Raw genomic sequence first — 71,917 nt, 5'->3', positions numbered from 1 at the left:
CTGCATGTAGCCACATCATTGTTCAGCAGCCTGCCATGCTCTGCCAACCTTAGGACTTTCAACGGACTTGAATTAATGGCCTGCCATGTGGTTCGGTAACATTGGGACTGTGCCTTTTTACTTATCAACCTTGGGCTTGTCAGTCTCAGCAGCCAGCAGCTGTCTCAGTGAAGAAAAGCCTCCAGTTTCGGTGGGCCAGGACCAGGAGACATAGCTGAAGCCCAAAGTTGAGGGGCTTTTACCCAGCCCCTAGAACCTGGCACTTTGAACTCAGGCTTAAAGCCTCCAAACTGTAAGAGAATAAACTCCTGTTTGTTAAAGCTATCCCATTTGTGGTATATTCTTGTCAGAGCAGCACTTGTTGTTGTTGTGTGCCGTTGAGTTGGACCAGACTCATAGCGACCGCTCCTTGGGTTTCCGAGGCAGTATCACAGCACTAGGTAACCAAAATGTTTGTTTTCTTGCTTTTTTTGCTATAACGTGACTGTGGGCCTCTAGCAGCAGGCAGGAGCCATGTCTCATTTCTTTAAGATCTCTTCCCTCTCACACCCAATTCCAGTTCTTCCTTACGCTTGGCCACTTGATAGATACTCAACAAATAACTGTGCTTGTCCAATGAAAGGAAATGGAACTGACTCCAAGAATGTTGGGTCCATTCATTGACAACTGTGCAGTTCCTGGATAGTAGAAGAAATGGCAAAGATGGCCTACTGACCATTAGGTTTGGGGCCCATTGCTGGAAGGATTTAAAAATGTACTGGACTTTGTTAGAAGAATGTGTCAGGGATGCTCAGAAATAAGTGCCTGCTGGGTCTGCAGCTCTCAGGGGATTAAAGGGTATTTCCAGCCAATGGAGTTTCCATAGATTGGACAGAAGGAGACTTCAGCACCTTCCTGCCCACTACGGAGCTTTAGAAAATTCTTTTAGGAAGAAGTCTTTTGGGAAGGTAAAGATAAGCTTCACACATGATCCCACCACCCAGAGCCATGAGCTTTCTCTTTATCTGAGCAGACCAGGCAGGGTGTGGTCCACTCCTTATTCAGTTGTCTCCATGTCTTCTACAAAGTAGCAGAAGCAAGGCCATGACAGTCTCTTCTCTCCGCATAGGAAGTCTCACTCAGGGATTGGTGAGTTTGGGCTCTAAGTTCAAGTGTAAGGCTTGGAGCAAATGCTGTCCTTGCCTGGTGTTGACCTGTGGGGCTGGAGGCCTGGGGCTTTGAGAGGCTGGCACTGCCAAGGGGGTGGCTGTGGCAAGGGAAGTGACAACTGTGGCATCTTTGGGCTCAGGGTGCTGAGCAATACAGACTGCTCCTGTGTGAGACTTCCACTGATGTGGCAGGTACTCCCTCGCCTCAGAGTGCATGGAGCATAAACAGATTTTAGCAAAAAGTAAGACCACAACTTGGCCATCTGTTAATCCTGTTATAGACTTTCTGTTCTTTTTAGAGCCACAAGGAACGATGCATAAAAATGCAATTTTATACTTCAGTGATTACATACACCTGGTCTTCATAGAGCAGGGAAGTAGAATGTGGTAGGAAGCATACTTCTTTATTTATAGTCGCTGCTGCCTTCCCAGGAGGGTGAATCCTGAGCAGGGTCTTTGCTGAGTGGGGTTCAAGGGTTTGAGGATGCAAACTGGAGATGCTGAGAGGAACTCCAGGCTCTCCTGGGTGGAGAGGCCAGGGGAAGAAGGTAGGGGCCAGGGAAGGGGTAAGGGAGTCAGATAAGGGGTATAGCTGAAGATGAACTTTGGAGAGAGAAGGATGTTGCTGTATGCAATATAATGTATAGTGTTACCTTCTCCTCTGTCTCCTCATAGTCAATGTGCAATTGGATTTGCTAGTTTGAGAGCTGCAATAAAAAAAAACAAAAAACAAACTCACTGCTGTCAAGTTGGATCCGACTCATAGTGACCCCTCCTTGGGTTTCCAAGGCATTATCACTAAGGAAGTAGGTTGCCCAACCTTCCTTCCAAGGAGTGGCTGGTGGGTTTGAACCACCAGCCTTCTGGTTAGTAGTCAAATGCCTTAGGCACTATGCCATCAGGGTATGATGTATCCAAGAAGAGCCTTGCCCACCTGCAGACCCCACTGAGGCACAGCTTCCTCCTCAGGGGAGTGAGAAGACCCAGGATACAGCATTTCAGGACTTGGATGTTCCTGAGTCCAGTTCTGATGCTAGTGCCTCTAGTTTGGGACTCGGGACTTGATAGTTGCAGGTATCCAAGGCTCTTCTTGGATACATCATACCTACCAAAATAGTTCTTGTCCCTTGTTGTTGTGGCAAGTCTTTTCAGATGCCTCTGCCCCAGGCAGCATCAGTTGGCATCTGGAAGGAGCTTATCTGGCAAATGGTCAGGACAGGCAAAGCCTGGCCCCAAGACATGGTGGCATTGAGGGGAGGGACAGATGCTGAGGGTGCTGCCAGCCTTGACTGGGACATCCCCATTCAGCTCTGGACCTGAACAACAGGGTGCCCAAGTGAAAAGGGAAAGCTATCACTTGTCATTTAAAAATGAAAAGCAGTTTAATGATTAACATTGAAGACCTTGATCCCCTTGATTTTTTGAAGTAGCCACTCACCTTTGTTTGTAAGATATGAACAACTTTGCATTCTTCTTTCAGTGGTATTTTGTGACTTATTACCCAGGTATTGGCCAGTTGCCATCAAGCTAATTCTGACTCATGGCAACTCCATGTGTAGCTGGAGCCTTTCTTCCCCTTGAATTTTGGTGAAATTGTCTTGAATTCACCAATTCATAGCCGTTGAGACTCTCAAACCCTCCTTCCTCCCAAGGTGTGATATTCAGGCTGCTTTGCACCTTAGACACCATCAAAAATTTCTCACACCAGCATCTGAGTTTCTTAGCACTCAGTGAAATATTTTGGGGTACATTAGGAAGGGGGTCATATTCCTTCCAACCCAGCAACTTGTGGCTCCCTCTGGGCTCACGCAGGAGCTCCCTCTCCCATGCAGAGCAGCCCCACTCCTCTTTATAAACATAATTGGGTTTTAACATAAAAATTCAATTTAAGATAATTCTTAAGAATTTCCCAGCAGTTCTTAAAATAAATCAGTGCTGCAAAAATAAATGTTGCTGCAAAAACAGCATTCAGAGTCATGGCGGTGCTGACAGGATCTGGATGTTTGTCGTTTTTGTGTTTTCCAGCTTCCCCCAGATGTCTGAGATCGTGTAGATGTAGTCAGCATCCCTGAGAGTGGAGCAGGGTGTGCAGGCCAAGCACTGAGAAGAGCGAGCCTTGGACGAGGCTGGTCCAGCGTCCTGGTAAGCAGCATGGGTGGTGATGGGGGATGTACCCTTTTGGTTGGATACACCTCACCAGGATGAGGTTCCTAACACTCAGACCATTGCTACAAATTACCCCTTCCTGCTCACTCATGAGCCACCATTGACTCAGAGAGACCCTAGAGGTCACTCTTCCAGCCTCCAGCAGTGACAGAATCCCCTTGCAGCATCCCTGCAGTCATTCTGACTCCCAGGAGCGAGCACTGACCATCTAACAAGGCAGCCTGTTCCTCCTTCCCATTCCTGAGCCCTCCTGCTCTTAGAAAGCTCTCCCTCAAACCCTGTGCTAAAATCTGCCTCTCTACAACTCCCACCAGGTTCCTAGATCTGCCCCCTGAGGCTGTAGGGAATCAGCCTGATTCCCCTTCCACAAGGCTGGCCAGCAGATATTAGGGGATAATATGATGCAGTGCCAGTGTGCAGGATCTACACACACTTCAGGCTGAAATACTGACCCATTACCTGTGCCTCAAGCAAACTACTTAGCCTTTTGGTGACTGAGTTTCTTTGTCTATAAAATGGGACAATGACATCTGCCACGTCAAGTGGTTCTTGGGAGTGAAAATGAACCATGAATAGAAATTGCCTAGGACCATGCCTGGGCTGGTCTCCTCTGGTCTTCAGCATCCTGCTGAGCCTCTATTTTGTGGTCTCTAGGTTGACATGTTCCCTCTGATATCTGATCAGAAAATCATAGGCATTCTCATCAGTCTTTTTCTGGATGTTCTTTTTGTTAATATACCTCAAGATTGAATTAGCTTTTTGGACTAAAACATATTAATTATAATTATTTAATGTGCACCAGTTTAAAATGGAATCCCAAGCCTCTCATTGCTCCAGTTGCTAATGCTAAGATGATCCTAGCCTATAAATAAAACATAATAATAAGGAGCTCTTGTGGTATAGTGCCTAGGGCATTTGACTGCTAACCAGAAGTCTGGAGGTTCAAACCCACCAGCCACTCCTTGGAAGGAAGACTAGGCCATCTACTTCCATAGTGATACCGCTTCAGAAACCCAAGGAGGGGTAGCTATGAGTCGGGTCTGACTCAACTTATAATGCAACAGGACCTGTTGTAAGCACTTCACATATATGAACACATCTAATCCTCATAATAACCTTACAAAATACTGAAATTGTTATAACCCCCATTTTATATATTGGGAAATAAGGCACAGACAGGTCAAATAACTTGCTCAAGGTCACACAGCTAATACCTGGCATAGCTGACATGTGAATCAGATCTTGCTTCAGAGTCTGTGCTTTTTTTTTTTTTAAATATATTGAATGGTTTTTATTCAAAATAAGAGGGACCCGGAGTGGGTTCCTAACCTAAAGATTGATGGTTCAAATACACTCAGTGGCTCAGTGGAAGAAAGGCCTGGTGATATTCTTCCATAAAGGCTATAACCAAGAAAAACCTATGGAACTCAGTTCTACTATATAATACATGGAGTTGCCCATGAGTTGGAATTAACTGAACGACAACAGGTTTAATTTTAGGGTTTTCAAAACAGACAAACTCAAGTTCACAAATGGCAGAATCAAGGTGAGTAACTGAGTAGTTCAATTCCCTGAACCTTATCCCCCTTATGCCATTTTCTTAGTCCCATTTTTCTGTATCAGATTACCTAGACATTCAATCTATGTATCCAGGAAATCCTTGGAAATACTCTCATTGTTTATTTACAGCAATGGCTTAATAGGAAATAATAGCACAATAATTCAGTTTACAGAAGCAAGCATTCCTGCCCTTATTTCCTCACCAATTTCTCCTCCAAATAATAAATTCAATATTTAAGCCACTTTTTGTTAAAAGTTTAAAATTCTTTAAAACAGTATAAACACACACATTATTCAACTCTATGTGGTATAAGATAATTTGACTGAGAGGGAAAGAACAGAAATCTAGCTCAACTTAAGATTCTAAATTGAACTTTGACATCAGGGTGGGAGAGTGTGAGGTAGTAGAAGACAGTTCATTTGGGCCCAGAGCTGTCACTCAACAGAAAGAACAGTCTAGTCCTGAATGGAGGCAAAGGAGTAGCAAGCAACTTGGGGTGACCCAGAGGGCCTTGGTGAGTGAGAAGTCTCTGGCAGAGTCAAAATAAAGATGGGAGACTACACCTTTCACTTCAGGCTATGGGTTTACAGTCATTTACCTACCTATCCATTTACATAGGGGGAGAGGGAGAAAAGGGGGCAATAAGAAAGAACACTGACCTATAGAAGAAATTCAACCTGTAATTCTGCTCCCCAAAGCTTGAACGATGCAGACTCAGTACATGGAGATCAACCATAAAATTTTTCCTTCAGAGCATTCTGAATCTATTTTATATTAAGACCAAAGATGCCCATCTGATTGTTCTGTAAGACGCATAACAGATCTAGAGGATCACAAGATTAGAGTACTGAGTCTAGAGGAAGCTAGAGGAGGTTCCTCAATACCCTCTAACAAGACCAATTATAAACTACAAACAGTTCCTGATTTCCCAGGGAGCCTCTGTGGAGGCTTAAGTTGGGTACTGGAGCTTTTGCTAAGCTGGTTTGGAATCCACTTTTCCTCAAAGCTGGCTGCTGGCAAGATTTTCTTAATGATTTCTATACCTTTACAAAGAAAGGATCAGTCTAGTCTTGAATTGAGTATGTTTGAGGTAGTTTACCTTTGGGAGGGACAGTCACCATGTCAAGGTTATGCGCTATTCATCTAATTGTCATTATACCATTTTCCCATTTCTGCCACCATGTAGATCTTCAGATAAATAGATAGCTGCTATCAAGTTAACTCCAACTCATGGCAACCTTGTTGTTGTTATGTGTTGTCAAGTCGGACTAGACTCATAACGATCCCTCTTGGGTTTCCAAGGCAGTATCACTACAGAAGTAGATTGCCCAACCTTCCTTCCAAGGAGTGGCTAGTTGGTTTGAACCACCAGCTTTCTGGTTAGCAGTCAAGTGCCTTAGGTACTATGTTACCAGAGCTCCTCATGGTGACCTTAGGTAAAACAAAATAAAACATTGCTCAGTCTTCCATTATTCTTATGATCACCAGCATGTTTGAATCCATTGCTGTGGCTTCTGTGTCAATCCATCTCACCAAGGATCTGCCTTGCCACCTTGCTGCTCTCTGCTTCACCAAACATGATGTCTTCCTCTACCAATTGATTTCTCCTGGAGAAATGTCCAAGGAACTCTGGTGGTAACAGTGGTTAAAAGTTTTGGCTGCTAACCAAAATGTTGGTGGTTCAAACCACCCAGATGCCCTTAGTCTGGAAGCATTGGCATAGATATTTGATTTTTCTGGGTAATTTGGGAACACTGGGAAGGGAGATCTCTAGGCCACTATTGACAAGATTGGTTCTTTCTGTAGGCTCAGGTCCTCTCCTAGTTTTGGTGGCTGCCATCAATCTTTGGTATTCCTTGACTTGTAGATGCATCATTCCAGTCTTCGTGTCCATATTACCATGACCTTCTGTCTTAAGAGTCTGTGCTTTTCATCACTAAGCTATGCTGCATTCAAATCTGATCATCTACAAAACATTGTTGGAAAGGAAGGAAAGGGCATGATGGGATGCCTCTGGGCAAAGCTAAAGGGTTTGCCTGGGCCCCTGTTTTCCTGATGGGTGCAATCAGGGTTTCTCTAACTCCACCCCTATTGGAGCTCCTCTGGAGCAGCCCTCTGGTGACTGGGCTCTAAGAAAGGCAGGCAGGCCAGGGCATGGTGGTGGGGGCTCCTGTCCCCCAGGCTCAGAACTTCTTGGTTCCTGGTGCTTTGGGGAGGGGAGAACTGCTTCAGAGCCTTCACAGATCTGACCTTGGGAAATGAAGCCACTCCAAGGGAAGGGAAAAAGATCAGCCTTTTCCTGAGTGGACAAAAAGGATTTAGGGTAGGAAGACTCAGTCCCAGGCTGTGTTGACTAAAAGGCTCCCAGTCTCAGACAAGCTGAGAGTTCGGGTGCTTCTGGAGCTGGTAGGACCAAAGTCATTGGGAACTCAGGCCTCAGCTTACCCCAGTGCTCACATTCCAATCATTAGGGGGTAGCGGGGTGGGAGGGATTGCTTGTGGCTGTTTTAAAAATAACTTCAAAAGTTCAGGCTTTGAAAGTGCAAAAGTGAATTAATTTGTCTTGGATGAGTCAGTCACTCAACAGAAAGAAGGTGGGGTGCAGCGGGGCGATACCTCTGGAAGAATTCTGGTCTTCAGTACTGCAGGCCCAGGAGTGTCTGGGTCGTGACTGCATGTCTGAGAGGCTCTGAGCACTCTGTTGTGTTTGATCTTGCATTTCCTTCTTATTGCTCGTGTTCCAGGGATGAGGCTGTTCGGGGTGAGGGGAGCATGCTGAAGGTGAAGTATTATTAATTCACTGCGTGTGCATGGTGTATTGACTTGAACCCATGGGGCAGCTGCCAGTTGCTCACATGTGTTGTTTCCAGATATTTCTCTTTTGGCATCTGGTTTGAGGGAGAGGTATAGGGGTTGGAGGGAAGGTGGGGGTGGCGGGACAAGCAAGGTCTCTTGCTCCAGGAAACTTCAATCATTCATCCTTCTGCCTTTTCTGTATAAATCTGCCCCTCTCCAACTCAGACAAATCACACCATGTCAGAGCTGCAAGGGACCCCAGAGGTCATTCTGTTCACCTCTCATTTAGAGATGAACAAAGTGAGACTCAGAAAGGAGAAATGACTTCCCAAAGCCCATGCAGCTAGAGAATCAGAACTGGGGTGAGACTGTAGGCCTTGGACTTGAATCCAGAGCTAATTCCATCAGGAACATCCCTTTCAACTCAATTACTCTTTTCTCCATTTAGATGAAAGGAAAGTGTCTAGCTTTAAATGGTACTAAGTACTACATTAACCATTCTAGCAACCTGCCAAATCTGTTTCAAAATATTTATTTAGGGAATCATTTTTGGCTGCTACTCCCAGCAGACTCCCTCTCCTGTCCTCTATTCCCTGGTGTCAACTATCTCTTCATCATGACTGGTAAGGGTAATGCTGGTTGGGGGAGATTCGGAGAGGGTTTTCATTAAGGAGATGACTAATGAATGAAATAATGAAAGCAGGGTCATGGTTTGGCAGCCTTGAAGTGGTGGGCCCAGGTGGCATATGGAGCCCTCATGCTGTCACAGGCCTAGTGTGCAGGGCCAGGTAGTGGTGTGAAGGGAGAAGGGAGCCTGATAGTCATGAGAAGTGGGCTGTGACCCTTGGGTTAGAAATGTCTCTGTGCTGTCTTTAGCAGTCCTGCCCCAAATGGCCAACACCTGGAACAGATGCCTTCTGTTACATGTCACAGCTTTTAACATCTAGGCCAGTGGTAGTTCAAGCCTGGCTGCCCATTGGAACCACCCAGGGGAGTTTGAAAAATCCTGATATCCAGGTCACATCACAAACTAATTCCATTAAATCTTTGGCATCAGTGTTTTGTTTTCTTTTAAAAGTTCTCCTGGTGATTCCAATATGCACCCAAGGCTGAGAACAACTGCTTTAGGCTAATCCTTGGGGACCTTCTCCATGTGCCTTTCCTTGAACTTGATGTGAATGGTGCTTGCTATTTGTCTGTCCCTAAAGGGAAGAATGAAAAAAAAGAAAAAAAAATTTTTTCTCTGTAGCTTATCTATTGTACCATCCCTCACCCAAAGGGTGTAAGGGTGGAGTGTTGACAGCAGATGGAAGAAGTCACAAGCAGTTCGAGGGCAAGAATATGCTTTCTTCGCCATCAGCAAGACCTCCTTTTTAATGAGCTGCTGGCCAGAATGAAGGTTAAAGGCTGGGGCAAATAGGGCTGCTGGAGCCAAGACCCTGGAGGGAGCCAGGCTCTGGGCAACCAAGGGTGAAGGGCAAATAGTACTTGGGAGGCCAGGAGGGTTGTAGAGAGAATAAGCAAGCCCTCCACCTCCTCATGGAATGGGAACTTAGGGAGGTAAAGAGAGGTAAACAAAACTCACTGCCATCTAGTTGATTTAGACTCATAATGACCCCCTTTGGGTTTCCAAGGCTGTAAATCTTTATGGAAGTAAATTATCCCATCTTCCTTCTGTGGAGCAGCTGGTGGGTTTGAACTGCTGATCTTCTGGTTAGCAGCCAAGTGCCTTATCCACTGCACCACCAGAGTGGCAGATTAAGGATGAGAACCCAGGTATCCTGATCCCAGTTTAATACTCTTCTGTTTGTATCTCCCTATGCATATTAAGGAGTCCCTGAGAGGTACAAGCAGTTAAGCCCTTGGCTGCTAATTGAAAGATTGGTGGTTCGAATCCACACAGAGGTGCCTTGGAAAAAAAGTCTGTGATCTACTTTTGAAAAATCAGTCATTGAAAACACTATTGGGGCACAGTTCTACTCTAACACACATGGGGTTGCCATGAGTTGCAATTGACTCAATAGCACCTGGTGGTTTTGTTGTTGTTAGGTGCCATTGAGTTGTCTCTGACTCATAGCAACCTTATGTACAACAGAACGAACCACTGCCTGGTCCTGTGTCAGCCTCAAGATCCCTACTATACCTGAGCCCATCACTGCAGCCACTGTGTCAATCCATCTTGTTGAGGGACTTCCCCTTTTTTGTTGACCCTCCACTTTACCAAGCATGGTATCTCTCCAGAGAATGGTGTCTTCTGACAACATGACCAAAGTTGGTGAGATGAAGTCTGGTCATTCTCACTTCCAAGGAGCATCCCAGCTGCACATCTTCCAGGATAGATTTGTTAGTTATTTTGGTAGTCCATGTACTTTCAGTATTCTTTGCCAACACCACAACTTAAAAGCATCAACTCTTCTTTGGTCTTCCTTATTCATTGTCCAGCTCTCACATGCATATGAGGCAATTGAAAATACCATGGCTTGGGTTAGGCGCACCTTAGTCTTCAAGGAGACATCTTTGCTCTTCAGCACTTGAAAGAGGTCTTTTGCAGAAGATTTGCCTAATGCAATATGTCTTTTGATGTCTTGACTGCTGCTTTCATTGGCATTGATTGTAGAACCAAGTAATATGAAGTCTTTGACAACTTTAATGATATTTTCTCCATTTATTGTGATGCTGCTTATTGGTCCAGTTGTGAGGATTTTTGTTTTCTTTATATTGAGGTGTAATCCATACTGCATGCAGACTGTCATCTTCAGTCTTCAACAATAAGTGCTTCAAGTCATTGTCAGTTTCAGCAAAGTTGTGTCATATGCATATTGCAGGTTGTTCATGAGTCCTCACCTAATCCTGATGCCATGTTCTTCTTCATATAGTCCAGCTTCTTGGATTATTTTATGATTATTTGCTGTTGGTCTTATATATATTAAAAAGCTAGTTATCATTCAATCACCTGGCTCTCTTTGCTGATAAGGAGATCAGCCAGCAGGGGGAAGACCAACCCTCTGGAAGCTGCCGTGACTGTTGAGGGGCATAGTTCAGATTTAAAGACTTAGCAGTGCTGACACACAAAGGAGACTGGCTTGGCCAGAGCCACACAGCTGGGGAGTGGAGGCTGGAGCTGCAACCTGCTTCCTCAGAGAAGCCTGCACTATAGTAATGGAGGACAGCCATTTATTCATCAGTCCTTTAAACCAGGGCTTGGAATCAGTTCATTCTGACTTAACCTCCTCCTGAGAATTTGTATTTCCACCCTAGACATACAGAACCAGAATCTATATTTTACCCTAGGATCTTATTAAAATGTAGATTCTGATTCAGTATATGTGGAGTGGAAATACAAATTCTCATTAAGAGGTCATACTGGAATGAACTGATTTGAAGTCCTTTTAAAAATATGTGGCTCCCTCCAGCTTCACTCTCCCGAGGCTGCCCTGATATTCATTTCAGGAATCATCACGTTGAGACATGTGGGCCTCTGGGCAGCCTGGCAACCTGGCACTCTTTAAACAGTATTTATTCTGTTAATATTTTTGCATAGTTATTTAGTGAGGTTTGGAAGAAACTATTTTTCCATTAGCAAAAATTGCATACCTCTTTTAAACTTGGAATAAGTTTAATATAATAATGTAAAAATTCTACATTAAGACATATTTTACCGAAACAGATTCCCTAGTAGTTCCGTTCCAGAATCCAAAGCAAAGTCAAGGTTTTAAAGAAAAACCAAACTCATTGCCATCAAGTCGATTCTGACTCACAGCAACCACCTTTGGGTTTCTGAGGTGGTAAATCTATATGGAAGTAGATTGCCCAGTCTTCCTTCTGAGGAGTGGCTGGTAGGTTTGAACTGCCAATCTTCTGATTAGCAGTCAAATGCCTTAGGCATTGTGTCATATATGGCAAACTGTTTCCCACACATTAGCAGTTCTTGTTCTCTTTTCAGTTTTTTTTTTTTTTGTGTGTGTGTGTGAATTTTCCACCAATTTTTTTTTAGGAGGCTTACTAGAGAATTTAGGAGCTCTGGTGGTATAGTGCCTAAGGTATTTGACTGCTAACCAGATGCTGGCGGTTCAAATCCACCAGCCACTTCTTGGAAGGAACGCTGGGCAATCAACTTCCATAGTGATACCACCTCAGAAAACCGAAGAGGGGTCATTAAGAGTCAGTACCGACTCCATGGCAGTGAGTTTGTTTTTTATCAGAGAGTTTACATTTTGGATGAAGTACTGATTCTGAGTAAATAACTTTATGCAGCACATAACAACAACAACATGTAGAAATGACTTGGTGAAGTCAAGGGTTAGTGAAAAAGGAGAAGGCCCTAAATGATATGGATTGACATAGTGGCTGCCACGATGGGCTCAGGTATAGCAAGGATTGTGAGGATGGTGTAAGACCTGGCAGTGTTTCGTTCTGTTGTACACAGGGTCGCTATGAGTTGGAGCTGACTCGCCTGCACCTAACAACAGCAACCATGTACAAATGCTCAACAAGGTCTGCAAGTCGAGTGCCCACATGGGGCAACTGTCTGCTTCAGCTGGAATATGACCAGTGCAAACCTGGCCATCTATTTAGGAAGGGGTGCTAGGCACCTGAGCCCTATGCCAAAACCTTTACTTAGTCTAATAGTTTTTACAGCCTTGGAAACCCAATAGGGGTCACTATGAGTTGGAATCCACTTGATGGCAGTGTTTTTTTTTGTTTTTGTTTTTTAAAAATAATGCTTTAAGTGGTGGTGGTGCAATGGTTAAGTACTTGGCTGCTAACCAAAAAGTTGGCGGTTAGAACCCACTCAGGAGCACCACGGGAGACAGGTCTGGCAGTCTGCTTCTATAAAGACTGCAGTCGAGAAAACCCTCTGGGGTACAGTACTACTCTGTAACACATGGAGTCACCACCAGTGGGAAGACACAAAGCAAAAGGTAGTGATGCTTTAGCACCCTTTATAGATTGGCATCCTATGCAGCTGTCCTGGTCTTGCCCTCTATGCAGCAGCTCTGGGAATAAGGCTATGGTGAATCTAACGGAATCCAACCCCTCTGCCTTAAGGAAATGCTACCCCAATGGAGAGGCTCATCTTCTTCCTTTCTCTGCAGGGTTCCAGGAGTAGATTGCAAACCCATCAGGAAAATGAGTGAAGAGACTGTCTCCGAGGCTACCTCCCCGCCACCCCCCCAGGCGCAGCATTACTTTGATCGCTTCTCAGAGGAGGACGCTGAGTATATGCGCCTGCGCAACCGAGCTGCAGACCTGCGGCAGGACTTCAACCTGATGGAGCAGAAGAAGCGCGTCACCATGATCTTGCAGAGCCCTGTGAGTGGGTCTGACCAAGGCGAGAGGGTGGAGGGTAGAGGGGCTGTGGGGTGAGGTGAGAGTGTGCAGATGATGGGAAGAGGTGAAGGGGAGGGTGGCAGCAGCCCTGACTCAGAGTAAACCTGAAAGATAAGTAACTTCTCTTCCGCTTGCTCAGGGTTGGTTGCGGTTTAAACCAGCTGAGCAAGACAGTCTGGCAACGTGGGTGTTTGATTCTTCCCTCATTGGAGAGGGCGAAATCTGGTCTATGTGCAGGCAGTTTGAGTTGATGGTCAGAGGAGAGAGGATTGAGAGAGGGAAGCCCCACCTGAGTTTCCTGTGCTCCTTCTGAGCCTAGGTTTCCATTCTTCTTTCCTCACCAAAAGCTCTGGTGGCATAGTGCCTAAGGCATGTGACTGCTAACCAGAAGACTGGTGGTTCAAACCTACCAGCCACTCCTCAGAAGGAAGGTTGGGCAATATACTTCTGTAGAGATACCTCCTTGGGAACCCAAGGAGGGGGTCGCCATGAGTCAGAGCCAACTCCACAGTAGTGAGTTTGGTTTGTTTTTGGTCTCCACCAAAAGCTGTAGCAATGAACTAACAGACAAATTTATGTAAACTAAAGGCCAGTGGGTAGTTAAGTGGAAGGCTTGGGGCTCCCTTTACTAAACACCATAAAGTAAAAACTCACTGTTGGAGCAAACAGGAGTTTGGCATGCATGAGGCAAGGGTGGAGAGGGCCTAGAAGCTCCAGGAGCTAGAAAGCATGGAGGGTTCTACAGGACACAGGGGGCTATGGGCCCAGAGCTGGGGGAGGAAGGGTCAATTGGAGTCCCCTCTGTGTCTCTCCAGATGTGTTGTCGATTGGTACCTGCCTGGCATGGGCATGGAGCTTGTCCTTGAGAAGGACTGGGTGTGGGCCAAATGAGTCGTGACATAGGCCCTTGGATGAGAGGAGGAAGAGCAGTGTGGAGGGAGGCAAGGGGTTGTCTGAGAGCTTGGGATCCTCAGGAAACAGTGCATTTTCGTAGGGGTGAGAAGCCCTAAGATGAAGCTGCATATCCAAATGATTGCCAGATGGGATCAGGAAGGGGGACCTAGCCCTGCCTTGGCCACTACTGGGCTCAGGGAAGGCAGAGCATGCACATCGGTGGCGGTGGTTTGACCCAGCTAAGACCACACAGTAAGAGCTCAGGCCTTGTGCAGGAGCGTTGAGGGGTTGGGCCTGAGGTCTTGGGTGACAATGTGCTCAGGACCTGCAGGAATATTTGTTGTTGTTGCTAGTGTCAGGGAGTCACTCCAAATTATGGCGATCCCATATATGCAAAGTAGAACTGCATCACAGGGTTTGAAATGTACTAAAAAAAAAAAAATGAGGTGAGGAATCATGGAAAACTCCTAGAGTATGACTAGGAGATTGGTTTTCCACTCAACAGTTCATACACATTTTGTTTTGTGCCATTGATTACAGTCCCCACAATGTAGTAGCACTCTTCCCACTTTCTCCTTGTGGTTACCATTTCCATTTGCCCTTCTTTGCTATCCTGTCCTACCTTCTGAGCTTTATCCCTGGGCAAATGCTGCCCTTTTGAGCTCTTGTAGTTGATTGTTCAAAGGAGTGCACACCTCCCTGGTGTTACTGTTCACCTTATACGCCTGTCTATTGTTTGGCTAAAAGTTGAGCTGCAGGGGTGAGGTCAGGTTTGTCAACACTTAAGAGGCTCCCTATTTCCTCATGAACATGGCCTGCTGCCACCTGGTGGACATTGCTGCCTTATTTGTGGCCTCAAACCAAACCAAACCAAACCAAACCCACCGCCATTGAGTCGATTCCAACTCATAGCAATCCCCTTTCGGTTTCCGAGGTGGTAAATCTCTATGGAAGTAGATTGCCCCATCTGGCTTCCATGGAGCAGCTGGCAGGTTTGAACCGCCAATTTTCTGGTTAGCAGTCAAATACTTAAAGGCACTATGCCACCAGAGCTCCTATTTGTGGCCTAGTGTCTGAAAATCCAAAATGCCAAAGTGGAAGGGACCTCAGAAGTGATCACATCTTACCCTTTCTATGACCTTTAGTTAAGCAAATGAGGAAACTGAGGCCCAGAGTAGCCATAGGCAGGGCTAATGGAGGGAGGGAAGATAGTTCTTTTTTTTTTTTTCTTTTTTTTAAATACAGTTCTACTTTAAAACTGTCTCTTAATGTCTAAAATGAACTCTTGCCATTTCTGGTGTGGGTCCCTTGGGTGTCACTGAGACACAGGACCTGGGGTCTGGGCTACTGCCCACAAGGCAAAGGGGCACAGGCTCCATTCCCAGTATCTCCTTGTTTGGAGAGGCTCCTGAGGTCCCAGTGGATTTGCCCAGTGTCTGCAGGGGTCCAGGGCTGGAACGGGCCCCATGAGAGGCTGTGGTGGGACCAGCTCCCTGGGGCCCTTCTTCAGTCTTTTAGGGAGGAGCTGGAAGGCCTCATCCAGGAGCAGATGAAGAAGGGGAACAACTCCTCCAACATCTGGGCCCTGCGGCAGATTGCAGACTTCATGGCCAGCACCTCCCATGCAGTCTTCCCAACATCTTCCATGAGTACGTATGTGGCTGGGGCGCTGCCAAGAGCAGAGATGGAGAGTAGGATGGGGAGGAGAGGAAGGAGCAGCCAGAGCAGCTTGGTTGCCAGGCTACGGAAGGCACAGTTACATTAGCAGGCCTGGGGGAGCTCAGCACCAGCCAGGGAGATGCTTGGCTCTGCTCTTGCTGCTGCAGCAGCAAATTAAAGACCCACAGGAAATTTATCCACAATGTCCAGGAATGGGAGGGGGCAAGGAGGGGTGGTACTGGTGACTTAAGGGAGACCCTGTTTCTGGTTCTTCTGGGGGAAGGAACACTGTTCTGGGAGGGAGAGGGCAGCTAATCTGACCCCCAATAAGTAGATCAGTGGGTAGGGAATAGCTTTGTAATACTAGGTCTCTCTGTCCCTTATTGTGCATGAAGGACCAGAGGTTGAGAGTGAGGATACTGCTTGTTACTCTTGCTCTGGGTGAAGAACCTGAGGAAAATCCCCATGTCCTGGCACCTGGCAGCATCCAACCCTGACTCAGATTGCTCTTTCCTCAGTTCCCTGGAGTTGGAGGTTTGCACATAGGAGAAGGCCATTGAAGGCTGCCTCCACACCCCACTGGACAGCCTCCCTAGATAGGACCACAGACAGGAACTGGGGCTATGCATGAACCCTTCCTAGGCTAGAAAGTACTCCCATAATCTTTTGAAAAATGTATTGAAAAATACTTTCCCCCAACAAGATTTATACAATATTATAGTAGAAAATTACGAAAAGAATCAAGACAGAGAAAAATCACTGTCATGTGGTCTTAAAAAAAGAAAGAAAAACAAAAATCCCCAGTTGTGATTGAGTCTGTTCCCACCTGCAGTGGCCCCATGTGTGTCCATTGCACTGTGTTCCATGGGATTTTCAATGGCTGACTTTTCCAAAGTAGATCACCAGGCCTTTCTTCCCAGGCAGCTCTGGGTAGACTGAAACCAATAACCTTTCAGTTAGCAGTGAATGTGGTAACCATTTGCACCACTCAGAAATTACTGTTCTTTATCAATATTTTGGTGTATATTTATCCAGCCTTTCTCTCTTGACATATACAGATTATGCAAACAAAAGTAGAATCACAATGTTGTTGTTGTTAGGTGCCATTGAGTCATTTCCAACTCATAACGACCCCATGCACAGCAGAACGAAACACTGCCCGATCCCAGCCAGCTCCATGATCCCTGCTATAATTGAGCCCATCATCGCAGCCACCATGTCAATCCATCTTGTTGAAGGCCTTCCCCTCTTTCGTCGACCCTCCACCTTACCAAGCATGACATCCTTCTTCAGGGAATGGTCCCTTCTGATAACATGACCAAAGTAGGTGAGATGAAGTCTGGCCATTCTCACTTCAAAGGAGCATTTCGGGTGCACTTCCTCCAGGACAGATCTGTTAGTTCTTTTAGCAGTCCATGGTACTTTCAGCATTCTTCGCCAGCACCACAACTCAAAAGCATCAACTCTTTTTCGGTCTTCCTTATTCATTGTCCAGCTCTCACATGCATATGAGGCAATTGGAAATATCATGGCTGTGTCAGGTGCACTTTAGTCCTCAAGGAGACATCCTTGTTCCTCAGCACTTAAAACAGTTCCTTCATGGTTGACCTTCCCAGTGTTACACGTTGTGTAATGTCCTGACTGCTGCTTCCATTGGCATCGATTGTAGAACCAAGCAACGTGAATTCTTTGACAACCTCAATCTTCTCTCCATTTATTGTGATGCTGCTCATTGGTCCAGTTGTGAGGATTTTTGTTTTCTTTATATTGAGACGTAATCCATACTGCAAACTGTATTCTTCAACCTTCATCAGTAAGTGCCTCAAGTCATCCTCACTTTCAGCAAGCAAAGTTGTATCATCTGCGTATCTCAGGTTGTTAATGATTCTTTCTCCAATCCTGATGCCACATTTTTCTTCATATAGTCCATCTTCTCAGATTATTTGCTCAGCATATAGATTGAATAAGCGTAGGGAAAGGATACAACTCTGACGCACTCCCTTCTTGATTTTAAACCATGTAGTGTCCCCTTGTTCCATTCGAACGACTGCCTCCTGGTCAAGGTACAGGTTCCTCATGAGTACAATCAAGTGTTCGGGAATTCCCATTCTTCTCAATGTTATCCATAATTTGTCATGATCCACATAATCAAATACCTTTGCATAGTCAATAAAACACAAGTAAACATCTTTCTGGTATTCTTTGCCTTGAGCCAAGATCCATCTGACAGCAGCTATGATATCCCTTGTTCCACATCCTCTTCTGAATCCAGCTTGCACCTCTGGAAGTTCTCTGTCAATATACTGCTGCAACTGTTTTTGAATTATCTTCAGTAAGATCTTACTTGCGTGTGATATTAATAATACTGTTCTATAATTTCCGCATTCTGTGGGATCACCTTTCTTTGGAATGGGTACAAATATGGATCTCTTCCAGTCAGTTGGCCAGGTAGCTGTCTTCCAAATCTCTTGGCATAACTGAGTGAGTGCCTCCAATTGGACATTCGTTTGTTGAAATATCTCAGTGGGTATTCCGTCAGTTCCCAGAGCCTTGTTCTTCACCAATTCTTTCATTGCAGCTTCGACTTCCTCCTTCCTCCTTCATATGCCACTTCCTGAAATGGATGAAGATCGACCAGTTCTTTTTGGTACAGTGACTCTGTGTATTCCTGCCATCTTTTCTTGATGTTCCTGCATGATTCAATATTTTGCCCATAGAATCTCTCAATATTGCAACTTGAGGCTTATATTTTTTCCTCAATTCTTTCAGCTTGAGAAATGCTGAGAGTGTTCTTCCCTTATGGTTCTCAGACTCCAGGTCTTTGCACATTTCATTATAGTAATTGGTTTTGTCTGCTTGAGCTGCTCTTTGAAATCTTCTATTCAGCTCTTAGAATCACAATACACAAGATTTTAATAACTTTTACTATATCTTGATTAATTTTTCATAGAATAAAATATGGTTTTCCCATATAATTTTTAGTGACTGCGTGTTATTCTGTGGCTAAATATGCCATCATTTATTTAATCAATTCCCTAGTATTGGACTTTTAGGTTGGTCCCAACTCTTTGCTATTATGAATGACAGTGCAATAAACATCCTTTTAAATAAGTCTGTGATTACATTCATGACTAATTTCTTAAGATAAGTATTAGAGGAAGAATTGTTTGATCAAAGTATATGCACATTTTAAAGACTTTGATGCATAATTAAAGGAAGTATAAATCACCATGGAGAAAGATTGAAACAATGTACTTCCCACCACAATGCAGTTTTCTCCACTCTGATCTGTAGTAGGTACTATCATTTATTTCTTCTCCCAATTTGATAAGTGCTAAATAGCACTTTACCAGTGTTTTAATGTGCATTTATTTAATAATGAGGTTGAATATATTTTCATATACATATTGGGCATGACTTTCTTTTGGTAGTAAACTTGTCAGTTTTCTTATTAGTGTATTTTTTTCTTATAGATTTGCAAATATTTATAAAATAAGGATGGTTATATGACAAATTTATTACTTTTTTTTTCAGTTTCTATTTTGCCTTTTAATTTTGTTCATGGTCATTTTGTCTTGTAAATTTCTTTAATTCCCATGTAGTTGAATCTATTATTTTCCTTCATGTTTTATGCTTTGGATTACATACCTAGAAGCACCTTCCCCATATTTTATCTCCTGATGGGACAAATACATGTAATTACTCACTTGCCATTTTTTCTTGGCTATTTGTACATATTTATTCTTTCTACTCTGAAACATGCAGGGTCACCATGAGTCACAATCTACTTGACTACAATTTTTTTTTTTTAATATTTTAATTTAAGTTCTTCAGTATTTATTGTTGTTGTTAGTGCCATTGAGTTGGCTCTGTCTCATAACAACCCTGGTATAATAGACTGAAACACTTCCGGGTCCTGTGCCGGCCTCACAATCTTGCTAGACTTGAGGCCCTCATTGTAGCCACGGTGTCAACCATCTCATTGAGGGCCTTCCGCTTTTTGCCTGACCCTCCACTTTACCAAGCTTGATGTTCTTCTCCAGGGAATGGTACCTTCTGACAACATGACCAAAGTAGGTGAGACAAAGTCTGGCCATTCTCTCACTTCCAAGGAGCATCCTGGCTATACTTCTTCCAGAACAGGTTTGCTCATTCTTCTGGCAGTCCATGGTACTTTCAGTATTCTTCTCCAACACCACAACTCAAAAGCATCAGCTCTTCTTGGTCTTCCTTATTCACTGTCCAGCTTTCACATACATATGAGGCAACTGAAAATACCATGGCTTAGGTTAGGTGCACCTTAGTCTTAAAAGAGACATCTTTGCTTTTCAGCACTTGAAAGAGGTCTTTTGCAACTGATTTCCCCAGTGCAATGCATCGTCTGATTTCTTGACTGCTGCTTCCATTGGTGTTGATTCTGGAACCAAGTAATATGAAATCTTTGACAATTTCTGTCTTTTCTCCATTTATCACAATGCTGCTTACTGGTCCAGTTGTGAGGATTTTTTTTTTTTCTTTATGTTGAGGTAATCCATACTGCGGACTGTAGTGTTCAATCTTCATCAGTAAGTGCTTCAAGTCATCTTCACTTTCAGCAAGCAAGGTTGTGTCGTCTGCATATCACAGGTTGTTAATGAGTGTTCCTCCAAATTTTAGAATATTTTCATTAAGTACCTGCTCCTGCCTCAAAAAAATTCCTTTTGAGATTCTGAGTGGGATTGCATTACATGCGTAGGTAATTTGGTGAAGATTTGATAAATTTATAATTTTATATTAGATGTAAGCTCCATGGGGGAAAAATATTGGTATGTTTTGTTCACTGCTATAACTTAGCAGAAGATCCTAGACTTAGAATAGTGTCTGGCACATACTAGGTGTTCATAAAATATTTTCAAGAATAAATTTTAAATTTTTCCAGAAACAAAGTATGTGTTTAATGGCAATGAGAAAATCTTCGTTGTTATCTTTATCATCCCTACTATTTTCTCGTTAAGTTTTTCATAGCTATTTCATGTAACTTTGTTATAAAGGAATCTTTTCTCTATTTGATGTTCTTTCTGGTTATAGCTTGTGTTTAGGAGAATCACTGGATAAATGTATTTAAACTAGCCCCTTATTGAGCTCTTGTTTAAGTTCAAATATCATCTTATTTCTCTTGGGTTTTGTGTGTAGAATATCACATAATCTGCAAATAATCATAATTTTGCCTACTTTGTTCCAACATTTACTCTTTAGTTTATTTTTCCAGTTTTCTCATTGCATCTGTTAGCACACTCAGAATAATGTTTAATAATAGATTAGAGAGTAATCATCTTTGTCTTGTTTCTGAATTTAATGGAATTTTTAACCATGAGAGTTTGAGATAGTTATTCACCTTCTTATCATGTTAAGGAAACATCTTTTTATTGTAGTTTACTATGGGTTTTTCTCAGAAATGAATATTGAATTGTATAAAATGCATTTTGGGTGTTTCTTTTCTTCCTTTGAACTCTTGATGTGATAAATTATAACACACACAAAAAAATGCAACACACTGCCGTGGAGTTGAATCCGACTCATAGCAACTCCTCCTTGGATTTCTGAGGCGGTATCACTACGGAAGTAGATTGCCCAACCTTCCTTCCGAGGAGTGGCTAGTGGGTTTGAACCACCAGCCTTCTGGTAAGCAATCAAATGCCTTAGGCACTGTGCCACAGAGCTCCCCCAAAATTATAATAATAGATTTCTGCGTATTGAACTTTTCTTATCCTTGAAGTAAATCATTCCCAATCATACTGCATTCTTTTAAAATTACTCTTCCAGATTTGATTTTTCAGAATTTGGCTAAGGTTTTGCATCTATATTCACACAGGAGATTGGTCAGCTGTTTAGCTTTTTTGGCTATGTCTAGTATTGGTATTGAGGCTATAATTTCATAAAGTGAATCAGGGTGATCCTCACTCTTTTCTTTGCTCTGATGGACTTTAAATGAGATAGGAAGTATCTATTCCTTAAAGATTTATTATCTACTTGTAAAGCCATCCAGATGTGGGATAATTTTATGCATTATTTTTTGGACATTTTATTTGCTAGCTTCAGCCAGGGTTTTGATTCATTTTGCTTTGTCTTGAGTAAATTTTGGTCACATATTTCCTACAAAATAATCTATTTCATGGTACTTGACAGAATTTTTTTAAAGTGGTTTATAATATTTTTATCATTTAGAATTTCTACTGTGGATGAGAAGTGGAAGTCATCTGCTCACTCTTGATGCATATTTTTGCCTTCTCTTTATCGGCCTTTTTAGGTATTTGTCTGCAGAATTTCTCACATAAGCCAATTCTTGGATTTATTTATTGGTTCTACTATTTCTCAATTCATTAATTTTTGCCTTTATATTTATTCATTCATAACTTTCCTTTAGCTTATTTTGTTCTTTATATTTTTTCTAGAACAGACAAAATGGATTTGATTTAGTTTTATATTTATTTCAATAATAAAGGCATTTAAAGCTATGAATTTCCTCTGAGAATAGCTTTGGCTTCATGCTATGAATTTTGACAAATAGTATTTCCAATATTGTTAATTTCTGGATAGTTTGCACCTGCTATTTTGGTTTTATTTTTATTTTAAGAGCCACCCAGCAGTATGTTTTTTTCTACTTGAAAGTGGTTGAATTTATATTGTTAAAAATATTGTGTTAATAAAGTCTGGTTTTATTGCATTGTGATTAGAAATGTGGCCTATTTCATTTCTGTGATGGGGAGTTATTGAGGTTTTTTTTGTGGCCTAAGATGATGATTTTGAAATGATTTATGGGTATAGACTCTATTTCTAGGGCATAGTATTTTATTTGATCTATATCTTCATTTATAATTTTTGATTTTATAAAAAAATGAGACAAATGTTCTGGTTATCTAGTGCTGCTCTGACAAGAATATACCACAAATGGGCTGGCCGTAACAAACAGGAGTTTATTCTCTCATACTTTGGAGGCTTTAAGTCCAAGTTCAAAGTGTCAGGCTCTGGGGGCTGGGTGAAAGCCCCTCAACCTTGGGCTTCAGCTCTGCTTCTTGCTCCCGACCCACTGAAGCTAGAGGCTTTTCTTCACTCAGGTAGCTACTGGCTACTGAGGCTAACAAGCCCAAGGTTGACAAATAAAATGCCATAGTCCTGATGTTACCAAACCACATGGCAGGCCATCAATTCAAGTCCATCATAAGTCCTGCTGTCAGAGATGAAGCAAAGAGGCTGGTCTCTTCCTTGGGAGCTCACAGAGAGGAAGAGAAAATCAGACTGGTTACCTTGAACTAGAAATCCTTGACTTTGGAATTTCATTATTGTTCTTCTTGTCAGTCTAACTGGGCCTTTGGACCACTGCTGTCCCTGTCAACTATGTGTACTGGACACGTGCCCTAGGGGTGTATCACATTGGTCAGCACAGGCTTTCGGGTGCATGCTTCTGACATGGGGTCATGCTCTGCTTGCTTGATGTTGGTCCAGCAGCAGCCATCTGCACTCACATTTGAAGACCACTCACCATTTCAGCTAATGGCAAACTCGATGCAGGACATACATCATGGTGTGTAGCTGTGAGGTTTATTGGGATAGTGAAAGCTTCTGAAGAGCATTTTAATCCCATTAAAGTTTTTAGGAGAAAGCTGAGAGAGGCAGCATTTGGAGGCTCCTGGCCAGATACCATTTTAAGCCAGAGTCCTTTCCTATTGATTTTTTTTATTGGTTCCTAGACACTGAGTAATCAGAGTGCTGGGGCTCAGATACCCTGTACTGCTTTCCTGAGGTGAGCAGGCAGTGGGCATCATGGTTAATAGAACAGACTGGGTACAACTCCCAGACCCTCTGGCTGTCCTGAAGACTAGACTATCAAAACCCACAGGCCCATTTCCAAAGTCCATCCATACTACCAAAACATTCCCAGGAAGAGCTACAAAATATCCAATGGACTGCATATTTCAAGAGGAGCAGACATGCCCTGCCTGAGGCTTTAAGCCTTTAAACAACCACAGACACAATGACTTCTGGGAGTTGTGACTTACTAGAAAAGCTGAGAATTTTCTTCCTGGCTGACTTGGCTATTTTCCCTGTTTCCAAATCAGACATGAAACTATTTTACATGGTATAATTAAAATGATGTGATTGTTGTTGTTGTTGTTATGTGCCGTCAAGTCAGACCCAACTCATAGCGACCCCTCCTTGGGTTTCCAAGGCAGTGTCACTATGGAAGTAGATTGCCCAACCTTCCTTACGAGGAGTGGCTGGTGGGTTTGAACTGCCAGCCTTCTGGTTAGCAGTCAAGTGCCTTAGGCACTATGCTACCAGAGCTCCCAAAATGATGTGATAGCAGGTCTAATGATTAGTAATTCTTCATTAAAACTAACTTATGAAATATATCCATTTCTACTTAGAAATTTATTCTGGATTTTATTCAGTTTTCACTTTTAGGCTGTATGGTAAGCTTACCAATCTGAGAAGTTATCATCCCGTGGCCTTGAATTTTGCTGTGATTTTTGACCAAAAGCAACTCCATTCTTACCCTAATAAACAAAGGACTTTATTAGACATCATATTCATTCTGTGTATTTTTTCCTCCTGTATTAAGGCTCAGCCCTGAGAGTAAAGAATACTTAATTCTTTGCCTAGAAAAGTGTCTTTTACAGTTGTGGTGCCAGTGAAAATTTGTAGAGGATGGGAGCAAGGAACGGAAGGGCAAAGGGAGCCCCTAACCCTGAGAACTGCACTGTCCCTGCCTCTGCCCCCTGCAGACTTCTCCACGATGACGCCCATCAATGACCTCCATACAGCTGACTCCCTGAACCTGGCCAAGGGGGAGCGGCTCATGCGATGCAAGATCAGCAGTGTCTACCGACTCCTGGACATCTATGGCTGGGCCCAGCTCAGTGACACTTACGTCACGGTGAGGAGAGCTTCCTGAGCTGGGAGTTCACCCACAAAATCCAAAGGGATAACACCTGACCCCTGGAATGGCCATGGCACTGCTAGTGGTCTTTGGCTAAAATGCACTGAGTCCTTTCAAGATTCTAACCACTGTAAACCAAACCCACTGCCATTGAGTCATAGCAACCCCCATTAGGTTTCCAAGGTGGTAAATCTTTACCGAAATAGATGGCACCATCTTCCTTTTGTGGACTGGCTGGTGGGTTTGAACTGCCAACCTTCTGGTTAGCAGTGAAATGCCTTAGGCACTGTGCCACCAGATGGCCACCTAAAATAGGCTGTCCAGTGGATGCTTCTCTGGATTAGGAGGCAAGAACTCCTGGATCCTATTTCTAGGGCTGCCCTTGACCGTTTTCAAATTTCTCTTGTAGCTCCATTTCCCTAGCACCAAATAAGTGGGATTCCTCTTCATCTTCCATGGGTGAGGGGAGAGATAAGGATTCTTTGGAAGAAGACTTGACACAGTGGATATAGTTAAAGAAGGGATTCAATCAGAGTGTCCTTGGAAATGATCCCTCTCCCTCCTTACCCCTGAATGTCTGTGTCTTTCCTCCAGTTGCGTGTTAGCAAGGAGCAGGACCACTTCCTGATCAGCCCTAAAGGAGTTTCTTGTAGTGAAGTCACAGCATCCAGCCTGGTGAGTACAGCCCAGTGCCTCACTGCCCACTCCTTCCTGAAATCACAGAGCCCTGTCTCTCCTACGGTGACAGGCCATCTCCACATTAGCCATGGTCATCCTCTCCCTCATGGAGCTCACAGTCTGTCTGGGCAGAGAAGACACAAGAACATCAAAGCAAACTAAGTGCCCAGTGCATGATGTGGCCAGGAGGCCAAGTGCAAGTGCAGGCAGAAGCACAATGGGGGAGGGCAAGATAAGATGGCCTGGAGTGCTTGGAGCAGATCTGTGGGATGGCAAAGGCTGGGATTGGACTGCAAAAGTTGGAAGTGGGGAGGCCTGGTGGATGGGAAGATATATTAGAATGAGAGCCAATGTTTTGTCTCAAAGCAATGCAAGACTTGTCTAGTATCAGTGCTGTTACGGGTAGCTTCTGAGCCCCTTTTGGTTCTCCTGCTCCTTTTGTTGTTGTTGTTATGTGCCGTTGAGTCGGACCCAACTCGTAGCGACCCCTCCTTGGGTTTTTGAGGCAGTATCACTACGGAAGTAGATTGCCCAACCTTCCTTCCGAGGAGTAGCTGGTGGGTTTGAACCACCAGCCTTCTGGTTAGCAGTCAAGTGCCTTAGCCACTATGCTACCAGAGCTCCTTTCAGGTGTAGTATAAAGATTGATGAAGCTGGTTTAGATCAGGAAAGATTTTAGGTGGAAGGAAGAAAGCAGTAGAAAGGACTATCTCAGAAGCAGAAGAGGTCAGTCTTTCTCAGACATGTGAGCTGTGGCTGGTGTGTCCTGCACCTGGGAGAGCAGGATACCATGTTGGGGCTGTGCCAGGCTTGAGAGGTACTCAAATGTAGAGTCCAGCTACTCATTTGAAAAGTGTAGGTTAATGAAATCACTAGACTATGTGGGCAGGGCAAGACTGTGAGGACTCTGTACAGGAAAGAAAATTGTGCTCAGAAAGGGTAGTTGATGAGCACATGACCACTCAAGGAAGTCATGGTTGAGTAGGACTGAGGTTACAGAAACAAGGACAACACAGGCTCTACCTTTCAGGAGTTCATAGTCAGGTTGGGGGAGACAGACAAGGAGGTCAGTGACTAAGTCTCAGGATAAAGAGTGGTCTGATAGAAAGGAAGTTTGGAGAGCCTTGAGAAGGGGCTCCCTGCCCAGCCAGATGCTGTGGGAGGTGGAGGTATGAAGGAGGAGGCTTCTAGGGTCAAACAATAGTGCTGGAGTGGAGTCCTCATAAACCAACAGGAACAAACAGAGTTGGACCTGGGTGGCAGCGAGTGGTTTAGGGAGAGATGAATGAGTTCTCAGTAGTTGTGTAGCATGCTCCCAGCTCAGAGTCACCTGAGACCTCTGTACATCTGGGAGGATAGGCAAATGGCTGAGTCTGGCTCAAGAATTCAGTGTCTGGAGGTGAGGATGGAAGGGGACAGATGATAAGGGCACTAAATGCCTTGTCAAGGCCTATCGCTTTGTTCTGTTGGACATGCAGAGCCATTGAAGTATTTTAAACAGATAAGTAATGAGATCAGATTTTTATTGTAGGAAGATCACTTGGATAGCTGTGTGGAAGCAAACTGATGGCAGGACCACTGGCTAGGGGCCATTACAGTAAGCCAGGGAGGAGATTCTGGGCCTCCAAGACATTCTCCTCCTCCTATGGAGGGGCTGGATTGGAGAAGTATGTGGGAAGTCCTGGTGATCCATTGGACTGGAAGCATGGGGTTGAGTCTGAGGACCTTGTGGAACTTTCAAGAGAAGTCAGCTGCATTTGGTTGTCATAAGTTCAGAGGAGATCTGGCCTAGAGATACAGGTTTGGAGGTCACATGCATCAGATGCTCAGGAAACCTGTGTAGACTTAGGGCTGCTGTGTGTGGTTGTGCAGCTCGTGCACTGCAGGAGGGAGCCTGTGATAAGGGAGAGAGAAGAGGACAGAATATAACCTGTGCTCCAGTCACTAAAGTGTATGTCTTAGCCCTGGGCTTCTTTTTTGAATTTAAACAATGGCAGTGAACACAGAGGAGGCTTTGGCCCATGGGCTGTGCCCTTAAAAGGGAGTGCCTCTTCTCATCTGTACAGAGGCATCATAGGGACTGGTAGCTATCCTGGTAGGCTATAGAGATTCTTGAATGACAGCAGCTTACCAATCTAAGGGTGACACAAGGAATATATGAGGTCATAAAGAGACCATCCAAGAGAGTGAACTCTGACCAGGCTACACATCCAAGGAAGTGGAGGAGTTGGGCTGAAATGGTGGAACAGCTAAAGGGGAATTCCAGGGGTCAACACTGGACACTCACAGGTATAATGTACCTCAGGTGGGAGAGTTGCTGCTACTTTCAGGGGTCTGGCAACTTTAAAGTCATGTTTGTTCTATGGAGTTCACTTAAAACAGAATGTTGTAATTTGTTGACCATGTCGATGCTTCAGCAGATGGTCTCAGTTGCCATGTCCTGCTACCTGCACCAGAGCCTGACTCTTCCCTGTGATGGCCATCTTATCTGCCTGGGCTCCCTGGCATGGGGGTGGGGGAAATTGTAGAGCTGCCCCATGTGCTACATTCAGGATCCCACCAGTGCCTCAGATTTAAGGGCCAAAGCTGTGGTGATGTTAGAAACTATAATCTAGCTGGATAATTCCTGGGAAACACCTGTAGTCAATACATTAGGGTAACTCCCAACTGTAGGGCAATTGTATCCAGGGAACCATGGGCCGTGTCAGGAGGAGGGTGCTAGGAGGGGCTTGTTTCAGGGTTTGGGTTTGTGTTAGGGGATTTGGGAGAGGGTTCTAAGAAGAGGGGTTGCCTCAGTTTGGGAGCTGTCAGGATGCAAGGGTAGTTCTGTTATTGGATGTTTTAATAATTTTTATCTGGGAAGTTAAGGGAGTGGAGTGAGGTGCCTGCTAGCCAGGAGAGGGGGATGTTGGTCATTCTTGCGGTTGCTCAGTGCTCTTGTTTTTGCCTGTTCTTAGGTGTGAGTAAGCAGTGGTCCTTCATCTTGCTTTATCATAGTCACAAGGTGACCTTCTCTGGTGGTGGTGTTCTGTGAAATTGCTTGTGTTACGTAGAGACCATGCTGGCTTAGCTGTGAGTGCCAGGCTAGCCACCTGCTCACAGCTGTTAGTGCTGCTTTTTTTTCTTTCTCAAACTCATATACACACATGCATGCATGCACATGTGTGCACACACACAAATATGTGCCCAACTTTTAGCCAAGATACCTACTAACCCCTTGGAGTCAAAGCAGATTATAAGACCAGTGACTATTTTATACTTGTCCTTTAAGACCTCATTTTTGAGTGACGAGTAAATGGATCCTTATTATTCTATTCTCCTTTGTGTATGATAAAAAATTTTCAAAATAAAACAATTTTTAAAAGGTTCAGCTTGGAGATCACCTCCTCTGGGAAACCTCTGATCCCCTTACTATAGGCTGAGATGAAAGACTCCTCCTACCTGGTTCTAGAGATTTCTGTGAATGACTCACTTCTAGGTCCTTGCTGTTGAAAGTGTGGTCTGTGATGGTAAGCACAGGCATGTATGGGAGCTTTTACGAATGCAGAATCTCAGGCCCCCTACTGAATCAGTATCTGAAAAGATGTCTGGATGACTCATGTGCGGCAAAGCTTGAGAAACCCTTCTCTAGCATTTTCATGCTGAATAACTGTAGTCACCTGTTTCCTTGTCTTTCTGTCTGCCTGTACCACTGGACTGTGAGCACACTGAGGGCAGGAGCTCCATCTTTTCCCCCAACACCAGATGGTGCCATTGCTTTTGGTGCCCTGGGATGAGTGAGAGTGGGTGGGTGGAGGTGCACCATGCCCACCAGAGGAGAGGGAGAGAGGAGCCTGCCTGCCTGTTACCACTGGTATCTCTTCTTCCCTTGCCCAGATCAAGGTGAACATCCTGGGAGAGGTTGTGGAGAAGGGCAGCAGCTGCTTCCCAGTGGACACCACGGGTTTCTGCCTGCACTCGGCCATCTACGCAGCCAGGCCCGACGTGCGGTGCATCATCCACCTGCACACCCCCGCCACGGCCGCAGTGAGTAGCCTTCCTGCCAGGCACGTGCTTCACCTGCCATTTCACTCCCTGAGCCCACAGCCTGTTCCTCTGAGATTCTCCCTGAGGGAAAGACATAAGTCATCCAAGCTAGTAGCAAATTCATCATTTAAAAGTTCTGGCAAGATTTCCTGGTACTGAGGCCAAGGTGAAAAGAGAAAACTCCCACTCTGGGGATACTTATTCTCTCCCTTTTCCTATCTACCAAAGTCTTGTCTTGGGTAGGTAGGTTACATTTACCCCAGTTCCTACACTCCCCACCCTGCTGCATACACAGCCCTAGGTCACGTTCCCAGTTGACAGCACCTCCCAAGTTTCCACTCAGGTAAGTCCTGCTGGCCTGTGCCTCTTCACCCAGCCCAGGCTCTGGGGAGGAGATGTCTTGACTGAGATAGCATGATGGTGGGACCCTGGACTGTGCCCACTTTTCATAGTGCAGGAGGGCTGAGGGTTGGAAACAGGAACACAGAACTGGGAGATAGTAGAAGGAAGACTTCAAGGAGCAGGTAGTTTCTCAATTAGTCCAAGGGCCTGGTAACAACATGTGATCATCAGCCTATATGACTATGAAACCAGAAGAACTGGATAGTGCCTGGCCATTATTGTCAACCACTTGGAGGGGGATCTATGTAGGAGATCCTGGATAGAGTAGGAGAATAATGTGGAATAAAATTCAAAATCATAAAAAAATGGAACCAGGTTCGCTGGTCTGTAGAGGCTGGTGAAACCCCTGAGACTATGTCCCCTAGCAGCCCTGCAGGTCTAGAACTGTTCCACTCCTGTGGCTTCCAGCCCAACAAAAGACAGGCATATGAGCTGAACATTTACATTAGATAGATACATGCCTTGGAGAGATCAGTCATGGGAGAATAGAAGGGCTGTGTATGCACAGGGAGATATCTTGGAGGGTAGGAGTGCATGGGAGGGGAGGACACAGGGAAGAGGTAACTATGGGGAGGAAGTGGGAAGAGAGCTATTGCATTGTGGGAGATTGCAGTCAATATCATGAGTCAAAGTGTATGTGAACTGTTGTATGGAAAATGAATTTGCTCTGTAAACTTTCACTCAAATCACAATAAAAATTTTAAAAAAGAAAAGGAGCAGGTAGTTTTTGGTATCTCTCCATGTGCACCTAAGCCTGTCACCTGGAAAGACAGCAGACAACCAGTTCTGGGTGTTCCCCCAACCTTCACCCCATCCCACCATACCCCAGGGAAGGATAGGGTGGCCACTTGGCCTGTTGTTTCCTCAGTGAAGCACACCACTTGTGAGAATTAGAGAACTTAAACAAAAAAACAAAAAACAAAAAACAACCCAAATTCACTGCCTTCAAGTCGGATCTGACTCATAGCATCCCCTTCTTGGGTTTCCAAGGTGGTATCACTACGGAAGTAGGTTGCCCAATCTTCCTTCTGAGCCCAGAATCTGAACTGAGACTCAGTGATGTGTTTGCACTGAATGTGCATCTCTTCAGAGCCTGGGGTTGACATGCAGGGTGGGACCAGGGAAGGCAGGGAGGCTCTTCTCAACCTTACCAGGCTCACCAGGCTCCTTGGCTTTTACCTCCAGCCTCCTGGTTAGCAGTCAAATGCTTTAGGCACTACACCACCAAACCAAACCAGACTCACTGCCGTTGAGCCAAACGCAACTCATAGTGAGCCCTCCTTGTGTTTCCAGGCAGTATCACTATGGAAGTAGATTGCCCAACCTTCCTTCCGGGGAGTGGCTGGTGGGTTTGAACCGCCAGCCTTCTGGTTAGCAGTCAAATGCCTTAGGCACTTAATGGTAGGCACACTACCAGAGCTCCCTTAATTCAGGCAGGGGCTTTTAATTCAACACAGGTTATTACCCAGTTTTCTGGCACTTGTTTTGCCCCATTGTCAGTCAAATAGGGCTTCTTAATGGGTCTTCCTGCTAGTGAAGAGTCCTGGCTGTTTCTGCACTGACTCCAAAGCTGAGGGCCTCCAGGAGCCCATTCCAGGGGACGCTGGACCTTGCTTCCCACCAGCCTGGTGCAAACTCTATCACACCTGCCTCCTCCCAGAGTCCTAAGACAAAAGCAAAGGCAGAGGGCAGGGGAGCAATAGCTCTCTTGAGTGCATTCTTTCCAGCAATTTAAAAGGTGACATATTGACCATGCTCCTGAGAAAACTGTGATGGAAAGACATTAGCAACATGAAAGCAAAACCCCAAGCTGGGTGGAGAAGGAGTCAAAAGAGTGATTGGCCCCCTTTTCTCCCCCCAACCCCCAGCTCCAGACTGCCAGGGCCCTACAGTAGAAGCTGACCTGCTGCTCTGAGGGAAGTGAGGAGTCTGGCCAGTGCAGAGAAGAGCAGAGCTGCAGGTGCTAACCAATCCTGTTGTCTCTCTACAGGTATCAGCCATGAAGTGTGGCCTTCTGCCTGTCTCCCATAATTCCCTGCTGGTGGGGGATATGGCCTATTATGACTTCAATGGGGAAATGGAGCAGGAAGTAGATCGAATCAACCTGCAGAAGTGCCTTGGCCCCACCTGCAAGGTTTGAATCACTTCTTCAGGGAGGTATCTTGGGGTGGAATTGTCAAAAGCCAAGGGCACAAAAGTGGCACACGTGCTCTTTGGAGAATGTTCAGAAATTGCAGGCAAACCAAAAGAAGATGATAAAAATCTCTTTATAACACTACCCTGAGATTTTGATGTACACCCCAAATATAGACACATATATTTATAAAACTCAGATTTTATAAATATATTCTCTTTTTTTCTCTTAGCAATATGCAGTAAATACCTTTGTATGCCATTAAATATTTTTATATCATTGTATTTAATTATTAAATTATCTTATTGTATGAATGACTGACTATGTTACAATTTGCCTAAACAGTTTTTCATAGTTGGACACCAGAAGGTTGTTTTCAAATTATCTCTTAATATAAACAATTGTTGTTGTCATATGCCGTCGAGTTGGCCCCGACTCATAGCAACCCCTCCTTGGGTTTCTGAGGCAGTATCACTACAGAGGTAGGATTGCCCAACCTTCCTTCTGTGGAGTGGCTGGTGGGTTTGAACGCCAGCCTTCTGGTTAGCAGTCAAGTGCCTTAAGCACTATGCTACCAGAGCTCCCAATATAAAAAATACTGTGATGAAAATCTTTTCAGCTAAGCCTTTGTGTGTGGTTGAGATGATTTCCTCAGGTTAAATTCCTAGGGAAATACATTCTAAAGCTCTTGACGCATATTGTCAAATGACCCTCCAACAAAGTTTGCCCCTTTCCCTTCGTGTTTCTACTGTATGAGAATGCTGTTCTGTGCAGTTTCCCAAAATTGAGTGTTATTACTTTTTTTTTTTTTTGTCAACTTGATAAAGAAAAATGAAGTCTCATTGCTCACCTTCAATCTAAAGACCTGTTTTATAAAGCCCATAATGGGTGCTCAGCTTAGTATGGGAAGTGCTTCTGGACCCAGCCTGGGCTGATGGACTCTTGTTCCTGTCTTTGCAAGACTCCCTCCCTGTCATTTCTCCTCTGAGTGTCCCTATGTCCCCACCTCTAAGAAGGGATGAGAGACCGCTGTTGTCCTCTCTGTGACATTCTCTGAAGCACATTTGCAGTGCCTATAGGGAGAGGAGATGTTCACATTGATGAAGTGCTACAAGGATGTGAGAGAAGAAGCATTTGTTATTTGCAAAATCTTTTGTGCCCCAGAGACATTATCTGTTTCTATTTCTTTGGTACAAGAGGGAAACAATCCAGCTGTTTTTAGCAAAGGATGTGATGTTTAGAGCCACTGTGCTCCTGCCTAGACTCCTGCAGGGCCCGATCTGACACGTGGATTTGACAGAGCTCCCAGATGGGCATAGTCTGGTTTCAGAGAGTTCTTGGGGATAAAACCAACCCAGAAAGAGAGGAGAGAGAGCAGAGAGGAGCCTGAACCTGAACCTTGGGGAGCCATGCCCTTAGTATCAATTAATTTCCTCCTGCTATCCCTCTGTCCCTGGTGGGTCAGAAATGTTGCATGAATAATGAGGACACCTGGGTTCTAGTTCAGATTCTGCCCTACTTAGCTGGAAGACCGTCTGTGTCTTTGGGCTTCTGTTTCCCCATCTGTAAAATCAATGAGTTAGATTAGAAGGTCACTATGATGTCTTTCTTGTAACTTCCTTCTTAGAGATGGTAGGGGCCTCATTGACTTCAACCCTGTGTCTTTTACAAAGCAGAGATCCAGAGAGGTGACAGGCCCTCAGTTCCTTCCACCTGCTTCTGCAGAGCCATCTCTTGGAGAACCACCCTCTTGGTTTTTGACCCCCAAGTAGACTAAGTCATAGGGAGCAAGAGATTGCTTTTGAGGTTGGACCTTGCATTGGACACAAGATAATTGCATACATGTTAACATGAACATCACCAGGTTTTTAGATCTCTAAATTCTCCAAAGAGTCCTTGGATGGTGCAAATGGTTAACGTGTGGCTGCTGATTGAAAAGTTGGGGTTGGAGTTTGTGTAGAGGCACCTCAGAAGAAAGGCCTGGTGATGTACTTCTGAAAAACCAGCCCCTGAAAATTCTATGGAGCACAGGTCTGCTCTGATGCACATGGGTCACCATAAGTTTGAATCAACTTGATACCATTTGGAAAATTCTTCAAGGCCCAAAGATCCAGACATTCCTCAGAGAAATCCATGGTTTGTTGTAGTCATGTGCCATCGAGTGACTCATAGCGACCCCTCCTTGAGTTTCCAAGACAGTGTCACTATGGAAGTAGATCGCCCAAGCTTCCTTCTGAGGAGTGGCTGGTTTGAACCACCAGCCTTCTGGTTAGCAGTCAAGTGCCTTAGGCACTATACTACCAGAGCTCCTTATGGTCTGTTTAGTCTCTCAGTTTAAAAAGGTATCTTCAGTTTTTTGGGGAGAATGATTTGGGTGAGCATCATGTGTGTGGGTAGCCTTGGGGTATTTGTTTAGGGAGAATGAGCAAGGTGTTGGTGGGAGAACCATGTCTGGGATTGGATAAAAATTGATCTAAATAAAATTAAAAATCTCTCTCTCTCCCTTGTAACTAAAGTGTGGACAGCTTGAGGCTTTAATTGCCTATTTACTCCTTTACAGATCCTGGTGCTAAGAAACCATGGAGTGGTTGCTCTAGGTGACACGGTAGAGGAGGCGTTTTATAAGATCTTCCACCTGCAGGCTGCATGTGAGATACAGGTGAGCAAGTGCCTCTGGTAAGTGAGCCCAGGCGTTAGCTCTGACAGGGGCCTATGGGCCAACATGGTGGCCCCATTGGCTGTGATTGAGGGAGTCGTTTGAGCCTTGCCATATTAAAGCACTTGCCCTGGTTCTCTGCTTTGGTACTACCTTACCCTTCTAAAGCTTTATACTTAACAATCAATTCTGCTTTTAAAAATTACCACCATTGCCTAACAACTAACATCTAACCCTTGGGGGTCAATACCCAGGACTGGGGAGCTGCCTGGACTCATCAATGGGGAAGCAGTAATAGGGCATATAGAAGCTCTTACCAGGCTCACATCTGGGGGTGTACCTGTCCCACCTAATTTGCTTGATAGGCATTGTACCGGTAATTTTTTTTGTTTGTTTGTTTTTTTGGGAGTCACAGGGATGCAAAGGCCAGGAGCATGGTCAGGTCCATAAAAAGAGTAGAGAGCAGGCCAAGGTAACTTGTTGCCATGCAGGCCTGAGCAGTCAGAGATAACCCTAAAGGGATGTCCAGGGAGCCTCTCATAAATTTTCCTGAATTGGTAAGGGAGAGGGTGAATGGGGAGTTTCAGTGATCATGGGACCACCTGGAAGAGCTGGTGGAGAAGCAGTGGGAAAGTAGACAAATCCTGCAGTTTACCAGGTAACAAGGTGGTGCTGGACAGGCCAAGCTTTTGCTCTTTTAAATGTGGCAGGTAGATCAGGGGTGAGCATGAGGCTTTGCACAGTTCTGGAGACTTGTTAATCCAACTGACCTTGGCTTGATCACTTCTAGCTTAGGCTGTATGACTTTGGCAAAAGGCTTGTCCTCTGTGAGCCTGTGTTTCCTCAGTTGTACCTGTGGGAACTGTTGTGTTGTTGTAAGGACAGTCTTTTCAGACAAGGAGTGATATATTGTTGTTGTTGTTATGTGCTGTCAAGTCAGACCCGACTCATAGTGACCCCTCCTTGGGCTTCCGAGGCAGTATCACTATGGAAGTAGATTGCCCCATCTTCCTTCTGAGGAGTGGCTGGTGGGTTTGAACCGCCAGCCTTCTGATTAGCAGTCAAGTGCCTTAGCCACTATGCTACCAGAGCTCCTAAGGAGTGATATAGCCAACAGTATTTTAGGACTCAGTTGGACATAAGGTGAGGCCAGCTGCTCCAGCATGCATCAGCTGTGCAGGGCCTGCTCCGTGTCCTGTCTGCCCTCTGCTGGCTGGTCTGGGCAGAGCAGTGCCCGGAGGAGGAACACCTGCTCTTTGGGAGTCAGTCACCCAGGGAAGAATAGGATTGGCCCAGGAGCATCACTAGTGGAAGCGTCACAAGTGGTGCCTTTTGAATAGTCATTAAAGGAATATATTGAGAGAATAGTTGTTGAGACAGTAATGAAGAGGCACCAGAGTACTTCCTTGTCTTCTCTCTAGAAGCCTTCCTGTCCCACCAGCTGGAGAAAAGCCGAAGGAGTGTGTCTGGAGGTTATCTGTCTCCATTTCCTGATACACTTTAACAAGGTCACATCAAACCAGAATAGTATGAAATTTGCCCTGGAAATAAGAGTAGTCAGAACAGGAGATGTGAACAAGGTGGACACAGGACTGAAGCAGTGCCTTTTTGATGTTACCCCCTACTTTCCCACCCTCCCAGCCAACGATGCTGGCCCTGAGCTCCAGTCACAGCCCAATGTAAGAACCTGGATGAGTCTTTGTATACACATTTTCCCTTCCCCACTTTTGAACTCTTAAGTGTCATCCATTTTCCTTTTTCAGAAGAAGCTAGCATGAGAAATCTAGTTCATGAAAAAAAAATCTCATCCCTTTGCAAAGACAGCCCAGCCATAAACATGAATGGAGAAGGATGCCTATGTGTCCCACCCACAGTGAAGTCATCTCTCTTAGGCTCTTGACCCCTAGATTATGGCCACTATGCAGTTTAACCAAAGGCAGGATGGGCATCTAGCAACTAGGGGGTGATCGAGGAGCAGAACTGCAAGCCACTGTCCCTGCCAGCCCTCCTGGCTGCTTCCCTTTGCCCTGCCCATTGTCACTCTCTTTTAAGGACTGGTTTGTTGTGATCTATTAAAGTATATCAGGGAGTGGGGGGCAGATAACCTGCAGACAAACTCCAGTGGCTTTTTTCCAGCTGATGGGACAGGAAGGCTTCTAGAGAGAGGACCAAGGCAAGCAGATAGGGAAGGAAGACAGGAAAGATTAGACCAGGGGCCATTGTGGGTTAGAGCATGTAAGAGCCAAGGTACCAGCAACCTACAGGTGCTGTCTGGATTGCAGCCCCTCAGGGGCTTTCTTTTGGAGGGGGTGGCTAACACTGAAGCTCTGTCATTGTTCCCACTGTGATCCTGGTTTCTTAGTGACCTTGACAAACAAGCAAACGTGGCTGCAGTCATTTTAGTGGTTCAAAGCTAAGAGTGTATTCAGTTCTCTTGGGGGTGATGTTCTCTTTGCTCCTCATCAGTTTGGGGTTCTAGGAAACTAGGTCATTGCCAGCTGAGAGAGGCAGCTCCTTGCTCTGGTTGCAGGCAGATTGGAAGAAACTTGGGCAATTCTCCATCTGCTACCCATCACCATGGAAACTGATGGAGGAAGAAGGAGGTGGAAAGTGGCAGCTCTTGCAAGGATGCGGGCAGTTCTCTCCCTCTCTTCTTCTCTATTAGTGACTGGTCCCCATTGGGATACTGCTTCTCCCCCTTTCGGTGTAAAACCTCAGAATGTATTTATCAAAAACATTTACATTGTATTCTTTATACTTCAGGTGCCATTCTGAGTGTTTTACAAATACTGCCTTAAATAATCCCCATGGGGTCAATAATATATATATTTTTTCATTTTACAGATAAAGAACTGAGGCACAGAGATGGTAAATAGCTGCCCAAAGTCACACAGCGAGTAATTAGAAGAGCTAGGATTAAAACCCAGGCAACCTGGCTCCAGAGTCCATGCCCTTAAGCAATGCATTGTGCTGCCTCTCCAGGGCAGTCTGGTGGGGATGCTATACATATAAGCCAGGCCCTCCCTTTAGGAAGCTGACACTTTAAGACAAGACTTCAGGTATGACCAGAGGGTAAGCCCTGAATGGGCCAGATGGGAGTCCCAGATGAGCCAGAATGTATTCACTGCCTTGGAGGCTGCATTCCCATTCCTTCAGCCTCAGTGCTAAATGTAAAGGACTTCAAAATCAGAAAACATGGCAGCAGACAGCAGAACTAGGGAAAATGAGTGATTTCAATTCAAGCAAGTCTTCTGACATTTGGACAACAGTGGAATAGGCTGCCTCCCCTAAAATGGAGTTGACCACCTTGTAGGCATAATGGACAAGGATTCTTTGGGTGGGAAGATGGAATGAATAATGTCTAAAGCTATTTCAGGAGCTCTGGTGGCACAGTGGTTAAGCACTTGGCTGCTCACTGAAAGGACAGCAGTTTGAACTCAAGAGCCACTCTGCAGAGAAAAGGTCTTGCAGTCTGCTCCCATAAGGATTTCAGATTGAGACATCCTATGGGGCAGTTCTTTTCTGACCTGTAGGGTCACTTTGAGCCAGAATTGACTCAACAACACACAACAATAATAAGGCCTATTCCAATTCAAAGCTTCAGTCACACAGGATTATCTTTGCAAGGGTGTGGAGTCATGTTTATAAGATAAAAGTGAACGCTTCCATTGGACATGCATCTTGGATGAAGAGGGTATGGAAAGTGAATGTTCTTGCCTCCTCATCACAGAATGATGAAGGCACTGGGGGAAAGTTACCTGGCTGGCCTCCAAGAAGTTTCATAGAAGGCATTTATTACTCTGGTGAATTTAATATACTCCATGGTCCATTTCACATCCTCATGAGTTCATAAAGTTCATAATTCATAAACCTGCATATGTCAACAAGCTAAATTGGATCCTTTAGTTTTCAGTAAAAAATGATTGTCACAAAAAAACCGAAACATTGAAAGTTTATAGGATCAGCGCAGTTCCCAGTTAACAAGCATGCTTACATTGGAAATCAATATTAATCAAAATGCTAAGGCACTAATGTTCGGTGCATACCACCCCTCACACCCCAATCACTCCCTGATCGACTTAAAAACCACCATATCTCTCTGTAGGGGAACGTATCCAGGAAGCCAAATCATGGCCAGTTATACCTGAGTGGTGGATATATGGGAGTAAATAGAATATACTGTTAGATGAGGATGGAATTAGAAAACAAGGGAATTGGTTAGATTGGTTTATTAGTGTCCTTCTAAATTCACCTGATATATACACATGCCTCTTGTCCTAAGAGTCGAAGTTCACTGTATGCAAACGCCTATGCCCTGTCCTCCTGGTGGAATTTTGACAATAGGGCAAAACCTCCAAGCCCCTTGGTGAAAGCAGTGTAACCCTGGCATGGGGCATGGCTGTACACCATCAACATTGTGTCCTGTCTCCTTGTTCTGGTTGTCCTGGCCTGACAATGCCTACTGTGGAGGGTTGCATTCTCTTTCTAGGCCTTTCATCCTGTCAGGCCACACTCAAATTGCACTGGCCGAGAAACCAGCCTGTTTCTTTCAAGTGACTTTAAAAAAAATTATGGAAAATATTTCAAACGCACAGAAAAATATAGAACACAATATAATAGATACCTACTACTCATTACATTAATGATCTCTGGTGGCACAGTGGTTAAGACATTTGGCTGCTAACCAAAAAGTTGGTGATTCAAACCCATCAGCCTGCTTGTGAAAGAAAGATGAGGCAGTCTGCTTCCATAAAGATTTACAGCCTTGGAAACCCTATGGGGCAGTTCTACTCTGTCCCGTACAGTCACTGTGAGTCAGAATGGACTCGATGGCAGGGGGTTAGGTTTTGGATTTTACCCACTACTTAGATTTAACAAATATTATCAGCTTTTTTTTTTCTTTAAAAGAAATAAACAAGAGTCATAGTCACCTTTTCAGCCCATTCTGATCTCATCCTCTCTCCTTTGACAGAACTAATACAATCAGAAGTTCATCTGTATTAGAGGTGACTTTTCAGTCCTTTGAATTGTGTTGTTATTAAAGTTTAACACTCATTACTTCCTTTTCCATTGTAGTCGTGAAGAACTGATGACAGGAAATAAACTACCCATACCTCTTTCCTAGAAATGGTGCATGCCCAGCAAGATGGGGACGACTCTCCTCCAGGAGGGAAGAGCCAGATGCAGCTCAGTTTCCCAGATGTTTGTGGTTCTCACACACACATTCACACCATGTGCACCTGTGCACATGCATGACCCAAGGCTCTCTCTCTCTGCCACAGGTGTCTGCACTGTCCAGCGCCGGGGGGGTGGAGAACCTCATCCTCCTGGAGCAGGAGAAGCACCGGCCCCATGAGGTGGGCTCCGTGCAGTGGGCGGGGAGCACCTTCGGGCCCATGCAGAAGAGCCGGCTGGGGGAGCACGAGTTTGAGGCCCTCATGAGAATGCTGGACAACCTGGTGAGTCTCTTGTTCTTATCCTTCCAGACCGGTCTGGTGAGGCTTAGTCCCCAGAACCAGTCAGCTGGGGACTGTCTTTAGGTGGCCATGAGAACTGTCAGCATCATGGTCAAGATGTTGAAGCCTCATTGATTGAGGATTTGAGTTAGAATTTGTAGTCATTCAAATAGTGGTTAAGTTTTCTTTTGCCACCCCTTCTGAAAGCTGCATCCACAGGATTGTCATTCTACTTCAGAGTGCTCTTTGGAGAAGGGGTAGGGGGAGATATTGGCTGGTACTAGAAATAGAATTGAGTAAATATCAGAAACAAAGAGTTTCTCGTATATTGTGGCTTAGTTCACTTCCCTTATGTAGTTTGCTCTGCTCTGCCTGGTTTTCAAATCTCACGACTTTAACACAGAAAGCACATATTACCACTAATTTCCTTATCCCTGGTCATTAGCATTATAATGATATTCTATTGTAATAAGTGAATGAATCATTCAATCATGTAAGAGTTCATTGGCATGTGTTAGGAATAAAACTCTTACTCTCACTGCCGCCGAGTTGGTTCCAACTCATAGCGACCCCTCCTTGGGTTTCCGAGGTGGTATCTCTATGGAAGTAGATTGCCCCATCTTCCTTCAGAGGAGTGGCTGGTGGGTTTGAATTGCCAGCCTTCTGGTTATCAGTCAAATGCCTTAGGCACTACAGTTCTTTAACAGAAATAAGAAAAATTCAAGACAGTCTTCCTTCTTCTAGGAGTTAACAGTTTAGTTGAAGATATGAGATACAAACAGGAGACAAATTGAGAGGAAGAGGAAAAGATATGAGGAGCTAATTGCAGAAAGAGACTACGACTTCTTTGATTTCTCAGAGAGAAGTGAAAGATGAAAACTATTTTTGTAACATTTTTATATATTATTAGTTTTCCCCATCCTCATCTACCACTTTGACCATCTTTACTGTGTCTGAGTCATTACCACGTTTTCTCCCCGTCTCCAGTTCCTCTAAATCATCATCTGCCCCTAGTACCAAGATGACCAGACTGACCAAGGGTCAGTTTATGATGATGAAGGATACAACCCACAGTGAAAATACATCTCATTAACATTTGTGTGCTGAGTACTGTACCCCTAAATAAAGCACCAGGATCAGATGGCTTCATGCAGGAATTCCTTCAGACCTTTAAGAAGTAAATAACTCCTATGCTGTTTAAACTGTTTTAGAGAAGAGTGAAAAGAAAAAGACCAACCACAACAATTATAACGTATTTAGGCCAATCAGCTTTGAATTCTGGTAGAAGACGTTGCATGAAAACTAGCAAATGGTATCTGGCAAAATGTTAGAATAATAAAACAAAATAATCAAATGAAGGTTTATTTCTGGTAGTTAAGGATAGTTCATTATTATAAAACTTTTAAATAGATTTCATATTAACAAGCCAAAGGATAAAAACCTTTTGATCTTAATAAATACCAAAAGGTACTTGATATAAATTCAACATCAGTTTACAAGAGTTATATCTGTTTAAAAGAACAGAGGAATACTTATTTACCATGATTAAATGACTTTTCTCAAAACAAAGAGCCAGTGTCATGGCGAAACCCTGGAAGTATTTTCATTAATCTTTGAAACAAAACAATGATTCCTGCTCTCAGCATTATTATTTTTCTTAGAACTCAGTCCAATATAGTCTGGTTTAGGAATAGAGGTGTAGATATTAGAAGAAGGACTTGTGACCTAACCCCTGTGGAAAACGTTCTACTCTGACACATGCACGGTCGCCAAGAGTTGGTGTCAACTTCACAAGAACAGTTTTTTTTAATAAATATTGGAAAGGAGTTGAAATTACTGTTCCTTAGAGATATGGTTACATGTCTAGAAAGTCTAAAATAATCAGCTGAAAAATATTAGAAATAATAAAATATTAGAAATCTAATAAATGTTAGAAATAGTAAGGTAGCCAGTTATTAAAATATATACAAAAATCACTAGCTTTGTTGTATCTTAAGTCACCTACTTAGAAAATATAATAATGGGAGGAAATAATCTCATTTGCAAATGAGGAAAAGTCATAAATTAAGCAGAATCCATATAAACAAAACTGTAAAATTTACCAACAGACAGCAGAGAAAAGCTGAAATCAGTGCAAAGCTATAACTTATTCATGGTTAGAAAATCTCAATGGGTGAAGAGGTTCTGTAACCACCTCCACTCCCCACCAATTAATCTATACACTCAATGTGATTCCCCCAAAATGGGAAAGAGTGTAAGGACTTAACAAAATGCTCGTCCAAGAAAAATTCAGAATGGCTAAGAAGATCCTAAAAAAAAGAAGAGTAATTAGGGATACTTGTTCCACCACACAGGAAAGTGTTATAAAGCTTTGGTCATTAAATAGTGTAACCATAGTGCAGAATATACAGGCAGATCAGTGGGACAGCTTAGGGAATCTAGAAATAGATTCAAGGACACATGAGAATTTAGCATATGATACATATCAGTGGGAAAAAGATAAGACTATCAGGCATTTGGGAAATAAAACTAAGCTGAATTGCCACCTCATTCCTTTCAGTGAAATACATCCCTGATGTATAAAACATTTAAGCATAAAAGTGCAGTCATATAGATATTAAAAAATATAAATTCATATTTTTGAGAATTTTGGATTGGGGAAGACCTTGTCAAGCATGGTAGGAAAAGTCTGAAATCAAGGTGACCACATTGACCGATACAATTACATTAAAAAATTCAAAATTTCCATTTCTATAAACCACTCTCCTTACATAAACAAGGTTAATGGGCAAACTGTGAGAGAAAAGTATTTGCAATATTTGTGACAGTCAAAAAATTACTATCCTTAATATACAAAGAGATATTACAAATCAGTGTGAAAAAGATAAATATTTTAATAGAAAAACAGGCCAAGAACACAAATAAATAATTTGTAAAGGAAGAGATTCAAGTAGAATTTAAAATATCAAATTTTATTAGTAATCAAAAAAAGAGCAAAAAAAATTGCAGTTTTACTTTTAAGCTGTCTGCTTGCAATATATATTTTAAATATCTAGATAATATTCAGTGTGGAAAAGAAGAAAGAGAACTTGGAACTCAAACACCGTTGGTAGAAACATAAATTGGCTCGACATTTTGAGAAGATGGATATGATATGTATACAACACTTAAAATGTAATTTTAATTTGACCCAGCATTTTAATTCTAGGAATTTATCCCAAGGAAAGAATCATTCAATTAACTAAATTAAAATGTATAAAGCTGTTCATTTCAGAGTTGTTTATAATATTCAAACAAAGTGGCCCTCAGGATATTGGTTAGGTAAATTATGGTATGTCCACTCATTGGAATACTGTGCTATGTGTTCTTTCTGTAGATTCAAACACAGCAACAATCATGATGACTGCACAGGACTGGAAACCTTTGGTTCAGCTACACATAAGGTTGCCATGAGTCAGAGTCAATATGATGGCAACTAACAACAGCATGTATTGATAGGTTCAGTAACATGGAAGAATCTCCAAAACACATTGAAGAGCTAGCTAAGCAGCTTATAAAGCAGCTTATGTAGAATAGCGCCATTGATACACATTTATGTGTATTTGCATACATGGACAAATATATTTATGCATAGAGAGCTAACTGGAAAGATTTTTAGTGATTGTCTTGAGGTGAGATTTTGCATAAAACGTACATTTTTCTTTATGCTTTTCCATATTGCTTAATTTTTCTATATGAGTCTGTATTTTCTTTATAATCAGAAAAATTATTTAATGCTATTTTAATTTAAAAAAAAAAAGAAGGAGACGACAGGCAGAACAGCATCTGCTCTGGCTGCTGCCAGGCTGCCTGTACATTTGCTGTTGCTGAGGAGAAGTCAGCTCTGCCTCTGTGGGGTGTGGTCCCACTCGGGAGACAGGCATGTTCTTGAGTCAGATTTGGGGGTTACAAGAAGGAAATAGTTAAGAAGATTGGGAGGTGAAGAAGGGCGGAGGTGACCATTGGAATCACCAGCCTTCTGGTTAGCAGTCAAATGCCTTAGGCACTGTGCCACCAGAGCTCCCCAATAATCTGGGAAGCTTTAAAAATCTTATAGCCTGGGCTATACCATTTAACAACCAGTTAATAACCATCTCGGAGATAAGACCCTGGAATTACACATTTTTAAAGCCTTCTAAGGGATTCTACTGTATAGCCAAAGTTGAGAACCACTGAGCCTGATGAGGGGATGAAGTTCTGTGTGGGTAAAGAGCTCTGGCCGGCTGGCCTGTGTGGTTCCAGGGATTGTCTTAGCTCTGATCAGTAGACTTGATGGGTGTGGAGAAAGGGAGGGATGGGGGCCTGTTTTAGTTACCTAAGGAGCTCCGGTGGTACAGTGCCTAAGGCATTTGACTGTTAACCAGAAGGTTGGTGGTTAAACCTTCCAGCTGCTCCATGGAAGAAAGATGAGGCAATCTTCTTCCGTAAAGATTTACTGCCTTGGAAACCCAATGGGGGTTGCTATGAGTCTGAATTGACTCAATGGTACTGGGTTTGGTTTTGGGATTTTTAGTTACCATAGTGCCTAAGGCATTTGACTGCTAACCAGAAGGCTGGCGGTTCAAACCCACCAGCCACTCCTTGGAAGGAAGGTTGGGCAATCTACTTCCATAGTGATACTTCCTCGGAAACCCAGGGAGGGTCACTATGAGTTGGATCCGACTCCACAGCAGTGAGTTTCGTTTTTGGTTTATGGTGGTATAGTGTCTAAGGCATTTGGCTGCTAACCAGGAGGCTGGCGGTTGAAACCCACCCAGCACCTCCTCGGAAGGAAGGCTGAGCAACCTACTTCCATAGTTATATGGCCTCAGAAACCCAAGGAGGGGTTGCTATGAGTCACATTCAACTCCACGGTACAGCGTACGCTGCCCTAACAAAAATACCCAAATTGTTCCTTCCCTTTGGTCCCTTTTATTGATTGAATTATGTCCCCTAAAATATGTGTTGAATTTCTGACCCTTGTATCTGTGGATGTGATCCTGTTGGGAAATAGAGTGACTTGAAAGAACAGAAATTTATTTTCTTACACTTTTGGGGGCTGAAAATCCAAATCAGAGTCTTAGCCATGTGGATTCCTTCCTTGTCGGTAGCCTCAGGCATTCCTTTGCTGGTAGATGATCCTCACATGCCATCTGTCTTCCTCCTGTGTGTGTGTGTGTGTGTGTCTCTGTGTCATCTCTGCTCTTTTTATAAGTCAGAACGGATCCACCCTACACTGGTACAGCCTCATTAACATAACAAAATAAAAACCCTGTTTCCCAACAGGATCACATCCACAGGTACAGGGGTCAGAAAATCAACACATATTTTGGGGGACACAATTCAATCAGTAACAGGGACCAAGGGGAAGGAACAACTTTGAGATATACCAGCCCGCTAGAAGCCCTGGTTATATTCTGTAGATTCTACTTTAAATTGAGTTCTTCACATGGAAGGGAACAGTGTGTGTGTGTGCACGCGCACACACATATGCGCATCAGACCATTTCCCCTAACATCAGGGGCTTTATTTTTTGTCCTTTTTAGGGTTACAGAACAGGCTACACATACCGCCACCCCTTTGTTCAAGAGAAAACCAAACACAAAAGTGAGGTGGAGATTCCAGCCACAGTCACGGCCTTTGTGTTTGAGGAGGATGGCACCCCGGTTCCCATGCTGCGGCAGCATGCCCAGAAACAGCAGAAGGAGAAGACCCGCTGGCTCAACACCCCCAACACCTACCTGCGGGTCAACGTGGCTGACGAGGTCCAGAGGAGCATGGGCAGTCCCCGGCCCAAGACCACAGTAAGGAGAGGGGACCAGGAGGCTGGGGAAATCCAGGACACATGGGGTGCAGAGGGAGAGCTGGGGTCCATTTTGTGGAATTAACAGCTATAAAACAGGCAAATCTCCCCTGGGTCTGGGTTAGTAAATTTCCTCTTAGAGCTTCCTACTGGTTATTTGGGAGCCCACTGTGCCTTTGACTGCCTCTTTCTTGAACCTCTGCTTCATGAGCGTTTGGGTCTGAGGAGCAGATTTCTCCAGAGGAGGGCTAGACCAGTTTTCTCCCAGCAGTATAAAACCCAGGAGCCATTGGTTTCTGCTTCTTGCTCCCCATTCAGAGGGGCCTTCTGGGAAATCAGGAGCTGTAGTTGAGAATTGGGACAACACATCTGATGTAAATCCAGGAGGTGGACAGGATGTTCATTTCTGTTAAGTTATAGTTTCCTCCCTCCCTTCTTCCCTCTCTCTCCCCTTTGTCTTCCCTTCTTCCCTCCCTCTCTCCTTCCTTCTCTATCTCTTTCCTTCTTTCTCTCCCAACCACCTTCTCTCCCTCTCTTTCCCTCTTTCTCTCTTACATACACCCTGACATTCAGTACAAGTTTTCATTGACATAAACGTAATTGGCAACTAGAGCCCTTGCGTGGTGCATTTAGCCTGCTTGCCTGTGGTTGGCTGCTAATTGAAAGATTGGAGGTCTGAAACTACCCAGAGGTGCCTGAGAAGAAAGGCCTGGTGATCTATTTCTGGAAAATCAGCCATTGAAAACCCTATGGAGCACAGTTCTACCCCAGCACATGTGGTGTTGCCATGAGTAAGAATCAACTCAATAGCAACTGGTTAGCTGGCAGCCAATAGAACAGCTCTTCATAAAAAATGAAGCCCTGCAGATTTCAATCATGAGTCATCTAATACTGAAGCACAAGTGGTTGCCTGTCTGTCACAGCTGGTTACCAAGGTTTGATCCCTGCTCTCTAGTGTTCTTCAAGGCTGACCATCGATTGGCCTGAAGGCCTCCTTTGGCAGATTGGTTACTTGTGGCCCATTTCTGATCTGAAAGTCTGCTATCAAAGAGGCCCATGAGGAGAAGACATCTCTGTGTAGACTTCTGACTTTCCAAGTTGGCCGGGTGGGCCCCAGGGCTCACAGTGTGACCACTGGGGGACTGTGTGGGCCTTGTTCCTTTGCCTTACCCAGCTCACTTTGTGTTTGTTCAGTGGATGAAGGCTGATGAAGTGGAGAAATCCAGCAGTGGCATGCCTATACGGATCGAAAATCCAAACCAATTTGTGCCTCTCTATACTGACCCCCAAGAAGTGTTGGACATGAGGAACAAAGTGAGTGGGTCTGCTCACCTCACCATCCCTTCTGTCACAGGGGGTGACTCACATCTTGCAAACGTGAGCTCAGTTTTCCAACATCCCAGATTCCTCATGTGGGAAAGAAACCACCATTTATTGACCCTGTTCCAGGCATCATGCTTATGTAGTCCTTAGATAACACTCTTATATTAGGGGTGCTTGCTTTACACATGAGATGTGTCCTAAAGCTGCCCACAAACCAAATTTTTATTAATTTGGCGCTATTTTCCTTTTGGTTTATTTTCAAGATTTCCAAAGTCCTTTATTTTGTTTTCTGTAGTTTCCCTTATAGTTCACTCACTGATATTTCTAATGTTACTTTAAAAACTTAAATTGTAGCAGATCATCTTCACTATGCCCCATAAGCTCACAGAACAGTATTTCAATGTGTGATCCAAGGACCACTTGCATGTTTCAAATGCAGACTCCTAGGCCACACCCTTCAGAGATGTAATAGATGTGGGATGGCCCCAGGAATCTGTTTGTAAACAAATTCTTAGGCATATTAAAAATTGAGAGCCACTCCCTCAAGGATCTAATCTGTCTGGCTTCATTCTTTATCTGTTACAATTCTCTTCTCAGGGTTCATGACATTATGGTGTTTTAAATAAATTATTCATTCACTCTGAAAAAGACATGGAGATGTCTTGAGCTGATTCGTTGTGTTAGAAATAGAGGGGACAGGCTCCCACACAATGGAGGACCTTTCTGGGTCACAGTCACTGGCCACAGCAGACACTAGCATGCCCTGGGAACACCCTGTCCCCCACCCCACCTCTGACACTTAAGAGGTAGCTCACAATCCCCTTACCCTCTCCACACAGATTCGGGAACAAAACCGGCAGGATGTGAAGTCAGCAGGACCTCAGTCCCAACTCCTGGCAAGCGTCATCGCCGAGAAGAGCCGGAGCCCGGTACAGCAGAGGCCGCCCCTGTCTGGAGGGGACACATGCTTGCCTTCTGGGTCTGCAGCGCCCGGGGCTGGGCAGCAGGACCCCTGAGTCCTCATGCCTATCTTCCCCTGTGCTTTTGCTACAAAACTGAGGTCCACCTCACAGGGGTGTTGTGAGGACCAGGGACAATGTCTAATCGCCCTTTGGGCACTAGGTGGGAGGAGCAGCAGCCCAGCCTGCCCAGTGATGCTGGCTTCCATGGCCCCTTCTACCATGGAACTCTGCTTTGCCTGACATTAGTATTGTGCAAAGTGGAGACTCACAGGGCTTGTAGCTGGTGGCTCCTCGGTGCTCCCGGCTTGACCCTCCCCTGCGTGCTTCTGACCTCTATGTGTGGAAATGGCATCAGGCCATAGCTTTAGGAAGATTCTCTTGCAGTCACAGAGGGCAGGCATGCATATGAGGACTGGTGCTTCAGCAACAGGGGAAGGGGCAGTTGCCCACACAAACCCACATAGAGTTGGAGAGTAGAATGCTATTATCTTAATTCTTGAAATAGAACAGTTTTTGTCTGGTGCTTAGCAAAAAGGGTGAAGATCAGAATCCTGGCTCATGTTTGAAATCATTGCTACTCATGGCAACAGCATGGTATTTTCCTTAGCAGTAAGAAGAGGGGAAATGTTGTTCTCTGCAGAGCAAGTTGAGATCAGGTTGCAGCCCACGAGGTGGGCACCCACTAGCAGGATAAGTGTGAAGACTATCTCATTGCACCCACCTCTACCCCACCTCAACTCCTCAAGATGGGGAACACTGACTGAGCAACAGGGTCAAGGGTAGAAATAGTCCATGATACTGGGGGAGGTAAGAGTTCAATGCAATGAGCAAATGTGTTGAAAACACTACTATTAGGACCAAGTACTATCTTTGGAGCCTTTCTTGGGATCCTGGTCTTGGATTCTCCCTTTGAACTCTATGCAACTGATTCATTAAGATAAGCCCACTGCTGCCTCCCTTTTGGAAGGAATCCATGGGCCCTTCCTCAGAAGACCTGGCAGGCAGGGCCAGGAGGCCTGGAGAGCATAGTGGGGGCCAGGTGCTCAGACTTCAGAGAGAGAGAGGTTCACCTCCTGTCAGGGTCATTTTCCTTTGCTGTTCCTTAGCCTGAGAGCAGTGGATGCTCCAACAGGATGGGAAGGGCCAAGATGAGGATGCTAAATTAGGAAAAAGGGCTCTGAAGGCTAAATATTTCATGCCTATCTTAGACTAGAGGGGCCAAACAATCTCTGGAAGCTCATAAAAGGTCTAGCTCATGAGTGCCCATATCCACTTTTCCATGAAAGTGGCAAAAAACAAAAACAAATAATGCCATTGTCCTCTCAGGGACCTGCAGTATGGGTGAACTGGAGATTCCCAGTTCAGGACCTTGGCCCTCTCATAATTTAGGACCATGCACAAAACAGGACTAACGGTTTGCACTGAGAATGCTGGCACCGCTGTGTATTTTACATGTGATTTAATGCTGTGTGTTGTGGCCTGCACTGCTGTTGGGGGGTGGGCAGGGGCAATGGTGGGATATGCCGGCATGAAGCTTGCTTGAGCCAATGCTGTGCCTGCGAGGCTTTGGCTGATGACTTTGGGCCACTGACTGTATTTGCATAGTGATTAATGGCTTGGAAGTGTCCATAGAAGGGACTACAATAAAGGTGTGTCTTCTTTATGTTTGGGAACATCCTTTGGTTTTATTTCAGGGGCAGAGGGTGGACCCTTGCATTCATCCAGGCAGTTGCTAAGAGTCTGGGTCTGGGGATGAGGTAGCCATGGGGAGGAGTGAACAACCCCTACCCCAAGGCCCTGAGCTGTTTCCAAGGAGCTGCATGCCACGCTCACTGTCCCTAGCAAGACCATTGGCAGCCACATGAGTCTGAGAGGAAGCTGAGCCTGGGCCCTGCCCATGGCGTTCCGAGAGCGACATGCACTCTGTGGTTAACTTTCAGTCGACAGAGAGCCAGCTGATGTCCAAGGGTGATGTGGATACCAAAGATGACTCAGAGGAGACCGTGCCCAACCCCTTCAGCCAACTCACCGACCAGGAGCTGGAGGAGTACAAGAAAGAGGTGGAGAGGAAGAAACTAGAGCTTGACGGTAAATGACCTGGGAGGAGGAGAGCATCCCCCTTTCAGCAGTCTCCCAGGGTGGAGGGGAGGGGGCAGGAGCACCCAAACAGGGAGCAGAGCAAGCCAGCAGGTACTGATGCGGCCCTCCATCATCCTGTGGCCTGAGAGGACAGCCTCTCTGAGCCTCAGTGTTCTTAGTGGTCAAGTTCAGTTACTAGTACTTAAGGTCCTGTTTGCTAAGATGGTAATCAGTTTATGCCTGTTGTCCCTATGTAATTATTCATAGTGCACCTTTCACCTCAAAAGAGTCTAATAAGATGAGACAAAAGTGTCCCAAAAGTGGAGAAGAAATCACAGTCACCCTTTTGATCAATAGCTACCTGGTAGGAGAGTCCTGAAATAAAGCAGGATAATACATTTAGAAAAGTAAAACAAAACTCTATGAAGCCCAGAGGCAATAATTATTTGCCTATAGCCACACAGTGTGTAAGAGAAGCAGTATGAGTATCAGGTCTCTTGGTTGTGGATAGTGTGCTTTTCTCTAAACTGGAAAATCTGCTGGTCTGTGCAAGGGCAAGGTCTTGCTTTCACTCTTAGACTACAAACTCACACTTATGCCTGACCCAGTGGTCTTAAAAAAAAACAAACAAAAAAACCCCTCAAACTTGCTTTTCAACTCTGCTTTCATCAGTGTTTCGTTTCACACGATGTGGAAAGCTCCAGAATCCTGGGTTTTCTAGAATGCTCAGTACATCCACCATTCACTGTAGGTTTGAAAACTGAAAAGTTTAAACATAGCTGGAAGCATAGATGTGGTAAATACTTAAGGAACTTTCCATCTGCTGCAATTACTGCACACTTGTTCAACATTCATGGGGGATGCAGAGGTCAAGAAGACACAGTACCTGTCCTTGAGGAGCCTAAATTCTTGTAAGGATGCTGGAAGAAATCACTAGCCTTTTCTAGAAGGTTGAACTTATATACACCTTATATACACATATAGAAGCCAGTGGATGACTAAGAACTCAATAGCTTAGGAAAGGGAGAGGTTCTTGTGGACCAGGGTAGGTGGTTTGGTATAGGGGTGGCGTGGGGACATGGGGATGAGAATGGAGTTGGTCCTTTAAAAATAAGCAGGGTTGAAAGGAATGGGAAGAGTCATCAGGGCAAGAGAAGAGGCCTAATGAACAAAACCACAGGGAATGTGTGCAGGGGAGGAAGCCGAGGAAGGTCCTAGCTCATGGAGCAAGAGGTAGGTATTTTTAAATAGAGTGGGATGGATGGACCTTCTTTTCAAATTACTGTTGATAGTATTATGTAATGTGGTGGTGGTATGTGTTGTTGGCATTTTCCGGAGGTGGAGGTGGCAGTTGCATTAGAGGAAATGAAAAGATCATCAAGGTCCTGCCCCATTGCCCTCTTGAATGTAACCAGCAGTCTTGCCTCAGAGGAATAGGTCCAACCTGCTCCTTGGACACTGGTTCTTGACTCTAACCAGATATGCTTGCCACAGAGATAGGGCCCATGCATCACACACTCCAGCAACACTTTCCCTCAGTTTTTGCAAAGGAATTAGTTCATCAAACTATTGGAATGTAATGATGCAGCAGCCAGGTTAAAAAGTACCCATCCTAGCTTATCAAGGGAGCTCTGGTGGTGTAGTGCCTAAGGCATTTGACTGCTAACCAGAAGGCTGGCGGTTCAAACCCACCAACCATTCCTTGGAAGGAAGATTGGGCAATCTACTTCGTAGCAACACTGCCTTGGAAACCCAAGGAGGGGTAGCTATGAGTCAGAACCAACTCTATGGCCCTGAGTTTGGTTTGTTTAAAAAACAGTCTTGGGGGATATCGTCCTTACATCGAATTTCCCTTAGCAGCCACTTCTTGCCAGAGGACATGGATATATTTCTTCTTTCCTGGGCAGGGCCCTCATGGCTCTATCTAGCCTTTTCTTGCTTTCATGTTCAATCCTCACTTACCTGCCTCTTTTTGGTTAGTAGCCAAGTACATAACTGTACCATCCAGAGACTTAGCCAGTGAAAATTCTGTGGTCACATAGGATCACAGTGGTTGGATCCTCAACCAATCATGGGGATGATGCAGGACCAGGCAACGTTTTGTTCTCTTGTCCATTTAGTCATGAGTCAAGGGTAGACTCTACAACAGCCACGACAACAACAACATGTAGCTAATTTCAACCAGAAAGTTCATTATCAGCCAGGAGACATAATGACCAAGTAGAAAAAAGCAATTTTTACAAAAATATTCTCTGTTGCTATGTCCTCTAGTGGACTGCTATCCTCGGATGGTTTTCTGTATTTTCAGGAGAGAAAGAAATCATCACAGAAGGGCCTGGATCACCTACGAAGTCTGCACCTACCTCTCCAGTGCAGACTCCAGCAAAGTCAGAGATGAAGAGCCCTGTGGTGTCTCCATCCAAGACTTTGGAGGGTGAGTCAGCTGAGCGGGCAGGATGGGAGCAAGTCACATCCACAGGCCGCAAAAGGTGTTTGTGGGGAAGGCAGGGCAGATATGCACACTGAAGAGACTCTGTCTTTAAATAGGCCTTGTCCCCAACCTTAACAGTTTCCCCTCTGCTACTGCTACCCAAAAAAAGAAAAAACCCACCAAAGTCATTGCCATCAAGGTGACTCCAACTCATAGCGACCCCCATTGGGTTTCTGAGGCAGTAAATCTTCACGGAAGTAGATTGCTCAGTCTCCTTTCATGGAGTGGCTGGTGGGTTTGAACTTCTAACCTTCTAGTTAGCAGTCAAATGCCTGAGGGAGTCTGAAATTTGGGTTACCAATTTTAAGCTTGTTTCAGTCACATGTTAAGACAGTTCACCTTACTAAGTTAATTAAGCCCAGCCTAAGCAATGATGCATAAGTCGACATTGACCCACAGCCCCTCACCTCTAACTCACATCAGGCTGGCTGATGGGCCTTTCTAGATGCACTACCCCATTCTCAGACTTTGGTGTGCTTAGAAATCACCTGGGGCATCTTGTTAAAAGTACAGACTCTGATTTAGTAGGTCTGGGTAGGGCCTGAATTTCTGCTTTTGCAACAAGCTTCCAGGTGTGGCTGGTGATGATGTCATTCTTGATCTTGGCTGCACAGTGCATTTACCTGAGGAGATTTAGGAACTATTGATGGCGACTTCTCGATTTCTCGGGCCCCTCTCAGGGACCCGTGAACCTCACCCAGGCCCCTCTCAGGAACACGTGAACCTCGCCCAAGTCCCTCTCGGGGACCCATAAACCTCGCCCCGGGAGCGCAGAATAAAAACTTCTCTTTAACCGCGCCCCCCCCCCAAAAAAAAAGAACTGTTGATGCCTGGCTCCCACCCTCAGTAGTTCTGAGTTAAATTGAATGTGTGTGTGTGTGTGTGTGTATTTGGATGGATGGTTTGTAACCTGAATATTTAAGACCTCTCCAGCATAATCTAACATGGCCAGGTCAAGGACCACTACATTAAAGAGATACTAGTTTAGAGAGCTGAGCTCTAGGCCCAGCTGCTAACTGTAGCAAATTATTTAACCTCTCTGTGCCTCAGTTTCCTCATCTGTTAAATGGGGCTATTATTAGCCCCATATATTAATATAGTCCTTTTTTAAGGTTGTTAAGTGTGTAAGGGAAACTGTAGAAGAAAGCTTACTTTGAATGAATAAAAGCATGATTTAAATGTAAGATCTAAGTATAGTTATGAATAATGTAACCATGGGGTGGATAATAATACTGTTACAGTCTGTAACCACCTGGGTCATAAAAATGTCTCTAATATGCTCTTGGAATCACTCCCGAGTATGAACACTCTGCCCCTCAGCCTCCCAGGGAGGGTGTACCACCATGCAGGTAACAGCCTTTCAGTGGCCCATTAAAGTCTTCTGGGAAGAATGACCACATATGTGGACTCCGGTAGAATTCCCCAGCCCCTGAGCTCCTGCATGCACCAAGTGTTACGTTAAGTACAGGCCCAGCATTGCCAGAGGAAACACATCTGCTTGAGGCCAGAGCCCCAAGTGGATGTCCCCAACTGTGTGTGTGCTCATTGTGTCTCATCATGGTGTTGTCAACTTGTCTCCACAACGTCTTCCTTTCTCTTCCCATTTGTGCCTTCATCAAAGGAGTTTCCTCCGATTGTGAATACTTGTCTATGTAGTAAGTATAGAGAGGCTGTTTACTAACTCACTCCAACCCGTGCAATTGGGGGAGGGAGGACTTTTTCAAAAGAAATCTATTTCTCCCCATTTTTTTTTTTTTTCCTTTTGCAACTCACAGCTCTGCCTTTGGAAGGTTTCCTGGCTATAAGATTCACCAACAGTCCCGTATGTGCTATGCATGGTGAGGCTTCCCTCTGAGGGACATGCACAAATACACACACCCCCACATACACACACACCAGAAGCAACAATTCTCCACAGTGAATGGCACTGGGGCCAGCTCCTGGGTACTCCCTGAGCCAGAGGGCTTATGATCCTCAGCACTACACCTCCAGCTCTGTTCCTAATGCATGGGTCCCTTGGAGGAGCCCATGACCGCTTCTGAGGCTGTGGGCCAGAGGCTGAAGGCTCTTAGGGACCAACTGTCTTCTAGAGATGTGTAGAGGGTCTGGCCTGACTCTAGCCTTCAGCAGCATGTGCAGCTGTAGGGCTGAGGAGGAGGCCGATAGCAGGAGTGGGACTGGGGATGGCAATTCCATTTCAACCCCTGGGAGCCCTTTGGAGCAACTTCTGCTACTTGACAGGATAGAGGGCAGGAGAAGGGTGTGAGATGGTTGGGGTAACTGCTCACCTACCACCTGATATCATACTGGTCCTCTGTAGTCCAAATCTGTATCCCTGGGGGGCACACTATGGTTGAGGTATTAAAAAAATTAAAGCCTTCCCTGAAGGCACTTCCTGCAATGCAGACAGAGCTGGGAGCATGGGCTTCCTTAGAGCAGGCCCTACAAGATGAGGGTGCAAGTTGCGGCTGCATGGGGTGATGGTGTGAAGTAGGGCTGGGTGGCCTTGGGCATGTATGTGGTCAGTGGCAGGCCCAGCTCCTAAGGGCAGACAGGGCTGACCATCTAGGCAGCCTCTGCACTTTCATATCTAGATCTCTCACCACATCAATGATGACTTTTTCCACCATTTGTGACTATGCTCTCAAATTCTCTTGGGCTGAGTCACCTCATTGTCATTCCTCATCTTTCTCCCTGACTTCTTCCTCCACAGACTCTCTGAAGGAGAGTCTTTCCAATCCTTTCTTCATATCTGGTCATTTCTTTCTCTTTGAATAGCTCCTGACTAGCCCCTGCTAACTCCATTCCCCAGTGAGCCCCTCAGAGGCACTGGCTAAGCCCATGAAGAAATATCCCTGTATTCAACATCGGAAGATCAGCTCTGCCACTCACTAATTTAGCCATCTCACTTAAAAATCTGCAGAATGAGGGAATAATATGAATCCTTGCACTTCTTAATTCATAGCATTGTTGTCAGGCTAAAATGAGCTAATGAAGGTAAAAGTACTTATTATGTACCATGTTCTCAGAATCATGAGAGAAAATGTATCGGTGGTAGTTGTTCTCAGCTTTTATGAAGCAATAGGCAATTAAATCCTAGTGCATAATAAAGACTAGTTTTATGTCAGTTAGTTCTGTGGGCTGACTGGAGTTGACTCAACTTAACTGGGAAGTTCTGCTCATGCCTTAGCTGGATCTGGGTCCTTGGGAGCGTGGCTCTGCTGGAATTTCTAGAACAGTGCACTCACCTATCTGGTGCCTTGGCAGGGCACCTGGGATGGTTGAGTCCCTCTCTCTGTCTCTTTGTGGTCACAGGACCTGCATGTGTGTTTCCATCAAGGTAATAGGACTTCATACTGGCTCAGAGCTCCCTCAGCTACTGTAAAAGTGGAAGTTACTAGGCCTTCTCATCTTGGGCCTGAAGCTGGTGCAGTGCCACTTCCTCTGCATTGTATTGGTTACAGTGAGCCTCAGGGCTAGCCCAGATTCATTGTGATAGGGGAATGCATGAACCTGTGACTTCCTGGAGGCGTGGCTAGTGGGGCTGTATTTGGATATAGTGACCACACATGAAAAGTACATTTGGGTGCTCAGAGGAACTTTTATGGTGAGTTATTGCTGAGCATTTACTGCTCCTATTTACCAGTAGTTGTACTATGCCTTCCTATCAGTGATGCTCTCAATCCTTGGGGAGGTGAAGGTGGAAGGAGACATATTATTCTAACCCCATGCTTCCCAGTGTGTGGCCACTGTACCTTCTGGGCCTTTAACAAACTGGAGCTTTTTAAAAATATGTATTTCTCGGCCTACCTTCTGTTTCACAATCTGTGACAGGGGTGAGACCAGTAATCTGCATTTTTACAAAATCCTGGGATGATTCTTTCAAACACTGATCTTTGAGAATTTAAACCTAAACATGAACTCTGTTTCATACGTCTCCGGGTGATCAGTATCCAGCCCACAGATCAACCACGAGTCAGTTCCATTTACTGGTCTCCTGCTTTCCTGTTCTGTTCTCAGTGTACCCCGAAGGTGGTGGTTTTGTTTTTTTTAATTATTATTATTTTTTTGTGTGTGTGATTTGGGTGAAGATTTACAGAGCAAATTCACTTTCCATACAGCAGTTCACATATGCTTTGTCTCATGACACTGACCACAGTTTACCACAATGCAACAGCTCCCCTCTCACTTCCTCCCCATAGTTACCTCTTCCCTGTGTCCATCCCTCCATGGACTCCTGCCCCCTGAGCTGTCTCCCTGTGCATAAGCAGCCCTTCTTTCTCCCATGCTTGCTTTCTCCAAGGAGAGTATCTACTTGAGGTAAATGTTCAACTCATATGCCTATCTTTTGCTTGGCTGGAAACCACAGGTGTGGGTTCAATTCCAGACCTGAAGGGCAGCTAGGGGCCAGTGTTCCACCAGGCTCTATCAGACCAGCAAACCTGGTCCCCCCACCTTTTTTTTTTCCTCCAAATGATTTTGAGTTTTGTTCCACATTGTTCTCCCTCTCTATCAAGGATCTCCTACATAGATCCCCTTCCAAGGGGATGACAGTGGTAGCCAGGCACCATCTAGTTCTTCTGGTCTCATAGTCATATAGGCTGCAGATCAGAGGGTGTACCAGTCACTAGGACTAATTGTTTCCATGACTTTTTGGTTTTCTTCATTCTTCTTTGCTCTGGACAAGGAGAGACCCATCGTTGCATCTAGATGGCAGCTTGCTAGCCCAAAGGTGTTCTTGACTGTTGCAGCATGAATACTAATCTGTGAGCATATGTCATAGATTTGGTTTTTTCCTGAGGTTTTAATGAACCTATACACACACACACACATATGTATGTATATTACATATATATATATGGAGCTCTGGTAGCTTAGTGCCTAAGGCACTCCACTGCTAACCAGAAGGCTGGCGGTTCAAACCCACCAGCCACTCCTCAGAAGGAAGATGGGGCAATCTACTTCCGTAGTGATACTGCCTTGGAAACCCAAGGAGGGGTTGCTATGAGTTGGGTCTGACTCGACGGCACACAACAACAACAAAAAATGTGTGTGTGTGTGTGTGTGTGTGTGTGTGTGTATCTTCCTGTGTCATGGTGTGAAGCTGTCTTATTGCTATGGAAATGAAAACAGTACTTAGTAGTCACCAATTCTCCATGTGTTTGGTATATAGTCAGGATCAGTCTAGTTGACCTTGGGTTTGGAAGCAAGTGGCAAATCCTGTTTCTAGGCCTTTTTGGTCTCTCCTGTTGCAAAGAGAGAGCCTCCTGAAGCTGTGGCTGGGTCCAGTGGCCGTGTGCTTGCCCCTGAGATATTAGTGGGCCAGGGAGGAAAACAGCCTTGCTTCTTGACATAGGTAAGGTCCATATCCTTCCCCATATCCTCACTCCAGTGAACTGGCACAGAGAGTACAGCTGCTGCTGTGAAGCAAGGGCATCCTCTGTTTGACCTTCATCTGCCTCACTTGAAGAAAGTCAGGACCCCTTAGTCAACAGTAGCAATAAATATGACTTGAGCATGTTGTCGCTGAGCTGAGCAATAGTTGTCCAGAGAAGTAAAAGAGTTTCGGTCCTGAATGCTGTACTTGAATGATTAATGAGCTCTTATAACAAAGACAAATGACACACGCAAGTATAAAGTGAGTATGTGGATACTAGGTTTACAGAAAACAAAACAAAACAAAAAACCAAACTCATTGCCGTCAAGTCGAATTCGACTCATAGTGACCCCTCCTGGGGTTTCCGAGGTGTTATCTCTACGGAAGTAGATTACTCAATCTCTCTTCCAAGGAGTGGCTGGTGGGTTTGAACCACCAGCCTTCTGGTTAGCAGTCAAATGCCTTAGGCACTAGGCTACTAGAGCTCCCAGGTTTACAGTAGGGCAGGATCATTTCTGGATGTCAAGAAGACTACACAGACAGTGTGGCTTGAGTCAGACCTTGAGGAGATATGTACTTGGACCAGGAGAAAGGAATGTTCAGGGGTGGCAGCTAGGAAGCCAGAAGAGTGGGCATTCCTGGCAAAGGACATCAGAGGACTGAAAGACTAGAGGCTGTGGGTTGAGAAATACAGTCTGAGAGGTAGAGTGTCCAACAAGCTCTGCATCTCCCTGCAGAAGCCTCCCCTTCTCTAGCCTCTGGAAGCCTTTTAGCCCTTTGTCGCCCAACTCACAGGGGTTTGGAGGTGGAGCCTGTTTTTCAGTTCCAGTCTTGCTCCCAATCACCAGCTCTCTAGATGCCCTCAGCTAGCTGACCACTATCCATACACATTGGCCCTCATTTCTCACCCTCTACCTGACTCTGGCCACCCTCATACCTGGTTTCCAGAGCCCCAAGTGCCCCACTCCAGACAGAAAGTTAATGGTGCTTTTTAGAGGACACTGAAGGTGAGTTCCCATCACCCCCTAGCTCCTGGGGCCCTCCATAGCCTGTTCAGCCCCACTCACAGTTGAAGACTTGTTGGGAACTTTGTGCCGTTCTCACCTTAACTCACTTGTGTTGATGAAGGTGCTTGTATGAAGGGTACCATTAGGGTGAGGGTTGCCATCACTAGCAGGGCAGGAAATGACCCACTTTCCCACAGAAAGTGGGAACTCCTCTTATCCACATGGAGCTAGAAGGCAAGTGCCACAATCATTTTGGTTTTGGATGGGATGAAATCATGTTTGTCGAGTAGCAAACTCATTTTTGGTTTCGAAGGGAGAGTGCCAAGGGTCACGCTTAAGACACATGTCCTAAAGCAGGGGCCTGCAGTGGGATTCCAAATTGAAGTTGCAGAACCATGGGAGGTATAGGAAAGAGTGAGAAGACAAGAGTGAGAACAGGGAGGGAGATGCAGGAGATAGAGGACAGCATTTGGGGCTGGCATTTGTTTTCATGGATGGATCCATTTTAGTAGAAGACTCAGGCTGGGGCAGATCAGAAAAAGATGAGGTGATTTTGTTGGCTTGTTCACCTATTTATACTTGCATTCAACCATGCATACTGTCCACAAACATTTTCTGAGTACTGTCTATGAGGTACATAGATAATTAGATATAGTCCCGCTCTCATATTTCAGTTTATAGGGGGAGATGATGATGATGTTGTTAGCGGCCATTGAGTCAGCTCTGACTCATAATGACCGTAAGTGTGTCAGAATGAAATGTTGCCTGGCCCTGTACCATCTTCATAAAATGAAAACCCTACAGAGGGAGATAATAAAAAAACAAAATAAAATAAAAAGACCAACCAAACTCATTGCCGTTGAGTCAGTTCTGACTTGTGTCAACCCCACGTGTTGTTTTTGTTGTTATGTGCTATTGAGTCGGACCTGACTCCTAGCGACCCCTCCTTGGGTTTCCAAAGCAGTATCACTATGGAAGTAGATTGCCCCGCCTTCCTTCTGAGGAGTGGCTGTTGGGTTTGAACTGCCAGCCTTCTGGTTAGCAGTCAAGTGCCTTAGGCACTACACTACCAGAACTCCTAAACTGCTCCATAGGGTATTCTTTTTTAAAAAAATTTTTATTGTGATTTAGGTGAAAGTTTACAGAGCAAATTCACTTTCCATACAGCAGCTCACATACCCTTTGTCTCATGACATTGACTGCAATTTCCCACAATGCAACAGCTCCCCTTCCACTTCCTCCTCCAGAGGGCATTCTTGGCTGTAATCTTCATGGAAGAAGGTTGCCAGGCCTCTATTTTTTTTTTTTTTTTTATTAGGATTTGGGTGAAGATTTACAGAGTAAATTCACTTTTCATACAGCAGTTCACATATACTTTGTCTCATGTCATTGACCAAAATTTACAATGCAGCAGCTCCCCTCCCACTTCCTCCCCATAGTTACCTCCTCCCAGTGTCCATCCCTTCATACTCTTCTGCACCCTGAGCTATCTCCCTGTGCATAAGCAGCCCTTCCTTCTCCCATGATTGTTCTCTCCAGGGCGTGTGTCTACTTGAGGTAAATGTTTAACTCACATGCCTGTACTTTGTTTGGCTGGAAATCACAGTTGTGGGTTCAATTCCAGACCTGAAGGGCAGCTAGGGGCCATAGTCTCAGTGGTTACACCAGGCTCCATTGGACCAGCAAACCTGGTCCCCACCTTCTTTTTTTTTTGCCTCCAAATGATTTTGAGTTTTGTACCACATTGTTCTCCCTCTTTATGCAGGATCTCCTACATCCCTTCCAAGTGGATGGCAGTGGTAGCTGGGCACCATCTAGTTCTTCTGGTCTCATAGTTGTATAGGTTGCAGATCGGATGGTGTACCAGTCGCTAGGACTGATTGTTTCCATTAATTTTGGTTTTCTTCTTGACGAGGAGAGACCCGTTGTTGCATCTAGATGGCAGCTTCCTAGCTTTTAAGGTCCCAGTCGCTACTCTGCCAGGCCTCTATTTTATGATGCCCTTGAGTGGGTTTGAACTGTAAACCTTTAGGTTAGTAGTTGAGCGCAAACCATTTGGGCCACCTAGGGACCTACAGGGAGAGATAGGCATATATAAAACAATGTGATAGTTTTACAGTTGCTATGATTGAAGTTTATATAGTGGGGACAGAAAGGAAGGAGTGATACATTCTACCTGGAAATAGAGATGGAGGGTGAGGAAATACTCAAGGTGATTCACTGTATTGGGCAAGGGTTAGGGACAAGGATTGAGGACAGAGAAGGGCTTTCCAGAAGGAAGGAGGGATGCAGGGACCAAGGGTTGATGGAGCTAAATAGCAGGTGAAATGGGAAGAGGAGAGTGGACAGGGAGAAGGTTGTGATCAGACCAGTTCACTGCATTCAAGAACACCAGGTCATGGCCCGGGAATACATGGGGATAGGAGGAAAGGCTGTAAGAGTCAAGAACAATGAACTTGAAGCTTTGAGAAGTTGGAATCTAAGTTTCTGAATGATGACAGGACATGAGCTGGGCCACTGAAACAATGGGAGCCAGAGGCCAAAGATGCTAAGAGGGAGCTAGTCCTCAAAAGTCATCTGGGAGAGGTCACTGACTTGTCTCAGTCCAGTTCTGAAGTTACAGAAGAACTCATTATAAGGAGACCTTGCCCCTGTAGTTAAACTAGCCCATTCTAAATGTCCTTAGCTTTTCCTGTCCCAGCCTCTATGTAACCAGGCATTTTCTCAGTCTCTACCCCTGTCAAGAACCCTAGTCTTTTCCTGAAACTTATTTCTTTGCCTGTTTCTTCTGTACTTACCCCTTTTACCTTCCTCCATTCCCACACAGTAGAATGTGCCGGGGTTCCTTCTTATGATGTAATCTCACACATGTGTGTGCGCACTCACTCTCCCTGTCTCACACACACACTCTCACACACATGTGCAAATGCACACACACATGCACACAAATACACTCCTCTCAGTTTCATTTTGTAACAAGAACACTGGACTAGAAGGCAGAGACTGCATCTACCTACTGTTTTATTGAGTTTTCAGTAAACTCAATAAAGTGAGCTAGATGACCTTTACATTCCTTTCTGCTTTTCAAAATCTACGATTTTATAACTTCCCTCCACCCATATAGGCATTTCAAAGTTTGAGTGGCAGCAGGGTGGGGCAGGGTGGGAAGGTGATAGAGGGCAGCAGGAGGGCTGCGCTTCCTGCTTCCTGGGTCTGATTAGTCTGGCCTTGTCCATTCATGGTGGCCATCCTAACAGGTCTCTTCCACAGTGGAATAAAGATTCAGGGGCCTTAGGGGCTGCTAGGACAGGCCAACCAGGGTCCTCCCTGTCGTGTTAATCCTTATATGTCAGAAAGGAAGGGATCCATGTCACTCCGGGATTTCCAGCCTCCCTCCACCCTCCCCTCTCTTCCTGGTGGGAAGGTGTTCTCCATATTTCCAAAAGTTTCTCCCCCATGTAGGAAATGAATGAATTTGAAAACATGTAATTTCTAAATTTTTATTGTTGAAATTGAACTAGTTAGAACAGCTCTCAGATCTCTCCACTGAGATGTCCGTGGCACTGTTCCCCCTCCTACAGCCTCTCTTCTCCCCTGCATCTCTTCCCTCTTTCTGCACCTAGGAAAGCTCTGAACTGAGCTCCAGCTGGGCCCCCTGCCATATTCAGACATCAATATCTGTTTAAATTTATAGACAAGAACCCAGAGTTACTGACCTGCCAAAGACTCATTCCCTGGGGCAGGGGATACAGAGATTGGATGAGCATCCAATCCTTCTGTCTCTGAGACCCTTGCTCCACCCCAACCCCCTACAATGTCAGTCCGCCCCTCACTTGTTCTAGACTTAGTTTATAGAATTGCCTAGAAATGATTCTGTTAACCTCAGGGCAAAGCTCACACCTGAATGTAATCTTATAGCTCGTGTCATTTTCTCCTTTTCTGAAAGGTACTAAGAAGACAGAAACAAGCAACTCCCCCACAGAGCCCGAAAAAACCCAGCCAGAAGAGGTGGTGGTCAACGGGAGGGAGGAGGAGCAGACTGCGGAGGAAATCCTCAGCAAAGGCTTGAGTCAGATGACCACCAACGCCGACACAGATGTGGATACCTCCAAGGACAAAACCGAGTCCATCACCAGTGGCCCCATGTCCCCAGAGGGCTCACCTTCCAAGTCTCCCTCAAAGAAGAAAAAGAAATTCCGAACCCCATCCTTCCTGAAAAAGAGCAAAAAGAAGGAGAAAGTGGAGTCCTGATGCATGGCACCCATGGGCTCCCATCTGCAACTTCAATCTCCTCCCTTCCCCTTCTCCCATCTCTGTCCCTGAAGCACAGGGCCAAGGAGGGGTGATATAGGACCCTGGATCACATTCTGAGGGGGATCTTAAAGATCACCCTGCCAACCCCTCATTTTACAATTGCCCCAGAGAAATCAGGTGACATGCCCACGGTCACACAGCTGGTGAGCGGCAGAGCCTGCACTAGAATTCAGGTCTTCTGACTCCCAGTCCAGTGCTCTTTCCACTATTCAACACTGCCTCGTTGTGGGCCACCTTTGTGAGGATGCTGCCCATCCATCTGAGCCCAGGGCATGGAGGCCAGATGGTCACAAGCCCTCACAGGCTCAAGCTAAATCAGAGAGGTTGAGGCTTCCCCTGAGCAAGATTCACTTTCTGTAAGAGAATGCAATCTCCAGCTGTTAGAGAGATCACCACGTTTAAAAGCCTTTCTTCTCTTTTCCATTTAGGGTCCTGCCCTGCTGCTCCAAGTAACCATACAAATTGACCCCTATAACAGAAGTTAATATTTGCTCCCAAGGGCTGATGGCTTAGCTTGTATTTCCCCAACCACTGACCCTGAGCTTTCTTCATGGAACCTCTGGAGTGACAGGTGGAAGAGTTGTAAGAGCTGGCAGACATAAGGGAAGGCCAAGTCAGACTAAGGATTGAGTATGGCTTAATTGATGTCAGATGCCAGGAACTTGACTCATTCAAATTGTGCATTTCAGGCACTTTAAAACTAAAACTAAATTTAGCATAGAAAAATGTTGATGCTCAGGGCATAAATTTGGATTCTCTGTTGGCTCTGAGTTGTACAAGGAGGATCGTGGCAATGCTATTCCTTTCTAGCTTTGCATGACACACACAGCAGTGCAGCCCTACACGCCTTCCTTGCTCCTGTCTTACAGTGAGGTGTCTCCTGACGGTCCTTCACACTCAGAACCATTTGCTCACAGATCAGGACTGGTGCCCTCCTGCCTTGGCATCTTGACCTTGGCACCTTTGGGGTTTTGGCTCCCTCTGAGTCCAGCAGAGGAGGATCAGAGATGAGCCCTTCAAGATTCATTTTTTTGGACCAGCTGTCAGAGAAATGCTTGGATGTCCCTGGCCCTGTCACTGTCTGTCCATCCTGGCACCTGGTAATAGCTACAGCTTCTGTTTTAAATGCCAGTGCTATCTTTTCATACTCCTCCATGGGCATTTATTAATGAACAATGTTGGCTCCTGAAAATCAGACAATCCGTTCTCTTTAAAGTACAGTGTCGTCACAGAATATTTTTTTCTCTTTTGGGCTGCGTATTGTAAACAATATTTTTGAAAGCTCTTAATCATAGTTTTCCATTTGCTTTGGATAGGCACTGTGCAGGCTTTATATACATTCCTTCTCTTAATCCTCCCAGCACTCTGTGAGGTGGGTACAATCACTCCCATTTTGTGGGTGAGGAAACTGAGGTCCCAGAAGGATAACTGACTTGCCCCAGGTGACTCGGCTAGTAAGAGCCAGAGCCTGGATTTGAATCCAGATCAGACTGAGTCCAGAGTTCTTACATTTAACAGCTATGGTGAGCAGAAAACTAATCCCCAAGGGTGGTGGTTTCAGTCCAGACCCCATTTCCATGAGTGGTCTTCACTGCATAATGTCAGCACTTAAAATCGACATAGGACACTATCTGTGCCCACCTTCATGGGTGCATGTTAAGTTCCTGCTTAGGTAGTTGTGACGATGCTAGTGTGGCCTTTGGATACAGGAGTGGCAAGAGCCTCTGGCTGGGACTGGAAATGCTACCCATAGTTGGACTATTTCATGAGAAGAAAGGAAAAGGAAACTGACATATGACGAAGGAAAACCCAATAATCTCTCTCTAACCATTGCCCTAGGCACCCCCCCCTTCCCACTTTCTGATGAGACAATGCCATGGTCAGGAACGCCAGTGCCGCAGAAAAACATGTGGTGTGGGAAATGCCTTTAAAAGCCAATCCTTGATGCCTTCTTTAAAAAATAGATTTCATATTAATTCACTCATCCTTTCACAATATTTGTTAAGTACCCATTAAGGGTCAGGCATTATGCTGACATGAAAAGAAAACAATCATTGTGAGTAGAATAGTAAGTGGCAGACAGTATTGTGGAAGTGTGGCGTGGACACAAGCCCGGATGCAGCTTTTTGTATTTGAGTGGTTGTAGTTTGGAAATGACACTGGTTGACTCTGTACCCAACAGATTCTCCTTATTTCCTCTGTAGCAGTGAGGCCCGATATAAGTGAAAATGCCAGCACCTTGCTGGAGCATCATCCTTGGAATTTATGGCATGGGTCCATATTTTACTTATCAATTTGTTCACTTCTCATGCTTTCAAAAACCATGCACTGAGCTTGGCTCATGGGCCAGGTGTGAGGCTAGGGCACACAGCTCCTACCCTCAAGAAGTTTGTAAGAATGGCAGGTGGATAGACAAACCACAAAACAGGCCTAGGATACAGAGGTGGCATAAGGAAGCAATAGATAATGATCTTGGAGGCCACAGAAACCTTCCTGAAAGAAATGATAATTTTCAAAACAAAGGAATATTTCAGGAAGATGTAGGGTAGGCAAGGCATTCCATGATGAGGGAAGGGCATGTACTAAAGCAGGGAAGCACAGAACGCCATGACGTGTTCCACAGAGTCATTCAGCCTTGCTGGAGCATGATGGGCAAGGCAGGGTAGTAGTTTGCTTTAGAGGTGGGCAGGGCTTGGTCATGAAGAAACTTAGATAAAGTGCAGAGGAGCAAGCCTTTATCATGGGAGGGGTTTGGAGTTGCAGAGTGCTTTAATTCAGGATAGTCATGATAAAAGCTGCATTCTTGCATTTTAGTAAACTCCCTTTGGTGACTGCCTGGAGGATGACTCTGAGGGGCCTGGGCTGGGCTGGAGGCATGGGGCACACCTCAGAATGAGACCTTTCTGAAAGTAAGGTACTCAGTACTAAGATATCTTGGATGGCTTACCTTACACTTCATTTTACTTGATAGCAAATAGTAAGTGTCCAGCACAGAATTCATTTCCATACAATTCTTTGGATGAGGTATCTTACCAGAGGTCTTTGGCAAGGAGAGGGAAATATTTAGAGAGTTAATGTGTTGTGCAGTGTCTGGTTCTGTTTTGTGTTGATGTGGAATTGTTGGGAGAACTGTTGAGTACTTCTGGAAATCCCTCCCCTTGTCCACATAGGGTATAGTGTGCTCAGCTGCAGACTTGAGGGCATGCACCGAATGCTGTTGAAGCAGATGTGCAGTCCAAACACAACCACATGCTTTCAGGGTGGCCAAAACCCAACCCAACCCAACCCACTGCCATCGAGTCGATTCTGACTCATAGTGACCCTTCAGGACAGAGTAGAACTGCCCCATAGGGTTTTCAAGGCTGTAAATGTTTACAGAAGCAGACTGCAGCTAGTGGGTTCAAACTGCCTCCTCATTCAAATCACTCCATATTCTTCCTCTGCAGGGGAAGAATCCCATTTTAAAAGGAGGAAGCTCATCCAAGAAGAACCTTACTGTAAAGCACTGTCCTTATGCCACTGACTGACTTATGTATCTGGGCCTTGAATCCTTTTCCCTGTGTATGTATAATACTGTGTCATTCATTCACAATAGTGTAGCCAAATGTTACTCACTGCCTTACAGAGAAGCCTGCTGCTCTCATCTACGTGGGAGCAATTCTGTAAAGCCACTTCTGTGGTTGCTGTGGATAGGAAACAACTGTTCATCCAGTAGTACAGTTCACTTCCAAATATCTAAAAGATTAAAATTATGTTTTTTTTCCCCATGCATATATGTAGAGGGGTAGATATACACATAGAAGCTCTGGTGACGTAGTGCCTAAGACTTTTGACTGCTAACCAGAAGGCTGGCAGTTTCAAACCCACCAGCCACTCCTTGGGAAGAAGACTGGGCAATCTACTTCCATAGAGATACTGCCTCGGAAACCCAAGGAGGGGTCGCTATGAGTCGGAACTGGCTCAATGGTAGTGAGTGAGAGTGAGTGAGTGATTTACATAGATTACCACAGGCCTGTACATCATGCTTCTGCCATTTCAAGCCAAGGGTCTTTGGTTCTTGACTAAATGAGAAAATATGTCCCTCTTACTCATTTTACACATATGGGTCAGCAGGAGCCCTTGAGTTGATGAGGTTACAATTGGTTCTCTGAACACAAAGGAAACAGGTGTTCTTTCATCTCGTCTGACCACCTGAGTCTGGCCTAACTCTCTAAGACAATAAAATTCAGAGCCTGAGGAGAAATGAGGTAGGGGATAAATCTTTTCACTCCTGCAGAAAGGACAAGGCACCACACAATTCAATACCTGATGGGATGTCATATCACCACTGTCCCACCTCTATTCTGACAGAAATAATTTAATACTAGAAGAGGCCTGAACTGAATAGTTTCATGAAACATGCTCATTGGTTTTTCATATGTGGTCCCTTGTGTCACAATATGAAAAAGCATACATACCAGTATAATTTCCAAATGTCCCGTCTAATCAACCTATCATTAGACATACTTTTTTTTTTCCCCCTGCAAGAAATGTGAGCACACACAGGAACCCTGCCACCAAGACACACCTCCATTTTGCCTCTCTGAGTGGGAAACCAAACTTGCCCAGGGTCAGTGTGGAGATTTCAGGCAGGTGTCTTCTAGTGGAGAAAGCTCCTTCCATCATTTTCATGTGGAATTCAGGCTATTTTAGGGACAATTAGAACTCCCAGTTGGGACTTTTCTCAAAAATACAGAAGTAATGGTTAGCACTGGTTCATCTTATTAAGTTTTACTAAATTGATGCCTAGTCCCACTTGCCTTCAAGATTTTCCCCAAGGCTGGGTCACTAGAAGAAATTGGGGCCTGCACATGGAAGAGAAATGGTCATTGTGATAGACACAGGGGAGGGACTCAGCTGTGGCTGGAGTCAGAGCCTTGGGTGGGAGAGTGCCGAGGCAGGCACACTTGTGCTGTTGTCGGCACCCTGGGCTCCTTTTCTCACCCACTACTTCCCAAGCAGCAGGATGAGGCCAGGTGTGACATGGCAAACCCTTTATTTCTAAATAAACCAGTCGAGTCAGCTCCGACTCAAGGCGACCCACATGGTCAGAGTAGAACTGTGCTCCATAAGGTTTTCAGTGGCTGATTTTTTGGGAAGTAGGTCATCGGCCCTTTCTTTTGAAGCACCCCTGGGTGGACTCAAACCCCCAACCTTCTGGTTCTCAGCTGAGTGCATTAGCTGCACCACCCAGGGACTCCTTATTTCTAAGTAGTGTAAAGACAGAATTGGAAAGGATTAGGGGTGAGTGGGAAGGTAACTGCGGCGAAATCTGAAATTCTTATCTCCTCTAGCAAATCATCTTGTATGACTTTTAGAAGCCCAAAGGCCAGATCTTCCCTTTAAAAGTGAACCAGAAGGAGGACAACAGTTGGACCAAGGACAAAGAGGCTACACTTAACAAAACCTCAAGGCCCTTCATAAAATGGAAATATATTTTGGGAAACTCCACTCTGTATTTCAAGTCCACCTTAAGAGTCTTTTGGCTCTTCTCTGTAGGTGACTGATGTCTGTGGACTGCTCCACCTTTAAATCCCTGTGATCTGTGCTCCACCGCTGAGTCCCAGTGTTTCCCAGGAGAAGGTAGTGGTCCAGAGCTGGGGTGGCCTGGCTGGTCTAGGTAGAGTGTGGTGTTCTTTAAAGTTATTGGATGGTTTCGGTGAAATGTCTGTGTCTGACAATCGTCATGCGAAAGTACTACTTACTGTCTTCCCTTGTACATACATTGTCTGTTAGCTTTTCCTAGTATTGTGAGGTTTCAAATAGGGGTTCCATGTAAATACTCTTTATGCTACTGAAATGCCAGCCCCCTGGACCACGCATTATGCCAACAAACGGGTTTGCCTTTCTCTATGCTAACACTTTTTGAGCCATTGATGTGCAGATTGATGGTTAGTCTCTTTGGGCTTTTATTTTGCAATTTTATATATACACACACATATAATATATATTTATGGGTTGGTTTTGTATTGTTTTCTGTTTAAATCTCTGAGCACCAAAGTAGCCCTGTGATTTTCAAGAGAACTTTCCAAAGCCACTTCCTGAGCCCTTTCACTGCTTTGGTGTCTGACTGTGTTGCCGAGGAGGGGATCTGCCCGAGGATTTCTGTATGTATGTGCTGTTATCTCACCTGCAGATACTACCCTAGTAAACCTAACATGCTTGGCTTCCCGGTGTGTGGCCCATCTCTGTCAACCACCCAGTTCTCCCAGCAACTAGGGAAGCAGAAGCCAGAAAGGGGGCGCGTTTATGGAAACACCTAACCACACAAGAAATGTTTACCCTAGAAACCATTGCTCACATGTGCACATATAATAATTAAATTCTGATTGGGAAAGGGAGATAATTAAACTTTATAGTCTTCTGAAAAGGGAAAGGTGGATTTGAAAACAGCTTCATGGAGCAAGATGGATTCAGATGAGTTGGACTGGGGACATGTAGCCATCCCCACAAGAAAGCACAAAACCAAAAATCAAACTCACTGCTGTCGAGTCGGATCTGACTCATAGCTACTCCTCCTTGGTCTTCCGAAGTGGTATCACTATGGAAGTATATTGCCCAACCTTCCTTCTGAGGAGTGGCTGGTGGGTTTGAATTGCCAGCCACTGGTTAGCAATTAAATGCCTTAGGCACTATGATACCAGAGCTCCCCATTAGGAAGCTGTTGTTGTTGTTATATGCCATCGAGTCAGACCTGACTCACAGCAACCCCTCCTTGGGTTTCCAAGGCAGTATCACTATGGAAGTAGATTGCCCCATCTTCCTTCTGAGAAGTAGATTAGCAGTCAAGTGCCTTAGGCAGTACACTACCAGAGCTCCCCATTAGGAAGCAGCAGCGGCATATTTGCAGGCTGGAATGTGAATGGTATGTCAGATGAGAACCAGCAGGGTGGGGAGAGCTAAGATGTCACCCCAAAGATTGAAAAGGAAATGGAGATATCAGGAGGGGTGAAAGGAAGAGAAAGAACCCACTGTGCCCCTTCCCAGCTCTTCTTCCCTCAAATAAGTCCAGAATTTGTTGAGCATTGACACATGTGTGCCAGGGGCTCTTCTGAGTGGTTTAACATAACTCAGCTCCAACTCACAATGATCCCATGTGTGTCAGAGTGGAACTGTGCTCCATATGACTTTCAGTAGCTGATTTTCCAGAATTAGGTCACCAGGCTTTACTTGAGAGGTGCCTCTGGGTGAACTTGAACCTCCAACCTTCTGGTTCGCAACTGAGCATATTAACTATTTGTGCCACCAGGGGTTCCATCTTACACATGCACCTAGTTTAATCCCTGTAAAACCCAGTGTCATCCTATTACTACTACCCCTCTTACAGATGAAGAAATGGGCTCTGAAATAAGGAAGCTTTTGGTTGGTTACAGGTGAATATGTAGTGAAGCCCAAATTCAAACCAAGGTCTTTAAGGTAACCAAAGCTTTGCTCTTTCCCCTACTTCTCAATGTCCAAGTGCCTTGAGCAACGCTCCACAATAACAGTCCTAGTCATCCCTCTGAGGCCCACTGGTTCGAGGAGGACCTGTTCTCCCAATGCTGCCTACCTCTAAGGTCAGAGCCCCACCTTCCTCCTTCTCCATCCAGGTACCCAGACGTTCCCATGGGCCCCTGTGGACCTACAAGAAGAAACCTCACCTGCCCCAAAGCTGTCAGTTTCTCCTTTCCTGATGCCACTAAGAAAACCACTTGCAAGGAACATGAATTCTCAGCTCTGTAATGTCACAGTTGTGTGCACTGATCAAGCCAAGGGCTATATATGAATATGCTGATAACATTTTATAAAGCTTGTAGTTTAAGATGGTGATTCAAACTCACAAGTTCAACTCTTCTTCCTCCTAAACGTCTACTGTGATAACTAAAGGGATACAGACATGGGAGCAGGGTGTTCTCTACCTGCCAGAAATGTTGAGAAACTTCTCCAAAGCAGTGCACAGGATAGAAGAGATTGAGTCTAGGAATAACCAACCAAGAGTTCACTGCATGTAAAAGGAGAGTCTCCTGGAATGAAAATGGGAAGAACCCACAGAGGAAGGCAACTGCCACCTGGAGCCAGCTAGCAGCAGTCAGGGGGCACTGGGAAGATGTGGTGGTGATGGTGGTGGGGTCAATGGCTGCCTCAGGAGCAGTTCATAAGTGTGCCAGGTGCTGGAATTCACACTGATGGGTCCCTATTTTCAATGTCTATGTAAAGATATTCCAGCCAACTGACTGGAAAAGATCCATAGTTATACCCATTCCAAAGAAAGGGGATCCCACAGAATGTGGAAATTATAGAACAATATCATTAATATCGCATGCAAGTAAGATCTTACTGAAGATAATTCAAAAATGGTTGTAGCTGTATATTGACAGAGAACTTCCAGAGGTACAAGCTGGATTCAGAAGAGGATGCGGAACAAGGGATATCATAGCTATTGTCAGATGGATCTTGGCTCAAGGCAAAGAATACCAGAAAGATGTTTACTTGTGTTTTATTAACTATGCAAAGGCATTTGATTGTGTGGATCATGACAAATTATGGATAACATTGAGAAGAATGGGAATTCCCAAACACTTGATTGTACTCATGAGGAACCTGTACCTTGACCAGGAGGCTGTCATTCAAATGGAACAAGGGGACAATACACGGTTTAAAATCAAGAAGGGAGTGTGTCAGGGTTGTATCCTTTCCCCAT

The 71,917-nt window shown here is 44.8% G+C and overlaps 1 protein-coding gene across 1 annotated transcript; it reads left to right on the top strand.

The window, feature by feature from the left end:
* The first annotated feature begins 12,801 nt into the window (after positions 1 to 12,801).
* Positions 12,802 to 63,135, top strand: ADD2 (adducin 2). The gene is made up of 15 exons (XM_007940109.2): positions 12,802 to 12,984; positions 15,407 to 15,545; positions 24,318 to 24,469; positions 25,067 to 25,147; positions 29,027 to 29,176; positions 31,569 to 31,712; positions 34,273 to 34,371; positions 39,651 to 39,827; positions 45,389 to 45,646; positions 46,840 to 46,959; positions 47,808 to 47,897; positions 49,871 to 50,018; positions 52,318 to 52,443; positions 57,906 to 57,908; positions 62,831 to 63,135. The coding sequence occupies exons 1-15, from the start codon at positions 12,802 to 12,804 to the stop codon at positions 63,133 to 63,135; spliced, it is 2,175 nt and encodes a 724-aa protein (XP_007938300.1).
* Positions 63,136 to 71,917: the final 8,782 nt, after the last annotated feature.

Source organism: Orycteropus afer, unplaced genomic scaffold (assembly GCF_000298275.1).
Source record: "Orycteropus afer afer isolate SDZICR_OR568_19922 unplaced genomic scaffold, OryAfe1.0 scaffold00065, whole genome shotgun sequence".
Taxonomy (NCBI): Eukaryota; Metazoa; Chordata; class Mammalia; order Tubulidentata; family Orycteropodidae; genus Orycteropus; species Orycteropus afer.
Note: the sequence above shows the minus strand (reverse complement) of the source record. Positions and strands in the feature narration are given on the sequence as shown.

Coding starts and splice junctions, on each gene's coding strand:
- ADD2 (XM_007940109.2), top strand. CDS start 12,802: ATGAGTGAAGAGACTGTCTCCGAGGCTACCTCCCCGCCACCCCCCCAG. Junction 12,985..15,406: donor CCATGATCTTGCAGAGCCCT/GTGAGTGGGTCT, acceptor GCCCTTCTTCAG/TCTTTTAGGGAGGAGCTGGA. Junction 25,148..29,026: donor AAGTCACAGCATCCAGCCTG/GTGAGTACAGCC, acceptor TCCCTTGCCCAG/ATCAAGGTGAACATCCTGGG.